This window comes from Carassius gibelio, chromosome A11 (assembly GCF_023724105.1).
Source record: "Carassius gibelio isolate Cgi1373 ecotype wild population from Czech Republic chromosome A11, carGib1.2-hapl.c, whole genome shotgun sequence".
In the NCBI taxonomy this organism is placed as follows: domain Eukaryota; kingdom Metazoa; phylum Chordata; class Actinopteri; order Cypriniformes; family Cyprinidae; genus Carassius; species Carassius gibelio.
The window spans coordinates 12563744-12635832 of NC_068381.1; the positions used below are offsets into that span (position 1 = coordinate 12563744).

A 72089-nucleotide genomic window follows, 5' to 3' on the forward strand; every position below is an offset into this window, starting at 1 on the left:
ACCTATGGGATGTCCCCACTTTTCACAAAAACAAACGTGTGTGTGTGTGTGTGTCTTTTCAAATTTAACAAGACATCTTCTTTTTTAAGCTTTGCAGTTGTTTCTGCTACACTGCCAGTTTTTTTGTCCCTATATCTATCTTTCCACTATATTTATCAACTCCATGTTGAGGCTTTTGTATTCCTTTTGTATTGCGTAAATTATTATCAGGCCTATTATTATATTATTATTATAAATTATAAAGGGAGTGCTCATTGTGCGGTTTCTGTGCTGTATATAATCCATTCAGAATTGTATAAAACTTGTTTTTCATTCTGCTATGACCAATGGCAACATGCACGCTGCAAAGTTTCGGGAATTACAATGGCATAAAAATAAGGGATTTACTCTTGAAATAGCTATGATTGACATATTGATAGCCATAGTTAGTTCCTGAATAAAGCTTTTGGACTGAAATGGTTGAATAGTCTGCTGACTGACAGACTCACTCATAACAGTCCCTTGCTGCCACCTACTGGACGATACTATGTAAACTGCACTGAGATCATTGAAAAATCCCCACAACACCAACACACAGACTGACAGCCATTCTTGTCACAATTTATACTTTTAATATCTAATAAACAAGTTCCTTAGATTTAAACAAGCTTTTGGAACAAACATTATTATCACAAAGTTTCAATCATTTCAATAATAAATAATACATTGGTAAAGAATGCTAGAATTATTCTGTTGGACGTACATTACTGTTCAAAAGTAATTTCTGTTCACCAAGCCTGCATTGTTTTGATCCAAAATACAGTAAAAAAAATAGTAATATAATGATATATTATTCTCATTTAAAAAAATAATAATACAATAATAAACAATTTTCAGCATCATTACTCCAGTCTTCAGTGTCACATGATCCTTCAGAAATCAAATTAATATGCTGATTTGCTGCTCATTAAATATTTTTTATTAGTATCAATGTTGAAAACAGTTTTGTTACAATGTTGAAAACTTATGAACCATTATAAAGATTATATCATGTTTGCCCAGTTGTCTTGCACTCTTTAAATAATAACTAATCTCATCTCTAGTATCTTTACAGCCTGATATTTTTTTCTTTTTTTAACAACCCTTTTTTTCCCTCATTTCGCTACCGTTTAAGTTTAACTTCCATTTGAAGTTACTGATTGCTCCTTTATCACTTCTTTCTGAGACATTATGAAATAATTATTCCTTTGCCACAGCTGAATCTGAATCGCATCAAGTGAGTCTGAAAGCCATCTGAAAATGTTCTACAATTTTTTTTTTTTTAATTTCAAAGTATTTTAATGTCACATGCTTTTATGGATCTTCAAGTGCCTTGTATAGTTTCATGGTAAATTTGCCATAGTTGCCCTTTTGGATCTGCTGTTCTGTCACCCTCTAAATCCAGTATTACTTGGAGTAAGCCATTAAAAAAAAGAATAGTAGCTTTTCTCTCTTTGTTATGCAACATTGGTCTGATTATTCTTTATCAACATAAAAGTCTGTTCTTTTATGTAAGCCTGTTTTTAATAAATAGTACATAGTTATGCATATTATGATTAAATATATTGTGTATTTAAATTGTATATTGCATGACTTACCCCCACCAAAAAAGAAAAGAAAAGTCTTTATAAAGACTTTATTCAATTTGAGCACTGCTCAAGCCAACAGACCATGAAGACTGCAAAGAATACAGAATGCACAACAATATTTATATTTACAGAGCCTGGATCTCTGAGCTAAAGGGCAAGCAAAACAAAACATCTCAAAAACCGACCTTAGTTGAACCTCTCAAACCAGAAATAGCAGATTAATTGCTTAATGGCTGTTACCGGGACAGTTAGCTGAAATTGCATTATGTGTACTGATGTGCAAAGAACAAACTGAGTTATGTACATATATAGCTACAACTACAGCAGTTTCATGAATAATTTCTGCACTGTGCATTCAGCCGACAATAATGGTGTTATTATTGCACAGTCATGGAATAAAGAGAGAGGAGTTCCATCTACCCTGTGTAATTGATTTTGAGAGAGAACTGTGCTATAGCAATAATGGAATTGGTCTATTAATAACCACAGAGTATCACAAGGCATGGAGCTCTTGAGGAAGCTTTGTTTGTTTTGAAAAACTGTACAGATGACTCCAATATTATCTTCCTGCAAGTATTGACATGAATCAAAAGACTCTTAAGTTGCTGTATTACAGATAATTTCAATATGGAAAGTGAAAGATGTGTTTGGTGGATTCTGATGTCATGTTAAAGGGTTTGAGTTCTGGGGAATTCCTCGCGCTGGGGGAACTGGTGTGACCTCAGAGACCACGCTGTGGTTCACTGTCGACGTTTGAGTTTGTTTGGCTGGTCACGGAATTTTATCAATTTTCTTGTTGTCAGTTTGTAAACTTACGTTTTAAATGTTTTGCACTGTGTTTGTTTTTAAGATCTCCACTTCTGTAGTATGAGGTAAGAGGTACACTTTACATTTAAATTGGTACTTGACAGACTATTTATGGCGCCAATAAAAATATCAATGATGACAAACTCTATTTTAAGCATTATATGTTTGTGTTCAAATTTAATACAATTAACTACGTAGGCTATAATGTGTGTGTAGCTATACATTTTGAAAAAAATGTGCGTATTTATGTCTCTCAGATGTTATAATGTAGATAATGAAGTATAAATAATCTAAAAATGTTATGTGTGATTTATTGCAAATATATTTGTAATTTGACTTTTCATCTAAACACAACATATATAAAATATATTGAGATGTACACTTAGTTCCAGTGACAACAGTTTATTCATGGCATTTATACAATTCTCCGTTTCTTATATTTAGTGAAATGACAGAAGTGATCAAAAAGATCATGAGCTTGTGAGGGGCAGGTCCGCGCGCGCCCGCTCAGTCAGTGACATTTAAAGCGCGCGGCGGAATCAGCGTGCGCGTCACACTCTCGCCGCTGGTGCTTCAGTTTAGTTTGTATTCTGCCCACCTAAGCGAAAGATATGGCGGCCGTCACTTTAGGACAGCACCCTACTCAACACCACCTCGACTCGGATCAGCAACTATTTCCAAAACTCAAGTCGAGCGACGGGAAGAAATTCACGCGTAAATGGTCGTTTATGCGAAACCGAGCGAGTGATGTGGACAGCGCGAGAGCCGCAGTCTCAGCATCGCTCGTGTTACTCAATCACGAGCCCCCTTCAGCATCACACAGCCTAGGCTCGGCTGCCGGTTCGCCACGTAGTAATACGGACAGATCTATTGTGGACATGGACCGAGAGAACGCGAACAATAATAACGGAATATTTCGCAGACACAGTGCCGGGAGCCGGAGAAGCTCATTGAAGGACACGGCAAAGATCCATGCGTCTTCATCGCCACAAGAAGTTCGCAATTCCTCGCCGCGATCAAACTTTAACTGCCCGCAAGACGAACTGGAGGGACTGGCGATCGACAAGCTGACACGGGCAAGGTCAGGAGTAGTGAAGATGCGAAACGAGCATCTCAGGAGGGAGGCATGGTCCATCTTCAACCAGAAAGACCCGAGGGTGAAGGCAGAGAAGGGAGAGGGCCACATCTTCATCTCCAGGCAGCTGAGCCAGGATTGGTGCGACGCCTGCAACCGCCAGATCAGCAGCCCTGCGCTCAAGTGTCGAAGTAAGTGACCGCTATCTCTCCTCTCCTCTCCTCTCCTCACAGAGAGATGAATGGATGTCTGATCAACGGAAAGGTGGATGGCATGAAGGATAGATGAACAGGTGAAAGATTAGATGGATAAATGCATAGAAAATGAAATGGAGGATGGATGAATGGATGAATTGGCGAATAGTCAGAGATACAACAGATAGATGGCTGGATAGATGGGTTGGTGGATTGACAGATGGAATCAGATAAAGGGAAGGATAGATAGATAGATAGATAGATAGATAGATAGATAGATAGATAGATAGATAGATAGATAGATAGATAGATAGATAAATAAATAGATAGTTAGATAGCTGGATGGATTGAGATGGATGAGAATAAATGGAAGGATGAACTGGATTGATGAATGCATTGGAAAAATTATCGGAGATAAAAATAGATTTGGATTTAATGATGGATGGACAAATTGGAGTTAGATGGACGGAGAGATGGAGCTGAACAAATAGACGGATACAGAGTGGATGCATGGACGAGTGATCAGAGGGATAAAGAGATGAATGGATGGACTGAGTGGTAGATATGTAAAGCATTTTTGCTTGTTTGTTTATTTATTGTAAGTTTTCGGCATTTGTTAGAGACTCAACTAAATGTAAATGCTTGACTAATGTTTAAGTTGTAAAAACTGTGGGGGAGAAGAAAACTGTTGTACAGAAAACTGTACAACATTATTTGATATCAAAACCATAAGATAGCTAGCTGTTAAACAAGAAGGAAAGAGAAAGGAAATGACAGAAGAGAGAACCATGTACACAAGTGTTTTGTTTTGCTGCTGAAGGGGTTGTTGGTGTGGCTCCACTGTTATAGGGACTTCCAGTGCTGTAAGTTTAATCAAGATAAAGCACGCTGATACATTTGGAGGGTTTACAGAAGCTGAGGGGGAGTTCCCAGCAGAGGTCATTTTTGTTTTTCTGTTTCATTATTTGTCATGTTTAAATAGTTTATATAAAGGGGATCGGTGGACTCTGACAACCCCATCCAGATCCTTGAGGATTCCTAAATGAAGTACTGTGACCCACTTGACTTTCTTGCTAGTAGAAATAGAAATGAGGAACATTTGAAGCATGTGAGTGAGGTTCTTTTGCCTTTAAAATAAAGTAAGATCCTGAAGTGGCACCTCTATCACAGGATCTAATTATTTGAGTTATTTTGAATTTTTCTTAATCATTTAGCAATACTTGCTCCCTCTCTTTGCATTCTTTGCTTCTGCTCTGGTATTGATGTTGTACACTCCACCGTCTCATCACGCTCTTCACCTAATTAAGTTATGCCTTATGCCTTTTTTTGCTTTTAAAGGGCTGCTATGTCAAAATCCTCTGTTATAAATACAATTTCCTTGGATTCCTTGGAAGTTTTTAAAATGAGAACGAAAATTGAATTCCATTTAATTCTGCATGAGATACAGAAATAGATCTGTGACTGTGAATGATGTAAAACAGAATGACGTTAGATTAAAAAAAGAATAATAATAACTTGCGATGTGTTTTTTTTTAGAGATTATATTCATACAGTGCTAGAATGTCCTACTGTGATCTGAAATGAATGAGTTTAGCCCAGTGTACCCTGAGAACATAAGGTTTATTCTGTGTGTTGTGTGTTTAGTTTTGTGTTTGTCACAGTGTGTGTGCACATATGGTGCATCTGTTCGCTCGCGGACGTGTTTGCATGTATAAAGCATTGCTGAGTTAGCAGTGTGTCAGCATTTCTCTTTTGGAAAAGCTACTGCAGTGAACAGGTTCATACGAGGCAGACAGTGAAATTGCATGGGTTTACTTTCTGGAGAGTATCATTTAAAAGTTGGGGATGATTCTAGGATTATACTGTACATTAACCCCAATGACTGTTCTGCCCTTCCAGTGCAGTGAAAATTCACATTTTGGGCAAGTCTTTAAACATCCCTTATTCTGTTCGTTATTATTTTAATTGCACAATTCACCTACAAATGACTATTAAGCTTTTCGTTCTTCTATTTTTACATTTTGCCCATACAATGAAAGTCAATGGGTACATTGATATTTTGGACCCCATTGACTTTAGTTTTATCAACTAAAATGGTTGAAAGTCTTCAAAATATCTTCTTTAGTGTTTCACAGAAAAAAAGTCAGAATAATAACAGAATTTTAATTTTGGGGAGAACTGTCCCCTTTAATTCCCATTTCTATTTTTAAATGTTACTTAAAGGTTCAGTTCGCCTCAGGATTGAAAATGTATAGCCAGTGGATGGAGCAAAATATATCTCCCATACTGAGCCGTGAAAATGTAGAGTGTGTTTGCAGAAGCTCTTTATCACATTTCATAGAGTTCCAGTATTTTCATTGAAACCACATGAGTTGTTCCTCTTTCTCCTCAACCTTTCATTGTAAATGTCAGGGTTGGGTGTATTTTCTCCAGTTTTTTTTTCTGTTGTGGTTTCTCCCTAAATTTTACTGTGGGATACATTGGGGATTTCCAAAATCAAAATTTTGCCATTTTCAGTTCATGGGGGTTTTGTGTACTGTAGCATTCCATGAGCATGTCCTGATATGCCTCCACCATAAGCATTGGTTTCTAGTTCCTATGTTGAGACGCCCCTAGCAGAGTTATTGCACATGACCAAAAATCACTCATAGGGAAAGCACAACATTGTAATTTGTAACCGTTGCTTTTTTGTTTAGATGAGTTTTGGAGCATGCTTGGAAATGGTGTATTTAAGAGGTTGCAGTAGTGCAGATGGGCTAAAGATGGAGCATCTTGACTACTACAGATGACTATTTTAATGCACACAGCCAGTAATTATACACCCTGAATGAAAGAGGTAGTTAGAGGACATCAGTGGTTACGTTGGCCTATAAACAGCTCCTTTGTGCTCTTACTCTCTCCGAAAGGAAAGAAAAATTACAAATTACTTCTCTTTAATATCTCGAGTGTCTCTCCTAGACAACATTACGATTCAAAACAGAACAAATAGAGACTTTGCTGAAATCACCTGGTTATCAGATGTTTAGGGGGGTAGTTCAAATTTAAAAGTTCTGTCATCATTTATTCACCCTTTGTTGTTCCAAACCTCTACCACCGTGTTGTCCATAAAATTAAAGTAGCCTACAATGTTGTTTGTACCCCTCTGGCTTTCAAAATATATTTTGTGTTTGTGTTTGAGTGTTCGTGTGTGTGTATGTGTGTGTGTGTGTGTGTGTGTGTGTGTGTTTTCCATAAGATTGAATCCCTTTAAAAGTCTCCTCTGCAGTTTCAGAGGAGTGTGTCTGGCACTTTACTCATTCACAAAGTAACCCAAGTCTACAATAATAAGTCATTAAAGACATTTAAATATTATTTTAAACTTTGTTGTCTTAAAAGGAGCTTTTTATACCTAATCCAACATTTCAGTTTATTTATTTATAAAAAAAATTGTCAAACTTGGTGTATTTAAGTTGATTCAGTGCCGTTAAATAATTTTGGACCAATCTGCATTTTTCGATAGAATAACTTAAAATACCACATTTTTGAGCATTTTTCCTGTTGTATTCTCTTACTGTATACAACAATACTCTCATTTTAAAATTGAATACATTTTTATGAGAAGCATCTGAAATCTATGAAATCCCCTGAGCTCTAAAAGAATCCTGTTCCTCTAATTTAGCTTTTTCTTTCTCATTCAACATAAACTGTCAAAACCTGAAACCTCTCATTAGACATCTCATTGTTTGCACAGACGCATAGCTAAACAGATTGTGAAATACTTACTTAATGCTTTATTGCATTTAGAGCTACCATTATAGAGTTCCGTTTCTGAATTATACTCCCTTTATATGAAGGATATGTGTTATGCTGAGTCAGAGTCACAGCAGGTTTATTAAGGGAGAATGAGTTGTTTTACTTCAGGTAGTCTGTTCATGTGACGCTCCACCTCTCTGCTAGTGTGACTCAGAGGTAACTGAGGAAAGGGTTCCTCCCTGCATGGGCCTGTCTCAAAGCATCAGTCTTACCTTTTCTCTCTCTCTCCTTCAGTCTGGCTTTATTTGCCTAATCTGGCTGGGTTTTTGGCATCCTCCCCCACCCAAATCAGTACCCATCCCGTCTGCAGTGAAGGGGATGCTGCCTGTCTGCCTCTGAGTTTAATCCAAGCTAGATTAAAACTGTGTTTAGCCATATTGCACTTGGATTATAGCTTTTGGATGCCAGTCAGACATCGGATTGATTTTTAATTAAATGTTTCAGACAGACTGTAATACTAGAAAGAGGAATGTGTTCCTTTTGGCCTCGGTGAGGTAAAGGGATGCTGCTGGAGAAATTCAATGTATAACATGTCTTACATTAGCATTATACTTGACTGTCCTTTCTTTCAACTGAAACTGAAACATTTATAGCTTTTACATACAATTACCATTCAATTCCTTTTTTTTGCCTTCAGTTAAACAAGATAAGAAAACTTGCAAAACAAGTTTCCTGCTTCCCCATTTCTTACTTTTTCAATCTGAATCAAACCTCTCGCTCAAGCTTGACTGTGTGCATCACAAAAAAACCCATTGAAAATGTGTTATTCATGTCATAGATGTTTAAGTGCTTTTGTGTTCACAGAGTCAGCCTTGTTGAAATGCATGGTTATACAGCAGAAGCTTTGTCTACTTTTCAATACAACATTCACCTCAAGCGACAGATGGACTGGGCCTGTTAAATCATCACTTCCTGTTTCAGTACTGTGGCTTCACGGTATTCAGAGGCCGGATATGCAGCTATTGCATGAAGCTATCATTGGTTGGATATTAGTGTCAGGCAGTCAGTTTGAGTTGGAGGTTTAGAGTGGGCTGTGTTTGATGCATGTGTGAAGTGGAGATGCGTTAATGAGGTCTGCGATGGGGCGTACGGGGCAGTTATTGCTGAACCGGAGGAATGAGTACGCAAAAGTGTGGCAGGACTGTTAGGAGTTATCTCAGGCTATAATTAGGCTGCCCTTGGCTTCTTCTCTCTACCTCAATTGCTCTCAGACTCGCTCTCTCTTCTGGTTGAGGACAGCAGGAAATGTTCCCCATCTATTATAGTCAACAGAAATCAAGTGCAAAATATGCATTGTATTAGTATTTGTTCTAGGTTCTGTCTAAACCTTCTGATATTATTTGGTTAACTGGGGCAAGTTTTGTGTTATGAATGTAAATCATTTGTCTCATGATGCAAGTTATGTGTTTCGAGGTGTATTATTCAAGCATTAGACAATTAAATTGCATTTATTATTAATTTATTTTGTATATAAATATGAATCCAACCTCTGAATCTCTATATTTCAATATGGAATGTTTTAATGCACTTGTTGATGTAAGAAATCAATAATATGTGTTATTTTATGATAATTAAACCTTGAAAATCTTGAAAGTGAAATAAAAGTAGAATTTTTTGAGTTATTAGATCATCAAAATATATTTATTTTTGTATAATTCAACCTCTGAATTAGAATACAGGGTGCATTAATGAGCTTGTTGATGATTAATATGCTTTAATTTATTGATTATCAAACTTCTGAATCATGTGGGATGCATTAATGAGATATTGAATCATGAATCTGTTTACTTCACGATAATCAAACTGCTTAATGTCTAAATTGAAATATAAGCGGCATTATTAAGGTAGTAGCTAATTCAGATGAATTTATTTTGGGATGACCAAACCTCTGAATCTGTAAACTGGAATATGAGTTGCATTATTGAGGTATTAGATCAGTAATATGCATTTATTTTAATCAAACATGTCTAAATTGGAATATGTGCAAGGAGTCACACACAAGGGTGAGTTGATTCAAGAAGGTTATCAGGTTCTGGGCAACCCTTCATTAATGCTATAATAGTTGTTGTTGAGAAAAATGGAGCAAGACACTGCTATCAATTCTCTTTTTTTATAAATATACATTAGAGAGAATATGGAAGGTGTAGAACATGTTCAGAAATCACAACCTGAGACATACTTCAGGACAACAGGTTTCAGGACTGTATTCTCACACAGGAAGTGGCATGATGGCACAGAGTAACAGGAGAGAGGCACAGAGGGAGGAAAAGAGAGAGACTGACAGATCGATGGAGATGGAGAGAGAAGGACAGGGAGGGAGAGGAAAAAGAGAGTAGAAGGCAGGAGAGCAGTGCGGCTGTGCCTTTAAGGATTCACTGAAAACCATGCTGCAGAGAGCAGGATGAGTGGGTGCAGTCTGAGCTGGTGCGAGTTCTGCACTGCGTGAGAAAAACAGGAGCACGGACACAGATAGAGAGAGGACCAGTCAGCTGAGGGGTGGATTGTGTCAGAGGGTAGGGGTGCAGGGTGGCAAAAAGGCAGGGAGGGGGGGCGTTCAGTACACAACACAAAACCGAGTGCAGCCCTGCGATGGTGAACACACAGGAGCGACTGGTGCAGGAAGTCCACACTGCGACGCAACGGAGCCGCAGGCACCCAGCCCCGACCGGGACGATGGCCGCTCACAGACTGGCACCTGGAGCGGGACGCAGTGGTGGCACTGGGGTTACGGCCGCAGCAGGCCGCAGATAGCGGCGGTCATGCTGCCGGAGATGAGGACGGAGGAGGCGGTGGCCAGCGCCTGCTTCGGACAGGTCTCCAAGCGCCTAGGACGGTTCTTCCGCCGCCTACCCAAGTCCCGCTCTTGGTCTGAGGGCCTCCGCATGCTGCGGCGCTCCAGCAGTAGCGGGACCCTCGTGTTATCAGGTAACTTGAGACCGAGCGATGAGAAATATGTGGAAGGGGACTGAGATTAAACGGGGTTTAGGTCAGTAAGTGACTCTGAGACTCGAACTTAATGTACTTTTATCCTCTGTGAATAGACCTACCAATTAGGCTTCAGTCACAGAGCTCCGCAGTGGCTTTCACCTTCCTTAAATAGCCTTGTTCTGTTCTTGTTGCTGCATCACATTCTCGTCCTCCTTTTCTGCTCCCTCAATCTCTTTCTTTCCCTCTGGGTCTCATTTTCTCTCTCATGTTGTATCTATTGTTGTCCGTTCATGTGTTGAATAGACATTGATCTGTAATTCACCCGCTAAAAGCATCTGGGGTTCTAGAATGTGCCAAAAGCAGGCATACCGAGTGCGATGTAATCATTAATGGAGTCAGGATAATTCTTGGTTGTACTATAGCCACCGTTTCAACATCAGATTTACTTGATCCTGTTCAGAAACATGATGCCAACTAAATTGACATCTTCTAAACAAAATGACCTTGACTGTGCAGCACTTGCTCCAGTGTGGTGGGTGATTGTCAGGGTGTTATGCAGTAGCTTCATTGTTTTAAATGGCTGTAAACATGTTGCTGTGCAGCTGATTGAGTTCTCTGAGTGATCTCTAGGGCACTGTTATGCAGTTGTGTTCTTGTTGATCTCTAGGGGGTTCTTAGTGATCTTTAGGCATGTTCGTAGTGATTTCTAGAGTGTTGCTTTTTGAAGTAATAAAATCTATTTCCTCAACAAACAACGCAAAATTTGAAAATGGTATGCCTTACAAAGCACCACTTATTATTTTTATAAGTTTGTATAAAGTCTCTTTGTCTGTGTTACGTAGTTGTTGTGGAATCAAATTGACCCAATGTATCATATGAATCCCTGTCTCCATTTCTCACGGATCGTTTGTTGTCCATGAAGTCAAGTTAGAAGCCCAGGCGTCCATGGATGAATTTGATCTCAGTGCTGTTTTCGGCAAAATGACATTTTGATCAGAAGCCAAGGGAGTTGAAATTGAATTTCCCATTGATCCGGACCGGAATCCCTCTTTGAATAGTCAGAGACTGGGATACAGTACACCAGCCTAATGAAAAAAAGTGATCTGCTTTAGTGCAAGTAAACTTCCTCTCTATTCACTTAGTATCACGCTAGAATAAAAAGTAAGATATACAATTGAGACTATTTCTTTCTCCGTTTCAAAGAAAGTCTTTGGTTGAGATTGATAGTTTCTCATGTGAAGGTGATGGCCTGTGTTCTGAAGTTTTCATAACAGTGCTTTTTTTCTGGACATGGACAAGTAGCATGTAGTAACATTTGAAAGTGTCTGTTCAGAACCACAGATTGAGTGCTTTGATAATGGTGTCACATCTGACTCTTAACTCCTAGTAGACTACACTTTCTAATCATGGCCATTCAAATTAGCATTAAAGCTGTTTGGCAAATATGAGCCTTTTTTAGTCACTGGTTCAGAAATGCTTCTGAGTTGGTAAGTGCATGAGATGACGGCAGTACTTTCTGCTTCATGATGACGCACACACTGCTGTGGATGACACACACTGAGTGAGACAGAAATCAGCAGTGGGTGGTGTGAATTTAACATGAAGTAAATAGCCAACTTCTCAAGCAGAATTTAAAGTTTATTGTTGAAGTTTTGAGTGTTTGAATAAGGTTAACAAATGCCAATAGTCCAGATGAATGACTAAAACAATCAGTCAACCATAATCATGTTAAAATAGCATATATAACAATACATTTATATTTAGAATTATAGCATGTATGTTGTAGAACAACCTATGTCATATAAACCTGTTAGTGTAAACAGCACATATACACTAACTAAATAATCTACAGTTGTACCCTTTACTTGAGTTCTTTTTCTTTTCAAATGAATTGTTCTTGGCCAGAATGATCTACAGTGTGCTCAAACTGATGCTGAATCTCTCTGTGTTAGCTTGATTGTGATAGCTTGGTTGTGAAATGCTGATACGAGCCTAAACAAACCTGTCTGTACAGTATTCAGACTTTGTCAGCATCTGTGTTCAAAGTAAAGACTTGACACATATTTCTTAATGAATAAGCGAGCTACATGTGAGTCTGTGTCCGTGTCATGTGTTCAGGTCCACAGTGACCTGACCAGTGCAGCTTTAGTGCTCTTTTGGCATCTTTAGCATCTAAAAGGTCTTGCCCATGCTTCACAAGACAAAACATCTTGATTTGCACTGTCGAAACTTTACACCTCGGTAGTCTTTGCTTTCCCTAAGGAATGCATAAATGGTTTAAAATATTGTACATTCCTATGTACCTTATTCTTACATGTTGATTACTTTTCCAGTCATCTAAAACAATGATTACTATTAGTCTTTTAAGAAAACACTTTTATATGTAATTTTTACCAAAAAAGAAAATAAAAATATTTTTAATACTTTATAATTTTGTGATACATGCACACACTTGTAGCATTTAACTGATTTTAATTTTGTGGGTTTCATTTTCTTATTTATTTGGACAAAATACATTAAGAAAAAACTGGTGTAGAATGAACAATTTTCACTCAGTTTTCAAGTAGATTTAGCATATTTAACATAATTATCTGCTCATCAGTGGTGGCCGTAATTTTAATATAATTTTCTAGTAAATAATTGCAGAATTGCACACAACTTCGTCTGAGATTTAGAAAAAAAAATCCAGCTGGAATAAAGTAAGATATTGTTTTGTGGTCTCTCTTAAGACAGAAGAGATCTGTTCAGTTTAATTACAGGATAATTACCCACGGCTATTATACCTTGAGTCTCCTTGAATGGTAAAGTATATCAGTGCTTGTTTGATATAATAGAACCATACATGTTTTAAAAGACTACACACTCATCAGAACTCTGATAAAGAGAAGTCATTGTATGGGTGTCTACAGTAAGGTTCTTTACTCCAGCACATTTGTTGCTGTTTGAATGAACCAGTGTGTTTCTGTCAAACTACTGTTTGCCTCTGTTTATTGGAGTTTTATTGTGTCTGTTTCTAATTTAGAAACATTAATTTAGGCTTAAATTACAGGGTTCAGTCAGATGGGTTCCACTGGGACCAGGTTGTTGGAATATGATTCCTTGTTGTGTGTGAATAAAGCACTGCAGTGATGTTTTTTTTTTTTGTATGTCAACCTAAAAGTTAGCATCACCATGGTTCCCTCATCAAAAACCCAATATGATTTTTCCATTGCTTTTAAATTATTGCAGAAAATTGAATGCACACTCCATAATACCAGGTGAAAGTAGTAGTTTTTGACTACTTGTTTTTTGAATACTATAAGTTTAGACATACTACTTTTTTTGCATACAGTATAGATTTGAAGTATCAGTCATATTCAGATGCACCAATTGACTTCAGGACGATGGAACTGGGAGTGCTAAAATACTAACCTGTTTCAAGATTTTGGCGTACAAAATGCTCTATGAAATAAGCCAATAAATCTTCACTTTTGTTATGAAGGGCATCCTTGAATCATGAAAAAAAAAAAAAGATGCACAGCAAGGTTATAGTGTCAGGTTCTCTGACTTGGCAGAGAGAAAGAAATAGCAGAAAATGCTGCTGACTGATGCAGAATCTGAGAAACAGAGAGCGACACGGAGTGAAAGAGATGGTAGGAGGGTGCGTACAGCTGGGATGCAGATGAACCGCGGCTCTGAGAAGGAACTGTTGACTCCTGAGGTGGAAAAATGCTGATGTATGGAAGTGAAGGAGGAGATCAGAAATGTCAGAAGGAAGTGGGAGGCGAGAAGGCGCGTGAGGGACAAAAAGGCATCAGTGTTCTCGTTCCCTCTATAAAATCCCCCTTACATTCCTGCTATCGGAGGGGAGTTTGGCACACTTTTCCAGCTAAACAACCAAAATGTTTCTTCTGATCAACAGATATGGTTAACTCCAAGAGGAAATGACAAAGTTCTAGTGGGAAGTTATTTTTTAAAGGGACAGGCCCAGAGACGCATTTTTGACCTCTTGTACTGAGGAAATTCCAAACATGGCCGAATAAACATCGTGTTTAATTTGACAAGGACAAGAGTTTGACCTCCTCTGTCACCAGCCCTCCTGTTTTATAGCAGCACTGCAGCATTTCCAGGTTATGTAAACTATGCTGCAATGCTCTATCCATGGGGTCTCTCTGACAATGACCCCAACGTTACCCAAGAACATGAGTATGACTGCTCGCTGCATAAGGGTCTGCGGCTAAACAAATAATCTGGGGTCACAGTTTCATCTGCCTCTGGGAAAGACTTTTCTCCACTTGAGTGTGTTTGACAAACATATTTTTTGTGAACTTTTTTTCCACCCAAACATCACGGCAAAATGTATGTCTATACTTGTTGTAAACTGGTCACGAGTACAGACAAGCCTCTGTGCTTCTGTTTACCAGTTTTTATTAACAGTGCATATTCCATTTAAGTTAAGTTAAGTGATTAGCGTTGTGATTAGCCGTTGACGACTCACTCATCAGATTAATCAGGTTTAGGGGGTTCACAGTGCACTGCAGCACGGACGTGTGATGATGGAGGGGAGCATACGTTAGCGCTCAGTTTGAGAGATAAAGACGTCGGCTTCAGGAGCAGTCTGAATTACCTCAATGTGTAATCTAAAGTGTTTCAAAGAGGATTTGGGTGCTGTAAACCTCCAATCCTATTTGGGACATTTAACTATGTCCCATTTAGTTCCACCAGTTTTGGCTGGAAAAGACTATAAACTGATACTACTGCAACCCATCCGGTTTTTTTAATTTCTAGTTTGTCAGTACTCACTGAATAAACTTCAACACCTTTAAAGTCTTTGTCCCATATTTTTATTAGGGTCCTAATATGAAACAGATGGATTTTTATAGTGTGAATTGTAAAGTAAAAATGGTTTAATATTTTGAACTTCTATCTTTATAATACTTTATGAATAAACTGCATTGTACCATCTCAAACAAAATTAAAAAGTATCATTGAAAATTTAGAAAGATAACAGGCATGATGGTAATGGGGTGAAAGTTGTCCTATTTAATTTGACAACAAAAATCTTGTGCATAATCTCATGATGCTACAAGATGCTTTTAAAAGAGAATTTCAAGCAGATGTCTCTTTTTTTAATTATCAGTTGTTTGCTGGTCAAATGGTAAGAAGGTTAATGACAATATTGTCTCACAAGAACTCATCCTTGAAGTGTTGTCTTCTTGAAAAGATGATGTCATTATGACTTTTTTAAACGTATTTATTTGTTTATTAGAAGTCAAATCTACTGGTACTAACAGGGTTGAAGCACAACTTTTTATTAATGCATTTTAAAGAATTTATTACAACTTTAAGTAATACATTGTGAAATAAAATGATGTAAAAAAGATGAAGAGACACAGATTACAGGATGACCCATTGTCACCAGACTGCTGTTAAATGTGTCAGGTTTCATTTATTGTTGCGTAAAGTTATCAGGGTGTTGCATTAAACCACACTGTCGATATCAGGCTGAGGTTGAAGGTGAGAGTCTGAAACGGACGGAAGCCTCACCTCCTCCCACAATGCATTTCCTGACCCTGAGTCATTCAGTTTGGTTTGGACACCCTTTCTCATAGTCTCGCCCAACACTTTATACTTTGCCAGTGTTGTGTTGACAGACCATCGAAAGTGACGTCCATTTTCCATGCCAGTTATCAGTGCTGTGTAGAGGCTTTTAGCATTTGCCGTCTCCATTCCACAATGACAGTAGCAATGTGTTTTGCACTGATAATCAATCCGTTGATAATCAATCAGCATTCACTGTGAGTAGACACAGATACCTCAGTCGTCTTTGTTATCATTTGACTGTATGGAAAGCAAAACAAAAACCCATTTTTATGTCATTATCACTAAATAACATTAAGATGTTGGCCACAGACTATTTATACAATATATATAACACTGCAGGATACCTTGTCATGTAAGATCACGCTCGGCCTGTGCTGGAGATTATTCAGTGGGCAGAGTGTTGTTTCCTTGGTTACCGTCTGGCTGTGAGCAATGAATATACATGCTTTTAGCACACACATTTACTTTCTGTGCTGGTTTGAGGTCATTTTATTATCGCTGGTATGATGCTAATGGGAATTTTAGGATGATGAGTTCAGTTTGAGCCAGTTTTGTAATAAAATATGCTACTTTCCAATGCAAATATGTGGAAAGAGACGACTGGATGGACAATTACGGGACGAATAAAATGAACCCCAGTATCAATAAAACATTTCTTGGCTTGAATTAAACAGCAGCTGTCTGTTCCAGCACTTTAATAAACTTATTTCATTGGTCCTCCGTGGCACAGTGGCGCCTTCTAGTGATTGGGCTTTTTCCCACTCTGTTACCAAGTAAACCAAGAGTTTAGCTGCAACTGTTTTTCAACACACCTGCCTGGAAGTTTCTAGTATGCCTAGTAAGGCCTTGATTAGCTGGTTCAGGTGTGTTTAATTAGGGTTGGAGGTAAACTGTGCAGGACACTGGCCCTCCAGGACCGAGTTTGGAGAACCCTGATGTAAACCCATTTGACTATATTGTATATTTGTATAAGTATAAATGTATTATAAATAGTAATATTATATTATATGATATTATATAATATAATATTTTTATTTTAGTTTTTATATTTAAATAAGTTTTACATTATATGCATTTAGAATTATTTATTTTCATTTTTGTATATTTGAATTATATAATTTTTTTTTAATAAAAAGTATTTGTATTATTTTTATACATTTTATTTTAAAATATTTTATATTTGTATTATTTTTAATTATTGTTATAAAATGTAATTGTTCTATTTTATGTATAATATTATATATGCTATGTATATATATATATATATATATATATATATATATATATATATATATATAGCCATATATTTATTAGATTTTTTTTATTCTTGAAATGCATGTAAATGCATGCAAATAATAAAGTGTAAGTGTAAAAGATTCACTCATCTTCTTTTTGGTAAGTTACTCTTCCTGTGCAAACTATGCAGTATTTTATCTCACACCTCCACTAGATGGCACCACACTCAAATACTATGCACTTGATATGACTGTAATAAACGCACAATTGCTATCTCTGTAATAAAGGTTACAGCTGCTATACTTGGCAATGGCATTAAATAAAAGAAAGAAGGTCTTCTGATTTCTATAAACATCTGGTTTGGGGTCAAGTTAGTTGAGATTGAATGAATAGGGCACTATTTAACCGAGCCATGAGAACCTCACATGACAAAATTCCTCTTCATGATTTATGTTTAGGTGGAGGACACTTCAGACATTCTGTCTAATACAAATGAGACACTGTCACTGCAGAGCTGTTCATTCTGAAGCGTCTTTGCTGTCTCTAGTTTGCAGAGTGCATGTGTCTGACACAGATGTCTGCAACATGCATATTGTCAGTTTATCATCCCCAGCTCCAGTCTAGTTTTTCTCCAAGGCTTTGACTCTCATGCTAACGCAGACATTTACAGTGAAAAAAAACACATGATCTAGTCCTCCTCCAGCATATTCAGATGTTCTCTGTTTAAAGGAGCTGAAAGAGTGTTGGCAGCCCTCACTGGCTCTCTAAACTGTGCACTTAGTTACTGTGTGTGTCCTGTTTGTTTCTGGCCTGCAGACTGCAGCTACACGTGTCATCTGGAGTGTCAGGGGCTTATTCAGCTGGACTGCAACCAACTAGACCAGCCGACAGAGGATGTGTCTACCCCCGCTCCACAGAGGCCCGCCGCCAAAGACCCTCAGGAGACGGTAAGTTCACTCAAGTTCAGTATGACTATATCTCATGATTGTGATTTTGTTGCTCATAATTGACACTTTATATCTAACAATGTGACTTTGTTTCTCACGTTTTTGGTACTTTCACTTTTATAAGTGAAGCATACAGAGAGCTTTCCAAAATTAGAAAGAGAGCAAGAAATTATGCAGCGAAATGCAAGGGATGAAGCGGACACTGAATCTAATCCTCTCTTGGTTGCTTGGCTGGGGCACATTATCATATGCTTAAATGTAAAACTGCATTTTACTGTGGCAGTGAGTTTAGTCCCAGGTACACAGGAAGTGACAGCACAGTTGGGACTGAGGAAGAGCAGCAGGGTTCTGCCTGGGGCACACTGTCCTCAGCAACACACACACAGAGGCATGCACTCATCTTTGCCCAAGTTTCAAGCAAAGCCTGATCAAAAAGTCAAAAAGGTACGACCTAGAGCCCAATCAGATATCCAATAACCTATTTCTCTCCAAAGCATTTATACTGCCAGAATAGTCATTCCAGAAAAAGCTTTTCCATAACTTGTAGTGTATCTGTCTTATTTATGAGTCCCTTCCTGTCCGTTCCTATCTCCTCTAAATCAGGAAAAGAGCAAACCCAGCTGGCCTGTGCTGTCAGTGAGATTGAGAGCTGTTGAATGGTTAGCTGTCAGCAGAGGGCATTATGGTTATTTCTCAGTGGAAATGAAATTCAAATTAGTGGTCTCGTCACACAAGCGGGGCTTTGGTCTTGTGAACTACAGATTCTATCACTGATTTGATGCATATATATATATATATATATATATATATATATATATATATATATATTAGGGGTGTAACGATACGCGTATTCGTATTGAACCGTTCGGTACGACGCTTTCGGTTCGGTACGCGGTACGCATTATGCATACCGAACGGTTCGTTGGACTAATTAATTATATTTGAAAAAAAAAAAAGAGAAATATAATGATATGCGTTCAACAAGGTAGCCCAATAACCCAAACGACGTAACAGGCAACGCCCCTGACACTCCCGAAGAAGAAAAAAACACCAACTTATGTTTATGTTATGTTATGACTCAGTCAGGCGCTCGCTCACTCAGTACGCGCTGAAGGCTCGTTGCAAAATGGCCAATGCGTTTAACAGACTAGAAAAAGAAGATGACTCTCAAACATATTGTTTGAGATGCATGATTCCATCTATGAGCTGCTCGATCAGAGTGACATGAGAGCCCCTCCTTAGAACATTATTTGTAAATCCATGTTATGGTAAGTGTGCACGTGAAGTCTTTGCACACTTTCTGAAATCCACACTGTGGTAAGTTTGCACACTACACTAGTGCTCTGCATTCTTTCTAAAATCCTATATAGTGAGGGCTTCGCGCGGTTGCTTCATTGCTTTAAAAAAAAAAAAACACCAGCGTGAATACTTGAAACATGTCAACTCATTTACGCCGACATCACCTTATTGTGTCAGTATCTGGGAAAAGACGAAAAAAAGGAGAAACATGCACGCAACAAACTATGCCTGCAGCATTTAGACACCAGTATTATAGCTTACAGGGAATCCAAAGTGCACCCAAACACCAGACCTGTTGGTTATTTTAGGATCTTATATTTCTGGTCTGTTAAATGCATTAGACATTTTGCAACGAGCCTTCAGCGCGTGCTGAGTGAGCGAGCGCCTTAGGGGCCGTTCACATATCGCTCCTAAAAACGCGTGGAAAACGCTAAGCACGTCTTTCTCCTCCTTTCCAAAGCGCTCGGGCAGAAGTGCTCATGAGGCGTCTGTCTTTGCTAAGCAACAATGACGTGCTCTCTCCATGAGACGCGGAAATTTCAGCGAAGGATAAATGGATTTGCAGCTCTAAAAATCGCTTGCAGTAGCTCTGCTACTAAATTTATTTCAAAATTGCAATCCATATACAACTATAATCAGCTGTTCCTTCATCTTGGCTGAATTTTCAACGTTGTTATGGGAAAGGATGAAGCTGATTGGTTAGTTCTTGTCACATGACCCGCGGTGCGCTTGCGGCATTCTGAAAAGTTGAGATGTTTTTACATTTTGCTGTATCTAAAACGTACCGAACCGAACCGAACCGTGACATCAGTGTATCGTATCGAACCGAACCGTGAATTTTGTGAACCGTTACACCCCTAATATATATATATATATATATATATATATATATATATATATGTGTGTGTGTATATATATATATATGTATATATATACACACTGCGAGTGTATACAGTTGTGGTCAAAATTTATAATTTTACAATATCTGCAAAATCTTAATTATTTTACTAAAATAAAAGGGATCATATGTTCAGTACAAACAAGGGATTCATGAACAACTATCACAAAATTGTTCACCATAACTGTATATATTATGCAGAACGATTCAAGGATGATTCAATGTAGTTTGCATGTGAATGCCTCCATTAAAAAGTCTGAATGAGTCTAATCTAGTTGTATTTACTGCCATTCAAGAGAGATGTACTGTTGTGCAAGCAGACAGGCAGACATTGGACATGCACAGGAAATGCAGATAGCCCATAAAGAGAGCCTCACAACGTAATTACAGCCAAAAGAGAAGCTAGACACCCCCTGGCTTCATGGATTTAACAGAGCTCTGCAGCCAGAAGCATTTTGTTTGGACAGAGCTCCAGTGCCAGGGGACAGGGAGGAGGACCACTGACCTGATGTAGATGAATCACAGAGATATGAAGGAGTCTGTGTGTCTGTGTACTGGTATATATGGTTTGAGGACACAAATGTGTATAATAAATGCGTAAACGTGTATAATGACATGCGTACTACAACATAAACAACAGTCCTGTTCCTGTGTCCACATAAAACAAAAGGCTTAAAACATAAAAAAACTGTTTTTTATGAATATTATTGTCTTTACTATGACTTTTAATCAATTTAATGCACCAATGCTGAATAGATGTAATTATAAAAGTTATTAATTTGTAAAAAAAAAAAATTGTATTGACCCTTTTGAACTGATGTGTATGTGCACAAAGAACGGAAATTGGTAAAAAAATAAATAATTAAATAAAAAGTACAAATGGCATCTCATTAATAGCTCATTTGTTTTAAAAAAATATATAATAATCCTGGGTCAAGTAAAATGTTAGAACACACAGAAGTGGTGTGCACATCACATGAACCCAAATTTGTTAAATTTTGTTAAACCTTAATTTTAAAGAAATGAAATTGTGTTAACTCAACTAATTTGAACTATAAAAGAGAAAAAGAGTATAAATTACCCCTGGATATAGACTATTTTTCACAGTATTAGCTGTGAGAGGAGAATATATTATTGTTATTATTCAGTGCAGGGCCGTGCACAGACCTTTTGAGGGGCATGTGCTGAAACTGAAAAAGGGCACCCCCCCCCCCCCCCTTTATATATCAAGATTATTTAGTAAGTCTGCATAAAAGGAAGAAATGGTCACATCTTCATGACAAATTCAGTAACACAAAATAATAGTCTCAAAAGCTTTAGATTTATTCACGATTAATAACGACCATAATAATAATATTAGATAATTAGATAATATAGATAAACAGGGTTTTAAGGGCTTATTTAAACCTAATACAACAGCAACCTTCTGTGAGCCATGTATCTGGCAAAAATTTGATACTGTGGTGGACCAGGGATGTTGGTCTCTTGAAGGTCTCTTATTCACTACACTTTCCCTAAAATAAGCCAGCAATGAAAAAATAAATAAAAATAGTGAAAAGTACAGTTGCAGTGAAAAGCATTTCTGAAGGATCATGTGACACTGAAGAGTACTGAACTGGAGTAATGATGCTGAAAATTCAGCTTTGATCACAAAAATAAATTACATTTTAAAATATTCAAATAGAAAACAGTTATTTAAAATTGTAAAAATATTACACAATATTACTGATTTTGCTGTATTTTGGATCAAATAAATGAAGCCTTGGAATGAATCATGAATTACATTCTGCATGATAAAATATAAAGATTTCAGTGATCTTCTGTAATTTTTAATTTTTTTTTTGTTACTACTAAATTACTGTAGTAAAACAATGTTTTACAACATTTTATACATGTGAGGACGAGCGGAGAGTATACCATAACATGATTAGCCTAAATGTTAATAAATTAAGTGTATCAGCAATCATAAATCAAAAAAAGAAATTTATTATCAGGTGACGAGGATCACTCGTCGCTTTGTGTAAGTTCCAGTACGAAACAGCGCGGGGGCGCACCTGTTATGATTTTCCGATGGTAAAAACAAATTATATGTTGTTGTATTACTTATCAATTTATCGTTTTTGACCAGCGAATGTGTGCAAATGTTATTGTTTTTCTGTCCGTCATTAAAACGGCGACGGCGCCTGACGCTGCCGGGATCACATTACATTTTCTTCTAGGTTACAAATTAGTTTTTGTAGCTATATAGACGGAGCGCTCAGTTTTTCCTGTGGTAAAATGCATTTGGCCAAAATATCATTTTATTAAAGATGAAATGCAACTGTATGCACAGGCTATTTATGTGTTGGCTATGACTAGATGGCAAATGCTAGCCCTGTCTCTCAGGCGACGTCCCACATGTCTCAGTCAGTGAGTCAGTCAGACATCAAATAAATAAAATATGAGCCTTTATAAATATAGTGTTTAGTAGTACTTATTCAAACAACAAGATATTTATTTACCCTTCGCAAAACTTTGTTCAGCTCAGCTGGTGTCTACTGTGCGGCTGCTGTGGAACTTCCAGTTGATTCAATGAATATAGAGGGGGCGGAGTTATCAGCTTACTGACAGCTTGAGGATCGAATAAGATTTACACAAGCTCGTTTTAAGAACTTTCATTTGCTAAATATTTGTAAAACTGACAGACAGACGTAAAGGGTGACCAATAGCATTGATAAAAAAAAAAAAAAAAAAAAAACACCAAAAAAAGGGCACTTCGGAGTGTAAGGGCAAAAAGGGCATGTGCTCTGCACAGGTTGAGCCCTACCTGTGCACGTGCCTGATTCAGTGGGGTGAATCATCTCTGCTCTAAATTGTAAAACTTCATATTCCACACGCATTCCTCTCATACTTCACACTTCCCCTGTTATCCTTATTTAGTAGGCTATATTTCACAAACCTTAAGTGTCTCTCCCTCCCTTTTTGTCTTTGTTTCATGAGAATACAAAATGTCCTTCATGCACATTACCCTAATATCCCTCATATCATGCAGGCACAGTGCACAGCCTCTAATGTTACCCATGTCCTCAAAACAGTAGCCCCGCTAGTGCTAACTCACAGTTAGCTGTGGAATATATCTCCAAAAACTGAGAGCTCCATCCTGAGGTCTTGTTTATTCCTTCATTTTTTTTTCGATGATTTGATCTGAAAGCCCTCGAAGGTTTCTTTGGGTAAGTGTCTGTGCCACATCAGACACAAACAAGAATAAATTAGCAAGTTCAGAGACGCTGTTTTTATTTTCTTGGCATTAATTGGCTGCGAAAGTGCTTTAGACCATGTGCTGAGGGTTTGTTTCCCCAGCTGCTGGAGGTATTTCATCGGCTTTGACTCTTTTATAGAAGTGCAGATAGTCTGTTGTCATCTCTCATACACTTCCTTTTCCTGTCCTCGGGGTGTGTACACATGCACAGACACACACAGCAAACACACTCTTTATGTGTCATTTGCACTGCGGCCCCCTCAAACCATCACAGCAGCTGGAGATATCAAATGCAGTTCAGTAGTAACACAATATGTTTTTCTATTTGATTTTTGATCAGGTCTGTCATCTCACCGTAGAGTTTCCTGTGGAGTAACTAGCGTGATAGTTCACTGCAGTGTGCATGTTTGTGTGTTTGTGCAGTTTCCAGTGTCCTCCAAAACGAAATAATGGCATGAAGTGCAATGTCATACTTGATTCATCCTGTCTTTTTCATTTGATTTTGAGCTGTGTTGATTTTAGTTGCTTGATTCCTGAAAACCATGCAGGAGATCCTGGGATGTGTATGCGTGTGGGCTGATTTCATAATTTGTGGAGAGAGCTGTAGTAAGGCACATTTACACACTGATCTGCGTGGGGTTTCTCAGTGCATTTTTGCAATGAGGATTCCAAAAACAGAATCTGTGTAACGTCTTCCGGCTCTGTGGTACTATAAGACAGCATAAAGAGCACAGGAAGTGAGAGCTGTTTAAAGTCAACATGAAACAGCATCCGGGTTGATCTCGCTTTAGTATTGTGACATGATCTAGAGTATAAAAGCAAAATTAAAACATGGTCTATATTGTTATAATTTTACCTAGTTTACCTCATAACTGAAGAATTGGCAAGCTTTCAACTCAAAAGTGAGAATTTAATTTGCATTGGCCATAGGAATTGAAAGGAAGAGGATGTATCTATCTATCTATTTATCTAGGTATCTAGTTATCATCCTCACTTTCGGTAAGGTCTACAAACCTTCAAGCTTAAAATGATTTTTAGATTTTTAACACATTGGTAATGCTTTTAACACAGGAAGTGTCCTTCCTGTTTCTAACTTTTCAGCCTCTGAATTCAGTGCTTGGATGGTCTAAAAAAACATAGAAAGGATAGATTCAGTAGGTACTGACAATGGTACTGTCTGATGATGGATTATAAAGACTGTTTCTCCTCCACCGTTTTTCATCACCAAGTGTGGAAATTAGAGACCAACTGCATTTTGTAACTAAGTACGAGAGAGGGAGAGAGGTGTTATAGCATCAGAAACATATCACATGGAGCGTCCTAACGCCACTTAACACCACTGTGAAACAAGAGCTGAGTCCAGTGTCAGGACCTGTCCAAGCCTCCAGTTACTCCTCACAGAACGTGTGACCAGCACAATACCAGAGAAATTACAGGAAGGACCGTTTAGGACAAAAATGTAGGGAGAATACAAAACCTCCTGCTTCCCTTTAGAGAAAAATGCCTGTGTTATTGATTGTTTGAGAACCATTATCGTTGTCAGGCACATTGATTTACCCACATTGGGTCTCTTCACTCCGTACTTCATACAGCAGCGAGACAACTTTAGAGCCTGTATTTGACAGTGACAAATGACACTTTCTGATCGCAATTCTAGCAGGAGGTACCTTGCTTCATTTCAGACCCCCTTAGGGGTTACAGTGTGGGTGATTTCACTTTGATTTTGCTCTCTCTATCCATCCATCCATCCATTCATCCACGGTATTGATTATGTTTTTCTGGGCAATTGCATAAACCCCCTTGCAAACTCTTTGGAGGGAAACTATTGAGTTCTGTTGAGAATTAATTGGGGTGTATTGGCAGTAGCCAAAAGAGGACCTTTTTTCTTCCCAGGGGGTTTGGATATCGAATGTGTTCAAGCCCCTCTGTCTTTCCCAGTGATCCAGCTAGTTTATTATTATAATGCAACCCAAGGCACCACTTCAGGTTATTTGTCATACACTGCTAGTGATGATATTTTTATGTCCATAGCTGCGCATGCACCACATCAACTGTCTGAGTTTATGAATATGGACTCAATATATAATTCACAACATGAGAAGTGTCTGCTGCAGTGAAAGAAGATGGCAGAAATGTGGCCCAGTTCAGTGTTCAATGACAATCTAATAAAGCTGATGAGGGGACTCCAAAGTGGCTTTCAACTTCTCTTCCTTTTATAGTGGCAAACTCTTCTTGTCTTTTATCTCCCTTTGTGACGAATGGTCTCCCTGCTGGAGAAAGCGAGCTGAGGAAAGCAGCAAATGAAAAAGAGGTGATGAATGATCTCATTTCATGCTGACATCTTGTTTGTGTTTTACAATAGTAACGTGTGGAATTGCATCGCATTTAGCCACTAAAGGAATTAAAAGGGAATTTTGTTGATGTAAGGCAGATACATTTAGATAATTAAACGGCAGTTATCGTCTAATTGATGGTGGGGATGTGAAAAAACGTAATACTTTGATGCATTTCTTTTATATTCATATATATATATATATATATATATATATATATATATATATATATATATATATTCTTATCTTGCACTCACATTTAACATATACTGGTGCTCCAGCTGGACTTTGTGTCTAATTCCCTCAAGGTCAGGGTGAAAGGTTAAGACCAAAAGCCCTAGGGTGTAAGGAGAGATCAGATGTCACTTTAATTTTGACCTCCAGTGGAACATATGTACATTTAATGTTGTAACACTGTAATTTCTGTAGGTCTGGAGCCTATAGTGTTTGTGTGTTAGTGTTTTCAGCTTTAATTTGTCCATTCTTTTGAGATGTTATTTATATGTAGTTGTATTATTTTCCTACCATCAGAAAGACATCTATTAAAGCTTCCCTGTAAAATGCACTACAGAAAGCTTTCTCTCTGTGCTTATTTCTATTAGCAGTGCCGTGAAAAAGCAAAGGGACATTATAGTGTGATGAATTATTTATAGAATGTGCAACAGTAATGATGATCAGTTAGGGCTCTGAGTTCTACCTGTGGCTTTCAAAGGCTCTCTGGAATACTTACATTTACATTTATTCATGTAGAAGAAGCTTTTATCCAAAGTGACTTAAAAATGAGTAACATTACAAGTCATTTATCATTAGAGCCAACAGTATTTGACCTACACAATAGCAGACTTTATGTATTGTAGTCTAGTATACACGCTAAAGCAGAAGTGAAAAGCAGGGAATAAAAGAAACAGACTTGATTCTGATTGGCCACTTGCAACATTCTACAGCCAAATATTTATCCAATAATCAGTCCTTCCCTCCTTTCCTTCTTCATTCCTTACTACCAACCAACTAATGAACTTACCAAATATATATTTGGTGAATATTTTTATTTGGAATATTATATTATGTTTTACTTAACTGTTTAATTTGCAGGCAGTGTAGTTCCATGGTCCTTTTTTTGGGGGGTGGGGGGGGGGGGGTGGGGGGCTTGGGGTGAGCATTGGACTATTTAATTGACCATTTAATTGATGGTTTAATTGGCAGCTAATCTAGTTTCATGTTTCACATTTGAATCCATGGTCTCTTTATTACATTTTAAAATAATTGATACTTAAATCAATATTTAATGTTTATTTATCATTAATTTATTCAAAATAATTTTTATAGTGAGCATAAATCTGTAGAATAAATAAATATTTGGCAACCAGTTTATGTTCATGTACCTCATATCACTTCACAGTCTCATCACATCATAAAATAATTAAATTATGTAAAACCTTTTCACAATGATACAAGACCAACTCAGTAACCTTTATTTTGTAATAATAACCTCATTATATGTCGTCCCTTCCTTTTTTTCAGTCTGAAAGAAATGTAAATGCTTTTTGCAGTCCTAGCTGTACTAAAGTCACAGTAACATTTAACAATACTCTAGATTCACACTGCCTGTGATCAGAGGCATTTTGCATATCTGCAATACTAGGCATACTATGTAAAATAGTCTCTAAAAGACCACATGCAGAGAGCTCTCTCTTTCTATCTGTGTCTCTCCTTCCCTCACTCTCCCGGTCTATTATCTTTTTCCATTTCTTTCCTTCTTTCTCTCTCTTTTTCTCTACAGTGGGAAGTGTCTAGAGTTGAGCAAAGAGCAGTTGCATGCAGGAAGAGCGCTAGTGGAGGAGGGAGGGGGAAGAAGCAGGGTGTTTGCGTAAGCTTGTAGGCAGATAACAGAACCAACCACAGATGGTAGAGCGAGTGAGAAAGAGAGAGAGTGTGCGCGCTGGTGTGAGAAAAGGAGGAAGAGAGGGAGGTGCAGTACGTCAGTTCTCTGTTCACTCAGTCACAGAGGCAGGTTGATTTTCTGGCGTCTTCCTAGCAGCCGTCGTAGCCTCACTGTGGACTGGAGACTTCTGCATCCATCTCAGCCAGCTGAAGGAATATTGAACAAAATGTCCATGCAACATTCTCAGATCTTCAGTGCTTTTTACAGCAAGACTGTGTGACTGTATGCCAGTTGGTGGATGCCAATACAAGCAATTTGTGTGCAGTGACATGCTTTCATCCACCCTGGGCTAATTTTCTCATCTCAAGCGATCGTGGGTTTAAAGAACCAAGTTGTCGGCTGAATTGAGCGGTAGAAGCTGCTTCTGTTCAGCTGCCTGTTTGTGACCTGTAAAAACAGGAACTGAGCATCAGATACCGGCCGCAACGCTCACTGAGCGTCAGCCTACAAGTTTCGGAGCTCATTTCCGGATGCACGTGGAGCTCTGGCCCTTCATCTGAGCCTGTGGTCCCCCGCTCCCAGCCCATCCTTCCCTTCCCAACCCTGGAGCCTGGAATGGTGCGTTTGGTTCCCCGAAGACCCGCATAGGGAATCCCTCAAACTGGATCCGTCCCCGCAAATGACTGGTAGCAATAGCATGAGCAGTGGCTACTGCAGCCAGGATGAGGAGAGCGATGATTTCAACTTCTTCACCGCCAAGACCTCCTTCTTCCAACGGCCACAAGCAAATCAAGTAGCCAAGGTAGTGTATGAACACGAGGAAGATTGAGCGCGTATATCCACACCTGATGTAGAAGATCTGCACGGAAGCGTGTACACGGAAGTGCATTTTTTTCTTCACTTTTTTTGAGACAGGCTGTAGAAAAAGATTTTTGTATACTTTTATAAAAAATAATAGTATAAAAGCTGTCACTGGGGCAATACCCTTTTAAAAGATACTAATATATATCATTTAGGTATTAACATAGACACTTTAGACACTTAAAATTACCTTTACTGATGTGCCGCCTTTAGAGGTTAATAAGGTACAAAGGTGTACCTTTTGAAAGAATACTGCCACAGATGTTGTACCTTTTTTTCTGAGTGTATGTTTATGGAAACACTGTCGGTAGAAACCTCGTACTGTTTAGAGCAAATAACAATAACTTTTAAATGAGTCTCTCAAAGATTTTTTTTTTTTTTAAATGAGCGGATAAAAATGAAGGCCACAGTTTTTGGTAACTAGCAACTAGCAGTGTAAGGGCTGTGGGTATGATTCCCATGGAACGCATGGACGGATAGGAAAATGTATACCTTGAATGCCCCTTAAGTCACTTTGGATTAAAGCGTCTGGTAGGGCGACTGACCAAATGGGGGTTAGTAGGTAGAGATCGCACTGTTAGGTGTTAGGTTACTCAAAGTTACAATGTTAAGAGCATAAGATGTTCTTATGAAAGATTAAGAAGTGTACAAGTCTTTGTTCCACACCAATTTAGTAAGTTTTTCACAATAGAACTGAATTATTGAATGGACTTATGTTTTACTGTATAAGTTTAATTTACTGTAAGGTTTGTGTATTTGCATTAATACCATCCAATGAATGCATTAAAGCAAACTGCTTTCAGCTCATTACCTGCATATCTAATATCAACGTATTATAATCTCTTTTAAACATAGCAGTGTACATAAAGTGCACTCTCACACTCTCAGAGCTCTCTAATGCTGTGAGAGGAAGGAAATGGTTGCTGATTGTGCCAGAAAGGCCCGTCCTTCCCTCAGAGAATGTGTTATTTTATAAGACCCCGTCGCTTTTACACTGACTTCCTGTTACTGTAGTCCTCTCTTAGGCCTCTTATAGACCTAGATACAGTTGTTTAGTGACCAAAAGTCAGAATTAAGCTTTAATTAGAATGGGTCTTATAAGCTAGCTAGCAGATGCAGCTGTATTCTGAACACCACAGAACTGGAAATCATTTTTAACATCCTTAAAGACAGATTTCTATCGCATACCTGAGCTCACCAGCCTTACATCACTTTCTGCAGTATCAGGTTTGGAAAGAGCTTCTCAGAATGTGAATTATTTATCCTGTTCGCATCTCTGTCTGGACACAGACACTGTTTGGGGTTGGTTTGATTTTAAATGAAGTCTCTTATGCTCATCAGGGCTATATTTATTTGATTACATAAAAAATGTGAATCTTTTTGAGACATTTCTTGTGCTTTAAACCAACACCAAACCAGTTTAAACTAGCCTAACCCAAAATAAAAGTTCATGCTGGTCTAACCTGGTGTTTCCATCAAGGTTGTTATGTTAGATTGTTTGTGTATTGTGTTGCTAGGTGCAAGGCGTTACTTCTAGTTATTTGAGCTATTGGGTGACAGATGTTTGATTTATATATTGGACTGAGATATGATCTCTATTGTTCGCTATTTCGCTTTTAAGACATTGTTACAATTACATTGTTTTGCTTTTACTGAACAAATATAAGTGCAGTTTGAATAGGCAGCCATAAGCATACAGAAGTTAGCTTGTCCTAATTCTTCTTAGCATCTCTGGAAGTCCTCTTAGAAGAACCCCAGGGATGGATAAATGGGAGATTAGCTTGCGTTCTCACTTTAATGTGCACATTCTTCTTGTCAGTTATGGGATTAAAATTGCTTTATGGATCAATAATACATTTCCGATTTACCTCACGGGGTTAAATGTAGTAGACAGAAGGCTTTTAAACCAAGAGCACTGAGTAAAAGTGCCTTTATAAATGCTGCTGCTTGGTGAAATCAAATGCCTTGCTTGGTGAAGGGAACAAACAATAAATAGCTTCTATTTCAAGGGCAGAATTTAACATTTGAATAGTGAAAGTCATGCAAACATGAGGCCGTTTGCTCAAGGTTTTGCAATCCATAAGTACTGAAAGTTATGAGCCATCTCATAAACCTTTGTGTGATTGAAGAAAGTTTATTGTGGCTCAAATCTGGTAGATGTTGCAGCTGTGGTGCCATTTCGGCAAGTGGCTGCCTGGTTGGTAAGCTTCAGCAGAATGAGTCAAGTTTTCTCATTTCTAAACACAGTCACAGAGCTGTTCAATTGAAATGCTATATAACATCACATAGATGCTGATTGCTCAACAACAACAAAAAAAATGTGTATCAATCTGCAATAGAGATGCCATGAGTTAATGATGCATAAAAACAGACCCAAGCACAATTCATCGATAATTAAGACCTTCATTATCAAAGGCATATGAATGGATTGATAGCGTAGGGCTTGTGTTTACTGGTGCTGTGGTCTCTGATGATCTACGCTGTTTATTCAAGCATGCAGAAGATGGGCTTTGCATTTGTGCAGGGCTGCAGAGAGGGAGGCAAGAATCTCCTACTGCACACTTGACCCAGTAATGACAGAGAGGGAGAGAATGAGTACACATATGCAACGTGTGGGAGGGAGCAGATCACAAGGCATCATTCCTACACTGCGGCAGAAACAGCAGAGAGGCACACAGGAATGATCAATTAAAAGCATATCAATCTTTAAACGTATGCCGAGAAATGCAGTCTCACACCTATTGACACTAAGGACTAAGGATGAGCATTATGATTACTTCGTCACATACAAAATGTAAATGGATTACTCCAAATTAATGAAATAAATATTGTAGATTTTTATTTGTATATTCACATATACATATATTGTGTGTGTATATATATATATATATATATATATACACACACACACACACACACACACACACACATACATTCATATACGCACACACATGCATACCCATACATACATATACTGTAAATAGACTACCGTTCGCTTACCTGTATCAGACTAACCAGGTTGATTTTACTGCAGTCAGTGCATTAAAGTACATTATCAGTTATCATAAGCACTAACATTGTATAAAGAGACTTCCTCTGAACACCAGGCTTCCCTAGAACTGATGCCAGCTTCCTGTATTTTTTGTAAGTGCAGTTCTCACGGTGATAAGCAGAACGTGCGGTGTCTAACCAAATTATTATTAGTTTGAGGCCACTCAGTAGGTGCAGACGTAGAAGACTGGCACGTTGCCTGAAACTGACACTAAGGGCATCATGTTCCCTAATCAGTCTGAGTAGCCGTGTGCTGTGCTTAAGGACACCTGCTTGACATGCAGTGATGAGTTTGAGATGACACTCCGATAGCATTTACAGCCGTGCCCTTTTCTTTCGTGTCATGTAGGCTCTGTCATTTAATATTTGCTCAGGTCATGCCCCAAGGCACCTTTATGTACATGGTTAACATCCTCCACTTGGGCCTTCTATGACTTTCTTTCCTATGTTTGTTTTACTCTCATTTTGATTTAAAAAATGGCCTGGGGCATTTAACAGTGAAAGTCATTATTCAGCAGAGGAAAGCATATTGTTCAATTCATACAGGTTAGGTAGGTTTCTCTGTTCGAGTTCACAAAGCAGGCTTAATTGTTGTTTATGTCAAACCCTGCTTGTCATAGAAATGTTCTGCCAGACATTTCTGGTTCACCACAAAGTGCATTCTAGAGAGAATTTATATATATATATATATATATCAAAGGTGACTGCAAATAGAACCGAAGTGTATATATTTTAGAGCTTTCTAGACAGATATGTTGTCTGCAAGAAAATGTTTTTTGTGCATTCACAGGATATCTGGTTCATGTTTGATGTCACTTCTGCTCACTCACTGCTAAAATCTGAAAGGTGTGATTCACAGTTTTCTCACATCAGATCAGGTCATTTCTGTCTTCAACCTGAAAGGAATTCATGTGTCTGCAGCTGAGTAACATGCATTTCTAGTGAAGGATCAAACCTGCACTGAAGAGTTTTTATTTTTATTTAACTAACTAATCAGGGTTTTTCTTTTTATCTTTAGCGAGGAGGTTCGTTTCAGAGAAGTGGTGCACTCGTGCTTGTGTAGCTCCGATGTGGGTTAGCTTTCTGAATGACAGCAGATACTGTGAGCCTCAGTGAATAGACAGGAGAGATCCCACACATTACCCACCCACTTACAATCACACACACTTATGATGTCCTTTATTCCAATTACAACTCCCACGCTCACTCACATACACTCTTACACACTTTCTCCAGCTGAAAACCATGAATACACCCACAGACACACACATCTTTGCTCTTTGGTTGTTTTAATATAGGATTCTTCCCTCTCAAGAGAAGACCAGAGCTCATTCATATAGTCACACTCAGAAAGTGAAGGTGATGGGATATGATGGCCGAGCTTAGATTGCTCTTGGATGTTATGTAGATACATGTGCAGTCAAACACATTCAAGATGTCTGAAAGAAACCTTCAGGAGCAGAGAAAACTTTTAAACTGATCTCCATTGTTTTGCCCCATTGTTCCGAAAGGCCACTTTCTCTGCTTTGGATGTGGGGAAGGGAGGGAGAAAGATATATTTAGCAGCTCACAGTCCTCTGGCCACAAATACAGGAATTCCTGAGAGATTTTGGTTGTGTAGGATTGAAGTTTTTGTGTCAATTGTGTCTTTGCTTGTCAACATTAATAATGAATATCAGAGCTGCAAATTGATTGTGGAATGCTAGAGGATTTGTTTTACTAACCGTCAGTGGGTGTGTAAATCTGGTTATTGACCAATTATAGATGGAGTCTGGAAGTGTTTGGGAAAATTGCATTATTAATAACTGTCATTATTTTTGCTAAACTGTTTGGTCCCACTAGGGGCACCGAAATGACACACCTCAATTGACATTAAATTCACGTGGTAAAAAAGCAAGCTTCATTTTCTACATACATTCTTTTATTTTTTAAAAGAACGTTTCCTTCTTTGGCTGAACTATGACACAGATGTGTTTTTGGATAATCTCACACAACTGAACATTGTCTCTGGTCTACACCACACAATACAAAACAGGTAAAGAGAAATTTGAAGAAGTGAATGTGACGTGTATTTCATGAGCGATTGCACACAGTTCTGAACATTTCTCTTCACAGAACACTGACCAGGATGTCACAGTGGCCCACATAGTTTCTTAAGGACAGTTTATTTTAAAGTGTGTAATCCTTCCTTGTCTCTCAACTCACAAGTATGAGAGAGTTAAAACAGATGTTTTAAATGCATCTCTGATTTAAAACGGCTCCAGAGTCTAATTCAATGAATCATTTCCAAATCAGATTCATCTGTGATAGCTCTAGAAAATGCTCACTGAAATCATTGAATGGCATTTTTCACATTTTAAAATGTTTTGGTGGTGCAGAGACACTGGTAGATATTATTTTTCATTCTGTTATTATTATGTACTTTAACATTTGAGCTTTTAGAATAAAATAATAAAAAAAAATTGTTCCTTAGCTACTTTAGCAAAACAAAAAGTGCATTTTACTTGTTCCATTGATCTGAAATTTTTTGAAAAATCTGAATATGCAGTATGTGGAAATATTGCCTTTGTAGTGCTACTGTGCAAAATTAAGTCTGAGTTTAAAAGCAATGTATCCTCTCAGTTAGGATTTTTCATTGCTTCGTTTGACGAGATGTTTCTTTCGTGCCAGCACCACATACCGCAAGACACAAGAGCACAAGTGCACCAGTATTGCACATTTCCTGTCTGTAGATTCTGTCTTTCATAACAAGATTTTCAAGCTGTCTCATTCGAGAAGATGCCAGGCAATTGTAGTGTGTGGGCCAAGAAGAGGTTAATTTGTTTGCTAAGTGTCCAGATAAATTCTTCTTCCTCTCTGCTCAGGCTAAATGTTTGTGCGTTCATGTGTGTATGAGTGGATCTCTTTCTGCTCATTGAGATATAGAGCTGCCATGCTGGCGCCGCAGGGATCTCCATGAATAAATGATCTTGCTTTTTTAATTCTTATTCTTTCGTCCCAGAAAAGAAAAGAGAAATTCACTTTGCGTGTATTACGGGGGATGCAGCTAGCAGCTAAAAATACCTCCGACAGAATCTTTGTTGCTAAGGCTTGTTCCACAACTGTTACACCCCCTAGAAAACCCCTCCAAGAGAAACCGATTCTTTGTCACTCGAAAACATGGAGTATTTAGTGTCAAATGCCCTGTCATCATTCCTTCTGCATTATTTTTTACCCGTTAGAACCATTCTAATATGCTTATTTGGTGCTCAAGAAACATATCTTGTTATTAGCATTTAGCATTAGCATATTAGCAAAAAAAGTCATTTATATGTATAATCTCTCTGTAAATGCCCTTTTTTCATCTCGTTTGTTCTGTTCTGTTCAATTCATGGTAAAAAGAGGGGGAAATAGCCCAACCTTTGAGATTTGACCACGGAAGAACATTAACTGAAACGTGTTTCTTCCTGTAGTTTACTGATGAATCATTATGGATTGGTAGAGTGTTCCTCAGAGGCCAAAACTGGCTTTGCATAGACTCTAGTCCTGTCTTGATCAACCTGGATTTGTTTAAATAAGTCTCAAGAGGAATTCAAACTGTTACTGTCATGCTGTACACACACACACACACAGAGAGAGATTGGTATCTCAGTGTGTGACATTGTCCCCTGGAGTTTGATCAATAAGAGTTGTAGTAATGCTCAGGCTTAGAAATATCAATATATTATAATGCTTGTTGAAGACATTTGTTACACTACCATTCGAAGGTTTGGGGTCAGTAAGATTTATTAGAGTTTCCCCAAAAATATAATGCGATCCGAGTTTTCAAGATTGAAAATAAGAAATCTTTCTTGAGCAGCAAATCAGCATGTGATTTCTGAAGGATCATGTGACACTGAAGACTGACATAATGATGCTGAAAATTCAGTTTTGTATCACAGGAATACATTTTACTATTTACTATAATTTAAAATATTTACTGTATTTTTTATCAAGTAAATGCAAGTAAATGCTTGGTGAGCAGTAGAGTCTTCTTTAAAAAGCATTCAAATCTTACACACTCCCAAGTATTTTAACTTTTGCTAAGACAAACATCATTGATCATACTTTTCATACATTTTGTCCTAGAAATACTGTAAATTGTCAAAAATCTCCTAAAGTTTAATTTTGCCAATATCTTGCAAATAGGTAACAGTCATGGATTAAGAGCCACAAAACTCATTTAAAGTTGTCTGTTAAAGCTATTAGAGTCATCCATAGATCTATTATTAAGTTCAGCATCATGTATAGGATCTCCCATCCTCCCATGTTTCGCTCAATACCAATCCAGCAGAAGGTAGTTTCTTCTTCATATAAGCACCATACGTCACATAATAGCTTCTTATGATAACTGGTTATCTTGATAGTGTAAGTGTCTGTAATCTCAGCAGCAATCAGTTGTCCCCTCTTCCTCTCTGAGAGATGTTCTGCTCTCTCGACACTCACTCAAGACCAGGGGTCAATACAAAAATAGAAAAACTAGAGGAACTACCTCAGAGGAAGAGCTAAGTTCACTAAAAACACAGCTAGCTAAAAGTCCACCCAATGCAACTGAAACAGTACCTTAAGGTCAGTTTGTCTTTACTGTCATGTCACATCATGACACCTGCTTATAATGTCAACATCAGCTTTTACGCAGTGTTGATGGCCTTTCTACCATATCTCATGTATACCTCACAAGGCCTCTACTGTGTTTCGTATCAGGATTCCTCACCTAACCTTGCACTCCCTTTTACTTTTATCTTGGTTTTAGCATGTGACAAGAGAGGAAGAGGAAGAGAAGCCAACATCCCTCACAGCAGAAGAGATTAAAGTGAAAATAGATGACTACAACTCCAAAGTGACGGAGAATGGAATGAAATTAGTGAGTATTGATTTGTCAACAAAGCTTATGCATTCATTTGCAACATTTGTGTTGTTATTTGAGAATTTTACTGTGAGAAATGACCTGACTCCATCTGTTTTGTTATCCCCCAGAGCTCAAATGGCAAATACACTGGTTTCATAAAGGTTCACTTGAAGTTGCGCCGTCCTGTGACTGTGTCTTCGGATGGGAAGTCACCAGGGCCAGGTTCCTCTTCTGATGGTTCAGTAAAACGTGCATCTTTCTACCTGCCCTACGATACCGTTAAACAGCTACACATCAGCAGTACCACTACGGTCAGGGAGGTCATCCAGGGCCTGCTGAAGAAGTTTATGGTACAGGATAACCCAGACAAGTTTGCCCTCTACCGTCTGACCCGTCGAGACAGCCAGGGTGAGCGCTCAAATGAAGATGAAATATACCGTAGTATTGTACAAGTACAAAAAGTATAATACTAAGCAGTTTTTTTTTTTTTTTTGTGCTTGATTTTTCAGATCTTTTCCAGAAGTTGCCATTATCAGAATGTCCTCTCTGTTTGAGGCTGTTAGCGGGTCCTGATCTAGAGAACTTGTCCTTTGTACTCAAAGAAAATCAGACTGGCGATGTTGAGGTGAGCTTTTCGGTTCTGTCTAAATGTATCTTTTTTTATATATATATATTTGCCCACCACAATAAACATTCTCAAGTATTTTAATCGTTAAATGAATTCATTTAACATATTTAGGCTGTGTCCACCAAAGTATTTTTGTCAAAGGCTAGAATATTTTTTCAATTTTCAATGGGAGCACCACGTTTTTAAAACCTTTTTCAAGCTGAGTGCCAGTGTTGCCAAGTCCGCGGTTTTTCCATGGAATTGGGCTACTTTAACACTGTTGTCATGGGTTGTTTTTCATGTTCACGGGTTGAAGCAACACCAATAGCACAATATTTAATCTAATTTTACCTGGGAGGCCCGCCAAAAAAGCATATATTTTACCCCCGGAAAGCGCTTTTTAACGGGGACCCCCCTCGAAACTCAATTGGGTGGGTTTTTAAGTGGTATGTTTTTCTCAGCGCTGGGAGTTGAAGAATGTTCAGCTTTAGGTATAACACCGCATTCGTTACTGTTGCTTTTTAGTTAGACGTCCAATCACGGTGGAGGAGGGGCGGGGCAAATATAACTCTAACCAGCTGTTACTCATTCTTTATTTATTTTCTCTCAGTATTCATGTCTGTGCCATATGGGCTTTCCGGACTACTACATATATTGATATGAAAAATAATGATTGCAACATGTAATTCACGATGTGTCTGCAACAGTTACTTCTTAAGATGTTCTGTATCATAGCAACCAAAGCTCAACTGACAAAAAAAAAAAAAAAAACACTGTTCGAGAGAAGTTCTGGCATTTTCAGCTGGCTAAAAACACTTTAGTGGACACATGGCCTATTTTACCTTTTTTTTTTTTTTTTTACAAATATATTTGGTCTCTTGCTCAATCATTATGACATTAAAATGCTTTTTATATTCTTATTCTTATTTATTATTTTATGCTTTTTTTCACAAGATTTGCAATGCATTCAAGGTACACATTTACATTTTATCAGTTCTTGTTTTTCCTGGTAATCGAAACCATGACCTTGGTGTTTCGAGTGCCGTACTTTGCTGTATTCACTACAGAGAACTCTAAAAAACATTATTTTATACAAATATTTTTAGCCTGCTTTATCATAATGAAAATGTTATCCCAAATTTTATTTGGCATGTTTTTATTATTATTATTATTATTCATGATTATTTTTTTTATATGTATATATAATTTACATATAAATTACGTAATCATATATATAATGTAATGTATGTATTTAGAAATTATTTAATACAATTCAATAAAAGCCACATGCAATTAAAAGCCATGCAATTATGCAAACAAAAACATAGGTTTAATAGATAGTTCTGTTTCAGACAGCAGTTTTTTTTTTTTTTTTGGCTATATTTTCATATGTCTGGCTTTACTAATAAGGTGTTCTGTCTTTTTTCAGTGGCATGAATTCTCAGTCCCTGAGCTGCAGAACTTCCTGATCTTCCTGGAGAAGGAGGAGAAGGAGCGTATGCGGCAGGTGGAGCAGCGTTATGCTGCCTACAGGGAGAAGTTGCTACAGGCTCTAGGTCAGGTCAAGAGCAAACCGGGCTAATGTAAGACACACAATCTCCATCACCCCACTGAGCCAACACTGGGCCAGCCTGGAGGACCAGTAGCCCTACAGACCAACTCACAAACCTCCACTCAGGACTTTGTACAAGCTCTCAGCATGCTTCTGTGACCTTTAACCCCCGAAGACAGGTAAAGGGATCGAGGCATGACTAAGACGAAGAGGAGGTTTGGAACTAAAGATTAGTACTTCAAGAGTAATCCTTCTCTCCGGAAATGGAACACTGTTGAAAGCCCAGGAGTATGTTTCTGGCAGTCATGCTTTTTTATATTTGAATGGGTTTTGTTGAGTTTTTCTTGTTGTTTTCACATTGACCCCATCTGTCTGTGTTTTTTACATGCTGCTGCTGCTGTTGCTGCTACTGCAAGTGTTACTGAAAGCATGCCTTTCCCTTTGGTCTCTCTGCTTGTGTCGTCTACCGCATGTCCTCTATCAGGGAATATCTATATGAAGAGCAGAGTGAAAAAGCACTTCCAGTCCGAAAAGTGGGAAGACTTAAATTATAGAAAATATGATGTCTGCAATATATCAGAGGACAGATAGTAATCTTGTCCACATATCAGATTATACAGTACACAAACAATTATAACATGCTACTGAAAATAGAAAAAAAAAAGAGTTATACTGGAGATTGTGTTAATGTAACTATAAACATACTGTATTACTGGTAATGTTTCACCCTACAGCTCAATATGTCACCCCACCGAGTCAAAATATCCCTTTCTTTCTATTTAAATGACCAATATGGCTGCACATCTCTATGATTAAACAGTAATGAAACCCACTGGCCACTATATCTATTAAAAAATGTTTCAGTGGGTCTGGGCTGAGAGCTGAGAATGTTCAGATGCAGACATTTTGAGCTCCTCTAGGAGTATGAAATGGGCCCCATGCTGACTGTTATTCTCTGGAAAGACCCATTGTGCTTTCAGTTGTCCCATGAAAGCTTTTAGAAACACTCAGCACTGACAAATCACCTCAGTCTCTCAAGTGCCCCACCAGAACTTAATGTGCAGGGAGCATCAGAGGATGTGAGGATGGTGGACTGTGGTTATCCGGTAAGCTTTTCTGAATCATTTCGGCTTTTAGCACATACAGTAACACACAAGGTCATGTTAGATTAGAGGGCATCTTCAAGATCAGCGGTCTAAAAAGCTCTGTGCATCTAAACCACAAGCATCTCAATCCGTATTACACTCCTTATAGTAATTACACAATAAAGTTTTTATAAAGATCTTCCTGCTTATGTAAAATGGAGTCGGGATGTCTGTGATTTGCACACCAACACAAACCATTGAGTGGTCCACCAATATGTACAGGAATCAAAATTATTCTGTACAGGGAAAATGAGATGGATGTAACTTTTTTTCCTTGCTTTAATTATAATAATAATAAGGGATATTTTTTTTTAATGTGCATACTTTTGTCTGCTGAATTATGGAGGTGCGTGTGAAATGAATGTATCTGTGACACTGAAGGAATTGATTATTTGTGAAGAGCATTCAAAAGCACTGAAGCGGTTTTCCATATTGGTCGGGAATAACTGTGAACCTGTTAATATGATGTTCCAGGCACTGATATTTCTCTTCTCCCTTAAAAGCACATTTACGTCCCAATCTATTAAAGAACCATGGATTTCTGAACATGACAAGCAGTTTTGTAATGGCTAAGATATAATTTTGATTTGTATGTTTTTAGAGGCACTTTAAAGTCATATGTTTCCATTTGGCTCACTCTGCCCCATGTGCTCTGCCTGTATATTTTGATCTTGTATGGGTACATGTCCTGTTGGACTGGGAGTATCACTTCCACCCTTTAGCAAGCGGCAGGGTCTTGTATGTCTGCTCAGGCTGCGCCCCCTGACAGCCATATTCCTGCTGGCAGTGCCTTTAGTCTCTGTGAAGCTTATCTTGACTGTGTACTGTACATATGCGCTAGATGTCGGGCTTTATAACTCCACGTTGAGAGAGTTCACACACATTCAGTGGCAGTAGCCAGGTGCTTTCAACGTCTGAACCATTAAGTCCATGTGAGACTTTTTTGGACTAGTGTTTAAAATGTTGAAGTGTGTGTGTGTGTGTGTGTATGCGTGCGTGTGTGCGTGCATTTGTTTAATTTATTTTTTGGTTCAGTTTCAGTCTGTGCAAACTTGAATATGTGGACAAATCAGTACTATTTGGCAATCTTTTTTTGTTTTGGGGTATCAAATGTTTAAAATGTCGATTAAGCTGTAAATATGTGGAAGAATTAAATAAAAGGTCACCCTTTCTTGGCGATGAGTCTGTTTTATTTACATTGAAATTGATGAAGCCACTAACAGGGGTTACTAACAATTCTGTAGTTTAAATTATAAATAAAAATAAATGTTATTTTAGAAATAATATGATTTTTCAAAGTTATAAATAAAATAAAGTTTATTAAAGTACGTTTTACAAGTCTTTCTACTTAACAATCTCATGTTTTATTCAATGTGTTCCTTGCCCTTTCGTTGTAAAAGTTGTGAAATTTACTTCTGAGTGAAATTGGTTCTACACCAATTCTGTAGTTTTCTTTAATAAACAGAAATGGTAATAAACAAATATTTAAATTGAAATGAAACAATTTCATTTGGTTACATATAATTTTGTAGTTTTAATTATAAATATAAAATACATTTATGAAATAAATTTAAATGGTTTAATAAATCATTTATGTTGCAATTAAACTTAGATAATTTTAATTATTATAAAAACAGATTTATAAAGTAAATATTAAATAGCATTTCAGATGCATGATATTACATTTTCACTTTTTCTTTTTACTGAATGTTTTATGTACAAAGCTACAATAGGAAATATTGATAAATAACAATGTATGATAATATTCTATTCTGCATCACAACACATTTACTTTTGGGGACTGATATAATAAGTTAGCAATTTTTTTTTCTTCTTGATCTACAGAACATGGAGTAGTTTTACGTCATAGTAAAATGTAATGGTTTCACAAATCATACAGCAGAGGGAGCCCTAATCATGAACAGTAGTTCAAATGCAAACATTTGCTCCAAGTGAAAAAAGGGATATCCAAAGATTGTTTGTAATGGATTGAAGCATAATTATAGTACTTGTAATGTGTTAGATACTTTGCATACTAAGCATATGTATTTATATGGTACTGTGTAGCAGTGCACAGCAAGTCACAAGCGTAATGTTGTCACAACTGCTCTGTTGTGTCTAGTGCAAATAAGAACAGCCCGCATTGAATAGCAGTGTCAAGGGTCAGATAGCGCACGTGAAGTGTATTTTGCACACATGCCATGTTACAATAAAAAACATGTTGTAAACTTAGTTTGAACCGGCTCCACACTGTAAATAAACACTCCACCTACAGGTTTAACAGTATGCCCATACTTGGAAAAGACTTGCAATATTTTAAGGACACCCAGAAACCTTTTAAGTCACCACAAAAAGACAGCAGTTGTGAGTGTCCATCATAATGTTAAAGACCCTTCATAAGGTGCAAGCGCTCACCTGTCCAGTCTGATTCTGAGAGGTCAGCCTGAAAACAATGTCAATATGTCATCTGAAGACACAAATATAGACAGGTCTCAGCTTCCCCTAAGACTGATGGCTAAGAATAGCATACTATGGTCGCGGTCCTGTTGTAAGCACACCCAGTTTAGCTCGACATGTCTCACCACATCACCCCAGTCACCCCAGCATGTGCTCTTCTGCCTCTGTTGATATATATCTGGGCTTTAAAGAGTTTGACAACAACACCAGCTTTGGCAAGGCAATTTGAGATACATATGCACAGCTTAGAACTGTAGTGTTTTGATATTTTCCATTTTTATCTCGCAATAAATCTTTGTTTTGGAGACTGCCCTTTTAGTTGTGATATCTATTTTTGGTTTATGTTTATGTACATGTTTACTTTAAAGTTCAAAATGTTAAAAAAATAAAATAAATAAATAAATAAAATGTTCCACTGACATTGACAGTTGGTCTTCATTTTTACATTTATTTGCATACAGATTTATTTGCATTCTTATAATTCTCATATGTGGCCCTGCTTAGACTCGATAGGTATTTGTTTCTTTTTATTTTATTATTATTATTATTTTATTATAAATGTACAAACATCTTAGTAGAAACTTTGGTTAAATGTAGTCTGAAACCTAATAACTGATTGGTGAATGAAAAAAAAGCATTTGTTTCATGTAAGTGTAATGACTTTGTTTTTTGTTTTTGTTTTTGTGTGTGTGTGGGGGGGGGGGGGGGGGGTATTTTTTCATGGTTCTCAGGAGGATGTAAAACACAAATATTCCTGTCACTCAAAAGGAAGTCACCTCAAGGAAGCATAAGGAAGCTGTAGCGTTGTTTTGGCCGCGCCCCAGTCCCCTCACGTGCCCTCTTTGATGACGTCGCGCTGGCGAAGCCAAATAAGCTCTTAGCAACAAGCTAAGAAACCATTACTGGCATTACGGGACGGAACGCGCATCCAAAACACCCAGACCTTTCGTGAGAACACTTATTTGACATGTCGGAAAGTGTTTGGAAGGGATTATGACTTCATTTGACCTTTCTTGTTTTTATAATGAAAGCAAGTTAGGTTTGTACTATCCGGGAAAGAGAAAACGCTAGCCTAAGCTTGAGCTGCCCTCTGCACCGTGTGCTCTGGCTGGGATGACTCTTCTGTTCAAACTAACAACACGAAAGTCAAGAGAGGGCAATAGTCGAGGTGGTCGATATCGGTTTAATGTTTGGACTCAGTCTCATTATGCTTTAGGGAGACCGTTTGTTTTGACGGAAACGTGTTTGTGTCCTCTTCAACTTTGATTCTTCATCATCATCATCATCATCGAGAACGAGCCCTTCTCATCCACCAATATTTGGGTTCCTCTGGTGCATTTGTGAATTTATGCAAATCTAGTTCCAGTATCTATTAGTTGGGACCTTCGTTTTTGAAATACAGATACATCTGTTACTTCTCCAGACTTGCAGTACAGGTGGTCAAATTGATAAGCCTCGTGAAAACAGCTTAAAGGGGATCATGCCTGAACCCTGCAGCACTGTGAAGTCTCTGTACATCTGACACGCTTCTCCTCGGAAATGAGACTAGACGGACACTGAATTTCAGTTTTGGATGGATCTTGCTTTAGTGAAAACATTTTTCAGAGGAAAAATAAATATTTGATGTTGACTGCATGCAACCATGATGATACTAAGCAGAAAACCAGATGGCCCCATAACTGCAGGTAATGAAATGTTTTATCCAGCTCTGTGAGTTTGCTGTGGCTGGTTTTGGTTCACTTGGCAAGTGAAATAATAGTTGTGAATTGCACTGTCCGTGTTAATAATTCTTTGTTGATGCAAGCAAAATTCACAAGCTTGCAACCACATCTTTCTATTTTTATTCCAGATGATGAAGTTTCACATATTTGTCAACAGTAAAAATGCATGGGACAGTGGGAACAAAGGCCCTTGTAGACTGTATCATGTCCATATTAACAGTTTATTGAACTGACATCTCCGTAAGTTCTAGTAATGGGGTCTGAATGCTCAATAGGTGTATTATATGTGAGGGCTTGTGTAGAGGCACATATTTCAAATCCTCGATTGATTACTTTATAATATTTTAAACCCTTTAGTGCCCATTTCTTCATAAAATAAACTCTTTGAGAATTGTCTTTTTTTTCTGTGCAATAAAAGTCAGTTCTCTCATTGTACGAAAAAAAAAAAAATCCCTTTTGTGTTCTACAGAAGAACTAAAGTCCTGTAGGTTTGGAGTGACATGAAAAGGTTCATTTATTCACTGTCATGTTTTGGATGAATTTAGCCTTAAGGGAAAAGTGGTCTAGGTCATTAAGATGATTTAATAACATAATCGTTCAGAGTTGTGGAAACTGCTGAAACTGAAATGAGTCATGAAGCTTTGTTTAATATGTAGCCACCTGCTGTATAATGTGCTCAAGGAACTGTCTGTTGTCTGGCACACCTGCAACTTGTTTACATACTTCCCTAAGGGGATCTGTGTTTCTCAGATGGGAACATTGTGTTTTTTCCCCCATTTCTTCCTTGTAGTTGTGTAATATAAATCCTCATTTATGTACGGTAACGGTTACATTGGATGATGATGTGGCGAGTGTATTGTGTATTCACAACCCTAATTTTCACTCTTTCTCCACAGCTCGCCTTGGGTATGACTCCTACATGCGCCCTGATCACATTGTGAACCAGGACACTGATGTGAATGGGCAGAGTCCCTCTGGACTGCCTCCTCTCCCAAAACATTCCGTAAGTCCTGACTTCCTCTCCCCCCAGACCCAGTGCCCAGGAATTTCTAGGCGTCATCCTATCATAGGAATCTTTCAGTGAGCCCTAAATGAAAATATTTCCCTAGTGCTCGCATGAACAGTTCTAAAGAACATGATTAAATTCTAAAGAACAGCTGAGATAGAAAATCTGACCCAATGTGACGTATTTTGTATATCAGATTTCTGATCTCTGTTCTTCAAGCTCAATGTATTCAAATGATTTTTCACCCCTGTGGTACAGAGTCTCAGCTAAGCACATGTTCTGCTGACAGTTGTGTATCTTAGAGTGTCACGTATTTAGACAAGCTTTCTTCCCACTTTCTGATAGTGGTACAAATTACATCTGCAGCACATCAAGTCTGTCTATTGTGCCTCACAGCATGTGTATCACATGGAAAGCCAGTGCTTTTAATCTTTCAATAAATATAATTTTATGGTGAGCAAATACACTAAAACAATATCAAGTGTTAAAACTAGACCGATTAAGCCTTTCAGTGAGGTCCGTGTAGCTTACAGTCTGATACGTCAACATGGGGCTGGAGATGATAACGGATATAATCCGATTCTCCACTGTACTATTATGCAATAAATAATTCTGTATAAGTGTTGGATCGGGTGACATTATTTTGCTTTGAAGCTGTATCACTTCTTTGCATGCTACTATACTGGGCTTCTGAGATCATAAAGACTGTAGATAGACTATGTAATTGTTTTTACCCTTAGTAAATAATTAATTAGCAATATTCTTCCGTATATGTTCAGTAAACAATCTGGGAGGGGACGACTTTGATTTTCTGGTATTTGGAGGAATAAACTATCATAGCAGCTTCCAGTAGTTCCAATCATTCATTTAGCTACCGACATAACAGATTTCATTTAGGTCATGTACTCCTTGTTGAGTCAATCAAGCTCTTGAGTCTTTTTGTTCTGATTGAACAGCTGATGCATTTGGCTAGTCTTTACAGTTTCCTTCAGTTCCCAACACACTGGTTTCTATTTTTGTCTCCCTGCTTGGAACTGCCTTTCCATGCCCCTTCCCCCTCCAAAACAATTGGCACAGTTTACTAGGTACCTTATAATTTTATCTTCATGACCTAATTTCCCCCCCTTGTTCTTCTTGTGTTATATGCAAAGCCAAACAGACAATATCTTGGGCTTAACTATAAATCTTTGATAGTGGAATCTTAAATGGAAATGGGACTTGGAGCAGCTATGGTGCATTAAACATCCTGAATGTGAAAGAGAGTTCCTCTATTCAGATTCACTCAGGAATGCCCACTGGGACTGGCTTAAACAACCAATATTAATCAGGGTTCCCACTCGGGTTGTGACGGTGAAGAAATATGCTACCAGTTAATCGACGTGTGACAAAACCAGTAAAACCGGTATCACCGGGGGGGGTGAGGTTTGTTGGAGTTTTCCTTCTCCTCCCTTTCCTTTTAAATAGCTTAATGCCTGTGTACATTTTACTTTCACTCTACGGCGTCAATTGCTTGAATGGACAATAGCAAAATGGTACAACGACAAACTCGCTTAAATTATAAAACATAACTTTTGTTAATAAACCAAATAAAATTACAGCAAGCTATAGTCCTAATATAAAATAAAGAACTTACACAAAATTTACATCTATATAAAATAAAATAAAAAAAAGAAATAAGAAACGCAATAGTGTTTATAAGCAAAACAAATAAGAAAGCTTGGAGGCATAGCATACATGGCATCATTACTTGATGTAAAATAAATAATTTATACAAAATCATGAGATTGTTAGTAGTAGAAAACGTTCAAATGGCCGTAAACCGGACAGTTTTTAATCCAATTGATCGAATGGCAGTCTACTGACTGCCAATGACCTGCATCAGTCTGAAAAGGATTGAAAGACATCAACTACAAGACACCATCCCCCAGCACTGTGGAGACATCAACTGGCAAATGATTTGAATTTATTGCATGTATCACACCCCACACTGATTCTGACTACGGCTAGGCAATTTGATCATGCGCATCTAGTCAGTAAATCTGTAAAATCACTGACTCCATCCTCTGCACTTCTATAACTGTCTGGTTCAGCTCAGCTATCAAATCAGACCTTAGAAGATTGCAGTGGATAGTCCGGACTTCTGATTGAATCACTGGTACAACCCTCCCCACTCTCCAAGAACTGCACTCATCCAGAGTAAAAGGCTGGCAAACTCATTCTGGACCCTTCACACCCACCCCACTTCCTCTTTGAACAGTTGTCATCTGGTTTGTGCTACAAAAAACTGAGCACCAGATTGGCCAGGCCTAAGAACAGTTTCTTTGGCAATCCATCTCATGCTAACTTGGCCAAAAAAGTGTGAAATACACAAAAATACTTATATTTATTTAACATGCATACCTCTTTTCACATGTCTTTGCATTTGTACATAACACTCCTGTATACACCAAAACCATTTATTGTCTACTTTATCTACTTTTTAAAAATATATTTTGTATATTATTTCCTATATACTTAAACTATTTCCATAATATGTCTCGTCTTGTCATTGTCATTCTTTTTGTGCTGTGGAAGCTTCTTCTTCACTTCAATCACCAAAACAAATTTCTTGTATGTGTAAACATACCGGTCAATAAAGGTCATTTTGATTCTGATAGTGATTCAAATGCAGTGGTTGCCTCTAATTTTAAATGGCTACAGAGAGTTGCCTGTAATAGAGCAAAAAACATCTTGTTTGTTTACAAACATTTTCATTCTATATTATATCTTGATCTCACACACACACTCACACACACACACACACAGTATTGGAATCGGCCCATTTGCTTGTAAATAAATCAGAATCTGAACTTTCTTTCCAGTGGTAAACTTTTAAGAGAAGTATTTCTGTAATTCAGTAACTTTTTAAATATTTTGATTATTGTCAAAAGTAGGCTATTAGTACTTCTATACCAAGTTGAAACTTAAATTTTAAAAACATAACAATACCGGCCTTTCTGCAGCACTGGTAGTACCAAGTACAGGCTCATATCTGTACTCCCTGTTAGGCAGAGCTTTCAAATGCTTCTGTGCATATTTATATTGCTTTCCATGAACAGTGATATGCAATAGCCAATCAGAGTTGTTTAGGTTTGTCTGAATCCACTTATTTTTAATTTGACCCTTTTAAAGAAATACTTAATTGAAAAATATTTGAAGGACATATGATATATATAATATAAATATAAAATATAATTTTGTATCTTTTTTTTGCTATGGTGCTAAAATTGGTTCTAAAAAATAATTTGTTGTAATGTATAATTAAACGCTCATGTTAAAGAGCTGATTTTATAGTCGTGGCCATAAACTATTTTTCTAAAAACATCTCAAGCAGAGGAATATATTACTTTAGGGTGTGATCCTTGTGTTTATTTGTCGCCATAATTAAAAATGTCCTAGACATGTCCTCGAAGTCCTGTAAAATGATCAATGAAAAAGTAAGGGAAGCCTGATTAATGATTTTATTTTGTAAGGCAAAAGTTCAGTGCATATTTGGTGATATAGTTGTCTATTTCTCAACCAAGGCAAGAATTATTTCCAAGTGATGTGCTAAGAGAATGTGAAGGAACTGTCATGGTGAAGTCATACACCGTTTCTAAAATAAAATTTCCACATTTTGTTTTCCCAGTCTACTGAAATGCAGTTAGTTCTGTATTTAAATTGCATTTTTATGAAGCATTCAGCACATTTGCAGGTCTTTACAATTAGACTCTTGCCTTCAAAGTGTTTTTTTTTTTTTTTGTATCCCTTGTGAGTATGAAAGTAAAATCATTTTCACCAGTTTTCAGTTCAGGTTCCAATCAGACTGCAAAGACTGTGTCTGGCATTCTCTGTCACATCAATTATCACTCATGCATCAAACCTCTGGTCTCATGTTATTCCCAGGGTTACTAGGCAGCTGATCAGTTCTGCACGTTTGCACTATTGATTGTTTTACACTGGTCTGATTAAACCTTAGTTGAAGTACATTGATTTTTAAGGTCGACGCAAAAACCAGAAGCGATAAGAGATTGATTTTGAACATCCACTTAGCTGAAAATATAATGTTGGCTTTGGTCAACCTCATTTTTGTCTTGTACAGGTTGATGTAACTGTTTGACAAACTGTTAAAATATTTCTTTCCTTTTGAAGGGTGTCAACAAGCCTGCTATGAAGGATCACCTAGTAGTCCGCGGAGGACAGAAAGTGAAGTATTTTTACGAGGACACCTACAACCGCAAACTCAATGGTGTGAGCCAGCACAATGGCACAAGCCAAGTACCTGCGAAGCCACAACCTGCAATCTCCAAAGACAGAAGCGTGGACAGCAACAGCTCTCTTAAGTCATCTGAGAGCTCAACAAAAGTCTCAAAGCTTGGAAGCCCAATGACCCCAGAACAAGCTATCAGGCAATACCGGCAACAATTGACTACCCTGGAGCAGCAGGAGATCCACAACTATCCTGAGATCTATTTCCTGGGACCAAATGCCAAGAAGAGGCAGGCAGTAGCTGGGGGCACCAACAATAGTGGATATGACGATGACCAGGGAGGATACATCCACGTACCTCAGGACCACCTTGCCTATCGCTACGAGTTCCTCAAGGTGATTGGCAAAGGTAGTTTTGGACAAGTGGCAAAAGTTTACGACCACAAGTTACAGCAGCACCTCGCCTTGAAGATGGTGCGCAACGAGAAACGCTTCCACCGGCAAGCTGCTGAGGAGATACGAATTCTGGAGCACCTGAAGAAGCAAGACAAGACAGGCAGCATGAACGTTGTCCACATGTTGGAGAATTTCACCTTTCGCAATCACATATGTATGACTTTCGAGCTGCTTAGCATGAACCTGTATGAGCTCATCAAACGCAACAAGTTTCAGGGTTTCAGTCTCCCACTGGTACGCAAGTTTGCACACTCTATTCTCCAATGCCTGGAATCACTCCATCGCCATAAGATCATCCACTGTGACCTGAAACCAGAGAATATCTTACTGAAGCAGCAAGGCAGGAGTGGGATCAAGGTCATTGACTTTGGCTCCAGCTGTTTCGATCACCAGCGTGTATACACATACATCCAATCCCGCTTCTACCGTGCACCCGAAGTCATCTTGGGATCGCGATATGGTATGCCTATAGACATGTGGAGCTTTGGTTGCATTCTGGCAGAGCTGCTTACTGGATACCCTCTGTTTCCTGGTGAAGATGAAGGTGACCAGCTGGCCTGCATGATGGAGCTAGTGGGTATACCATCTCAGAAATTGCTGGAACAAGCCAAGCGTGCCAAGAACTTTATCAACTCCAAAGGCCACCCACGCTACTGCACAGTCAGCACACTTAGTAATGGCACTGTCATCCTCAATGGGAGCCGTTCTCGCCGAGGAAAATTGCGAGGTCCCCCAGGAAGCAAGGAGTGGGCGGCGGCCCTCAAAGGCTGTGATGATGCCATGTTCATTGACTTTCTGAAGAAGTGTCTGGATTGGGACCCTAGTACTCGAATGACACCAGTTCAGGCCTTAAGACACCCCTGGCTCTACAAGAGACTGCCTAAGCCTGCACCTGGTGGCGAGAAGTCCGTGGTGCCCAAACGGATCACAGAGCACAGCACCTCTTTCCCTAATGTCAGCTCCAAGGTACCCTATGTCATGGGCTCAACCAACAACAAACTCCGGACCACGATAATGCTGCCGAAGCTTGTTTCATAGAGATTCCTTAGCTTTTCAGGGATAAAGACACATGTAGCAGTTTATAGAAGTGGATTTTTTTTTTCTTCGTTTTGGTTATTTTTACTAAATGAGTGTCAAAAAACATACAGATTAAATTTTTAATGAAGTTTAACAAGCAAAAACAATTTTATACATCTATACTGTGTTTTTATCAAATGGCCTTCAGAGTGTAAAATTCTAAATTGACATCAGGGCTGTTTTTTTACACCTTGGTCTTGAAATGAGTGCTGTTTGTTGGAGTGGGTGAATTTTTTTTATGCTGTCTGCTCATCCTGTTCTTTCTAAAGTTTACACTACTTATGCTCAGACAAACATACAACTTTTGCATCTCTAAGGGCTGCTTTGCATTTATGTGACTCCTAATATACTTTTTTTGAGGGCTTAGAGTGGATGTTTGCAGTTGTAGGTCAAACGTCTGACTAATCTTCATTTAAAACAAATTGAAAATGTCTGTTGGGTGTTTTAAAGCCCATGTTATCATCTTAAAAATTGATCTAATTCAGAGGAGCACATTTTTTATTTTAACAGTATCCTCCCCAGTCACTTGCATCCCAATGAGAGGTCAAACTCTAAGCTATTTCTCTCCACAGCTCTTTATTTTTTGAGAAGTTGTTGCTTTGTTAAGTTACGCTAGAACAAGATGAAGAAAGTTCGATTTGTTGGTAAGCAGTAGAGTAACGCAAGTCACAATGCTGTCTGATGGCCATGGCCATTCCTGGGAGGTATTGGGAATGCTTTTGGGAGTGCTTTTTTGGAAGATATTGGTCAGGTTTCACTTGAAGGCAACAGGCAGTATCACATGTTTGGCTGTACATGGTGGTATGTATTTCTCCGAAGCTGCTGGTGGGGGAAGGGAATTGTTGGCAATATTTTCTGATTGATACCAAACAGCTAGTGTAAGGACTTCATACACATATTCAAATTACTAGCTAACAAATAGGTTGATTACAGGCTTCCTCCAGGATTCGATTAGTCCTATGAAAAATTTGTCCAGTAGTTTTTAATGTTTAATTTTTGTTTTGTTTGCAACTACAGCAACTATTCTTGTCATTCATACTGTGAGGGAAGATATGAAAAAAAGCAGCCTGACGAGATAATACGGGGTATTTCCCCTCCCCCAGAGCTCAGCTTCAATACATAGTGATTATTTTCCATTGACTGGTTGATTGTGTGGTCTGAAATATCTCTACACAGAGACCTATTTTGTTCCCTTCTGTTAGGTTTACAGGAGAATCTTGTTTTTTATACAGTTCGGCACGTTCACCCACCCACAATGACGCTGGTCAGTGTCTGCACTTTGAGTATTTGTCCATGTGAAACCCATTATTAGGACAAACAATATGCATTTGCTTGTTAGGTACGTTGTTGTATTATCTAATGTACACGTTTTGTGACACTGCCTCACTCTTTCTAGCTGTGAATTGGACACTTAATGTTTAGAAGCTAATTGTTGCAAGGTAGGACACTAATCTGCTAAAGGACTGTGAAAATGAACTTCGCTTAACCCATTGGCCCTGACAGGTGAGTGCAAAGCATCTGTATGCTACTTGGACCAAGTGGACACCAGGCAAGTAGTTGTGAAAGTCCCCATTATTGGAAAAACATCATTGCCTTTTCACAACTCTTTCTCAGGTTTTAACCTTTGCGATTTAATAGAGATTTATATAGGATTCCACACACTTAGCGGGTGTAAGGATGATGCTTTGGCACTCAATAATGCTAGGTTTCAGAAAAACTTTATAGCTTCAGAGATGTAGGTGCTATAAATAAGACTATGAACTTTCGGTCCTCTGGTCTATGGTGTCTTTGTCCAATCATAATTTTTGGGTTCATATGTGGTGTCCTGCAAAGTTAAAGTTGCTCTATGTGTTCTTGTAATACATCAGGGAAAAGTGTCCAGGCAAAAGTGGTTTTAGTTTTTTTTTTTTTTTTTTTTTTTTTTTTTTTTAAATCTCTTTTCTTGCTTGTGAAATCCATCTTGTATGCTCTTGAGAGGTCTCTACTGCACCAATGATAGCATCTTGCTCCACATCTTCCTACTTGGCTTCAGCATTCCTGCCTTTTTGTGTTATCTTGAATTTGCGTTATCCACCAAAACACCCTTTCACTTGGCTGTCTCTGTGGTTTGTCTGGGTGTGAACCCCTCGCTTTTGGGGGAACCTAGTCTTGTGCCTTTAACTGAACACACTTGACTAAATCAGCACTAAGCACAGGATGACTAATGTTTCTCTTCCAGCTTTAATGGTCAGGTTTTTGTATTGCTTTTATTTCACCCCTTTATAGAGTTTTTACTGTTAGCCGTGTTTTAAAGAGAAGTGAAAGAGATAATCATGTAAGTTCCTTTAAACTGTCTGTTTTCTGTTGGCCATGTGGTTCAGAGCATGATAATCACAGAATGCATGAAAATAAGTGATAAAATGAAACCAGAGTAAATGACATGATTTAAATAATGACAGTGTGTGTGTAAGTAACCAAATGAGCTTGTATTAGTTTCTTTTTTTTTTAAGAAAAAAAAAAGATAAATAAAATCAATATTACCAAGCTTTTGTTAGAAATCGGTCTGTTCTTTTCCTAACATTCACAGGTTAGTTAACTCAAAAATGCTCTATTTTTGTAGTAAAGATGGCCTGAACTGAAGAATGAGGATGGTTATAAATCTTATATATGAATTTTATTTTTAATAACATGGTCTGTTTTTTTTTTAAGTTTTTATATGTGCAAAAGCTGCATGTCAAAAATCAACCCATATCTGGTGCATATAGCCAAACTATTTTTTTTTTTTTTTTTTTTTTTGGAGGGGGGGGGTAATTCGTTACCCATCATATGTACGTCACGGAATGGGTAAAAGTACAGGATCTGGTCTTACTTCCAGTTAAGTGTGAATTTAAGCTATTTTAACTTCTCCAGTTAAAAATTACTGAATGGAGTGTACTTCCAAAATAGACTACACAATTGTAGGGAAATCTGAACAAAAATGTTTTAGTCCATGGTAAAGTGTTATTCCATGGTAAACTGGGCCATCTGACCAGAGTAGACTCAAGGAAAAGAGCGGTTTAGAGACACTGAAGTTTAGAACTGCTTTGCATGAATCGATTGAGAACTTTGGGAAATAAGGAATTATATTCTAGTTATAATAAATGCATATTTTGATCAAACAAAATACTTTTTTGACCTTGCATACATGTAAATCTATTGTAGGAGACTCCCAAAACAATATCAGGAACCTCAAAAATTGCATAATGGCGCATTTTAAATACTGATGTGTATGAATTAAACAGATGGGCACATCACCTGAATCTCTGACTGTTTATCTGAGTAGTATGTGCACAAGATATAAAATCAAATTGTGCATAAGCTTGTGCGTAGTAATAGTTCATGTGGATTTGGATCTGCAGTTTTCTGTAGCTTACTTAAGGACTCAATGTTTCATTTTGTCCTCGTATTCCCTTTTCTAATCCTTATAAACCTGAAATTATAGATCCAAATTGCAGCATTGGCTCGGTTGAATGTTCAAACTTTATAGATTATCCTAGACACCAAAGTAGGTCATTAGACAAAGTGATGTGGAGAAACAACAGAATACTTGAAAACAGTCACAAAAGAACTAAATATATTCAAAAGTAGACATTGTTTCTTTATGAGGCAATATATGAATGGGTGTTTATTAGACTGTGATCTCCAGCTTCACTGAAACTTGTTGAAACTCCCCTGAGGGCAACAACAGAGAGAACAAACCGGTCGGTTGGTATATTTACATAGGATGAGCTCATTCCACAATATTTACATGTTCAAAGCGGATGTGTCCTGTATACGAAGAACACACAAAAAACTTATGTAATCTTCTTATTTCACAATACCCCACTTAGTCACAATATAATTTGTCAAATGGGTGGTTCTGAGTATCTTGGTGCGTTTTGGCAAAAATATCCAAATTATTGCAATCACTGTGTTCTCCCAGCTGATGTAAATATCAGGTCCTAAACTATGTAAAATGTTTCTCCAAACATGTAATATTCTGAATTCAAGAGAACTTAATTAAATATACCCCTTCTCCTTTTTCCTTCCACCCACTTCTGATTTTTCTCAATGAGCTTTTAAACATGTTGTTTGCCTAGCCTCATAAAAGCAGAAATATCTTTTGTTGATCTTCCAATGAAATCCAACTTGAGTTCAATGCTGTTTAACCAATTAAGATTGCATTTACAGTTAAAGCTGTTCTGATAGCATTTCTAACAACTGTGGTTCAACTACCTTTGTTACACCAATGGCTAATGTTTAACAAATAGTTTTCAGGATATGCAAAGTGTATGTATACTTAAGTATCTTTAGTATATTAATAAATTGAGATAAACAGCATGCATTTGGGATAAATTAGAGCAGCTGAGTGACTTTAAAATCCTGTCTGGGGCAAGTCGTGACCGTCTCTTCACCAGTCTTCCACGTGTCCAATCAGGTTTAGAACAACAGTGCGTCAAGCTCTTGTTTCTCATTGAGATTTAGTGATGACATGGTTGATTTAGCCTCAAAGAACTGTCCTGCTAGAAGAGTGCCGATTAAGTCAATCCCATTAAGGGTCCAAAACACTGAACGTATGGCCCATATGGCTTCATCTGTAGCCAGGCACAGCTCGAATGGTCCAAGTAGTCACATCCTCCCTCCCTTCACCCTTTGTGTCAGGGACAGTCTTCCAGGCTGAGGGTTTTACAAAGACTTAGTCCTGTAGCCATATGGAGCCTTCACGGGGGATTCTAGACCAGCCGTTATGATGACAGTGTGACCATTCATTATTGTTAAAGAAAAGTATGACAAGGAAATACCAAATACTAAAATTCTCTAATCAATGTACATTTATAGCACACACAAATGTTGAGTAAAAATATCAGGGTGTCTTTTTAATCTTTATAGCAATTATTTTCAGTACTGAATGAATTCTAAGTACTTCTATTCAGAATTTCTCTCTGTCCACTATTTTGGATTTATATTTTTGCTGAGCTCATTGTAGTGCATTTCTCCCAAAATTGGTTTTGTTGGAGGCTCAATATAACCCCTAGTTAGGGAGCTCACTAAGAGTGGTAATTTTGCATTTAATCCAAAATATCTTTGTATTCTCAAGAAAAATGCAATGTACATGTAATGCTCATGGAGAAACATTTGTGTGTAGGTGCATACCAAATCACATACTTACGCACCGTCCATGACTTTTTAGTATGAATTGTGCGAGTAGTGCTTTCACACTAAAAAATCCAAAAAGAAAAAGTGCAATTCATACACTATTGTGTTGAGTACATAGTGCATAAGTACATTGTGAATGAGTGCATCATTTGGGATGCAGCTTGTGTGTTTTCTCTGGAAAAGGCATGATCTTGTGAATTAATTCATGAGCCTGGGCAAAATAAAAGAATCAAAGCAACACAGCTGTTTTGATACAGCAACTTCAGGGCAATTCAGTGAATGATAACCAGAAGGAAAACATCCTTTTTTTTATTCATATTGTTGTCACATGCTTCATGCTTTTGCATGCCTCTTTTGCATGAGGAAGATACTTTAATTCTTTTTTATTGTGCTGAGTTTTATAGTGCCCATTTTGAAGCCCACTATTGCTACAGTACAGTCAGTTCAGGATTTATATGCTTGTTAGCTTGAGGTGATCTAATAAAAATAACTGGAATGGAACGATTGCATCAGTGATAAAAAAGAAGACACATTACTTGCCCACCTGGATTTGCGTAATAGTCATATTGACATCTTTCATGTTAACTGAATGAAATGCGTCAGTGCCTAGTGAGTCACTGATGTATCATAACGTTTTCACACGCTGTTGTTGCGAACTACTTTCCTATAAACATGTCCCAATAAACCATGGCCCTGTAATTATTGTGACAGTTGTTCTGAGAATCGACCACACGGGTGTAATTTGTCTGGTAAATCTGTGGCCTTTATGAAAGGGTGTTTTTCAAGAATTAAGGCCTGAGGAGAACTGACTTACAGCAACTCTTCTAAAGAAAATGTTTCAGTATTGACAAGCTCGCTAAATATGAATTATTCATCTGCGGTATGTGCAACCGGAAAAAAAATGTGTGTGTCTGTGTATGCCCTCATTGCACTTCTTTGTTTCCATTCTTATAATACTGTTTTAAGTTTCGCTATTGGGAGGGAGGGAGGAATACTTTATTAAAGGGGTCATTTGGGTGTGTGGCGTTGTTCCGTTGAGAAAGTAAAACTACTTTGTTTTTGCCTTCCAAAAGAAAACACGACTAGAAATCATGTTTTTATCATGTTTATAATGGGTTTTATTTTTTCGTCTCGTCGCTCCGGCTGGACAAGGCATCTCGATATATTAAGAGGCATAACATTTCCTTCCCATGCTTGAGGCATTCGGCCAATCACAACGCGCTGGATAGCTGGCCAATCACAGCACACCTCGCTTTTCAGAGAGATGAGGCTTGTGAAAATCGATGCGTTTCAGAACAGTGGGGCATAGAGGAGAACCAATAATGTACAGTATGTGGAAAATAATGTGTTAATGTGTCTTAAACTGCATAAACACATTTCATTACACCAAATACACAAAATAATGTTCTTTTTAGCAGAATCATATGACCCCTTTATAACTCAGCAATCTTGCACCACCCTGCCCCCCTAACAAAAGCCCTCATTCAGTTGCAGTCTAACACATGTCCGCACAAGCCATGCACAGGTCCCCACAACTGCAGTGGCAAACAATTTGAAAGGTGGGGCTGCATTTTAGGAACATTTGTCCCACAACCCACACATTCCACATTCCAGCGCAGCAGCCAGAGCCACAGTAACAGGAGCACTGCTCGAGGCTCAGGACGGGACGGGACTGGCACACAGACACAGAAGAAGTAGCTATACTTATGATAAGTGTGGCCTACTTACTTTATAATAAACCAGCAACAGATAAGATGTATAAATCTCATAAAAACATGCCAATATTTCACTCATACAATCAAAAGAAAAACTTTTGTTATTATTATTATTATTATTATTATTATTTATTATTTGGTTAATAAAAACTAAGTCAGTTTTTGTAAAAGCCACCTAAGTTTACCATGCTCAAAAAAAAAAAAAAGCAATAAAGTTATAACTTTAACATAATGTAGTGAACCAAACTGACAATGAATTAATTACTAAAATGACTGAACTGCAGGACTCAAAGCATGTTTATGATTAACTTTATAATAAAACATATCTTAAACATATTTTGTTTTAATTTGTTTCCAGGGCTTTTTTAAGTTTTTTTTTTTTTTTTTTCAGATTTTATTAAATTTCAGGTTTATTTCAGTTAACAAAATAATTTTTTTAATAGTTTTACTTTCAGTTAATAATAACAACACTGTTATTAACAGGCTTTTGTACAGGTATTCTTTATCTTATCAGTGTTTTATTTATGTGTTTTTTTGTGGATGAACTTCCTCATTCCTCTGTGTCTTACCTTTGTCTCGTCTCTTTCTCTATGACTCTCGTGCTCTGTCTGTCATATGTTTTTTTTTTTTTTGATGATTTGTTTATGGCTGAACTCAGCACGACTCAGACACCACTGGAATAGCACATGATCCCACAGTCTGCCTGGAGAGCAGCAAAATGAGAGCATGTTCCTCTTTTGGAGTGTCCATCTGAGGAGCATCTGCCTGGGAACCCCATATTTTGTGCCTTATAATGACAAACTTATTTCTGAAAAAAATGCAGATGCTTTTTTTTCCCTTTTTTTCTTTTTTCTTTCTTCTTCTTCTTTTTACACAGACCCTTTAAAAAAATCTGCTCTTATTTTTCTGTCTCCCTGGCTCACCAAAAGTAATTTCCTCTCTCTTTTCTGTTTTCTGTTGCCTTGCATAGTTCTTAAAGAGGTCACAAAACCAGCATCCCTGTTCTTTGACGCAACTCTCTCAAATAGCCCTCTCTATATCATGCCATTCTAACGGAGATGTTTAAATAGTCGGAGCAAGAGACATCAACACCAACTGACTCCACTCTTATAGGGCAAAGTATATTTGTCATCATGGCAACAGTCTGACCCCAGATATGTTCATGTGAATTGTTTTTAATAATGATATCATTTTTTGTTTGTTACATAGGGCAATATCAAACCAAATTGGAATAAAAAGGAAAAAGTGAGTATTGACATCAGCAGAGGGAATGAATTATGGCTGACCTTTTAATGCACCGAGCAGACTTGGTGACTGCAGTAAACTGTATACAACTGTTTACAAAAAGAAAAATAACTTTTGGATTGCAGCCACTGTTCTCTCAGGAAAGGATTTGTTCTAAAGCAGTATTATGAAAATTGCTGTTAGCATCCTGTGAGCGGCCTACTTTCCCCCGGGGCAAACTTCTGGTTCAGAGTGTGCTATATAAAGATGTAAGTGGGGTTTCAGTCTTGTGCTGTTTATGCAGGACCTTTAGCGAACCTGATTCAGTAAAACTCTTCTTAGTGCACAGTTTTGGATATTGTTAATAATGTGTTGATTTCCAAATGATGTGACAGTGTTTTACTGAAAATAGTAAAGCGAATTAAATCCAAGACTGTGCCACATCACAGAACTCAACATACAGAACACAATAAGGGTTATAAACAACAGATAGATTTGAATTTAAACACTTTGAGCAGAAAATGAATTCCAGTTACCAACAAATGAATACATAAATGTGACACAACAAAACTAAATGTGACCCAATGAAGCATTTTTTAACTATTTTTTTTTTCTAAATTGTAAATTAAACAAAGATTACTGGATTATTTCAGATTTAAATTTGCATTTTTAATTCAGTGTGTTGCTTGCTGTTTATTTGTCACTATTCGTGGAACGTATTAGTCATTTTTGAGTGAAAAGGGTAAATTCTACACTGCATGTTATGCTATGTTATTATTTATTATCTTTTACATTAGTATTGTGCATCTTTATATGCAACAGCAGTCAAACTTAGTGTCACTGTTGCTAGGTAAACACGTTATTTGCAGCCAGTGTCAGATTTCAGTGGGGAGGCTGCAAAAGCAGAAAAACCATCCTGGACAAGATTACAGGTGACTTTCGGTCCTGACTTTCCCCTGCGGTTCACAAACAGGAGTGGCTTGTTCTTCTGAATAATCTAAACTACTTTTCCATTGTGGGTTCAGCAGGGCTGAGCTTATTCAAATGATTCTTTTAAAGAAATCAGGTCTGTTGAAAGTTGGGGACAAAAACGGAAATGTTTATCTGGACCCTGATTTGATTCGGCCTCTTAACAGATTGATAATTATTAATACAATAATGATTCTCTGCAGGGCTTTGCAGTGCTGAGTGGCATATTCATCTTCATTCAGCATGTTTGTCTTCATCTCTAGATCTGTAATGTGACATTTGTGGTTATAAAATACATTGAACGACTCATAAACTATAATCAACACATAATTAAACTGTTGACATTATGCACCACTGTTCAAATGTTTGGGGTTGGTAAAATGTATAAATGTTTTTTGAAAAAAGTATGATCACCAAGACTACATTTGATCCAGTAATTTTAAACATTTTAAAATAAATGTGTTCTTTGCTAATAGATTTTCAAATGTAGTTTCAATTCAATTCAATTCAAGTTTATTTGTATAGCGCTTTTTACGATACAAATTGTTGCAAAGCAATTTTACCGAAAATTTAATTTCTACAATATTTAGTAGTAGATTATCAGTGGTGGTGACTGTCAGTTCATGTGCATATGGCAGAAATGTTTGGAAAAGTCAATTAAAGATGTAGTCAAACAGACGATGAACACTATTAACAGCAATTATTATATGATGCAATCACACTTATAGCAAAATTTGGTTATGTAAAGTTATGTTGTTTCAGGGTTAGCATCATCTGAGGTCCTATGAGGGGGTGACATCATCTCTTCTCAGGTGTTCTGGATCCGGACTGAAACTATTAAATGTTTGATCATGATGTAGATTATGCAATAACAAAAACGAGACACACAAGTACATGCATACATGCATACTCACAAAACATAAGAGGAGTCTTCACCAGTGCAGTGCTACAGGCTTTATTGACCAAACAGGGTGGAGCAGTTGAGTTGGTATATAGTAGTGGTGCATAGCAACTTAACTGGAAAAACAGGCTTGAAGTGTCTTTGTTGAGTTGATGGATGAGTAACAGTAGATCTGAGTCAGGGTAGATGATGAAGGACTGAAGATGTGGTAGATGATAGCGAGCAGAACTAAGGGAGTCAGACAGTAACACACATAGGTGGTTTTACATGTGGTGACGTGCAACAGGTGAACCGAGAAAGAACCCAGGTGACTGAGATCACGTGGGAGGATTTATGGGATCTGGTCCGTAACACATATAAAAGTCAAAGAATGACATCACCACATCTCTTATTATCTTCAATAAGACATCAGATTCAGCTAGAGTCAAGATATCATATGTATATATATAATTTTTTTTCTTTTTTTTTGTATAAACTATTCTCTAAAACTTTGTTTGTAAATAAATTGTATATGTATTTGTCTGAGTGACAACCTATATGTGTGTGTGTGTGTGTGTGTGTTTGTGTGTTTTAGATGTCTGTGTTTGTTGTCTTAGTTTGTTGCATATGAGCAAATGGCGAAAGAAGCCCAGGGACTCTATGGCCAGGCCTCCTTTCTCCTGTCAGCAGGACTGGGCTCAAATCAAGGCCATGAAGGACTCGATATCCTTCTGCTCATGAAAGTGCTGTTTGAAAGTCTCCTTTTCCACTGGTCTGAGGTCAGTTTTAGAATTATTTGGGTCAGCAAAGCTAGTCAAGGATTCAGTATAAAAGGAAACAAGGCAGCAGTCATGTCCATGTAAGTTAGGGATTCCTGCTCATCCGCTCCATCTGAGCCACAGCAATTATAGACACAGACACAAGCAGAATGACGACCAAACAAACTGCCATGGTATAATCTGTTATGTTCGTTTTAAGTTTTCAGTTAATCAATTTTGTTTTATCATATTTAAACTTATATGTTACTGATGTTACAGCAAATGCGCCACCAATTACCAAATTATGATTTGAGAACACTATAGATTTATTCATTTATCAGATGCTTTCGATAAAAAATGACTTAAAAATGAAGAATACAACAAGTAAGTCAATTAATATGAGAAATGTTAGAGATAGAAAGTTTCAGATGCTGCTTACAATAGTAGAGCCATGTCTATGTCATATTAGTAACCATTTCTTATCTCCTCATAAACATCTGAAGTGTTCTGCATTATCAAAATGTGATCAAACTCGAGGACATGGAGAGTGGAATCAATTTAATATTTGGTTCCATGTTCCCATTATTACACTTCTGCCATAAAAGAATGCAGAAAACAACCTTACCAGCCTCTGTAAAAGAGAACAGACTAAAACATCACAGTGCCATCAATATGAGATCTCTAAATTATTCAGCTCTTTAGTTACCTCAAGTAAATGGCAGTCTGTTTTGATATTAAGAATGCAGAATCGTTTTATGTAAGTGCCGCTATTATATTTGGTTGTTCAGCACAAATCTTACAAGTGTGCTTTTAGCCATCTTGTGAATAATGCAGCTTGTTGGACTTACCAACCTGGAACATTGCCTAATAGGTTATCCCTAAGAAAGATCATTTAAAGTTTATATCTCAAGGCAAGCTACATTTGTCAGTCATTATTCATATGCATCTTCATTGTCATGTAATTCAAACATAGCCATTTATTTAATCCAAAACAAAATTTCACATTTATTCTCTTGTGAGAGGAGGCATTTTTTTTGGCTTTCCCTTGTGACTTGTACTGAAACCTGCTACAATGCTTGGTCTCCCAGATCAAAGTGTAGCTCAGTCTGCATTGTTGACCACAAATAACAAGGTGTAAATATTTGATTCGAGGTCTAATGCACTTCATTATATAGTTCAAGGTTTGACTAGTCAGCATTGCATTGTATCCATTCCTGCTTGCCTTGGAGAACTCTGTTCAGGAGACATCTGTACACACTATTTGAGTTGAAGTGTAATTGGCCAAGAGGCCTTGCTAGGGGTAATTCAGTTAATCCTATTAGACAGTGAAATCTACACTGAAACATGAGGCTTGTATATGAGAATGTGATACTTATGCAGATGTCTGAGGCATGGCAGTTTATTTAAAGCTATGTCTGGATGACATGGAGAGGGATTAGCTTAGAGAGAGGTTAACATTCATGCAAAGATGATAAGGAAACACCTCAGGTGGCCTTTGGATCAAATACCCAAGATGGCCATTGCGTATGCATGAGCGGAGACTCTGGAAGTGCCCGACCCATGTCTGTGGAGTATGTCTGAGAGACCGCCATGATGGATAGGAGTGGTAAATGTAGCCCACATGATTGGGATCAAAACAGGCCAAGTATTAGAGAGCCATTAGACTGATGTTAGCCAGGTCAATGTAAAGAAATAAAGAAGTATCTGAAAAAGAGTGCCTAAAATGATGATACATGCATGGGGCAACTTCCTTAAGCAATGTTGCTTGGGCACTTCCCCATTGAGAATGGGTAACAAATTTCTAGATATTGTAGATCGGTCACGGGCCCTGTGTCTCACCTGGTTGTCCAGTGATGGCAACATTGCCCAAAGTTGTCCAACAACATTAGAGTATGAGGCCTATACTGGAGCAGAATGGGGAAGAGGAAAACCTCGTTTTGGATGTGGGACAGTTAAAGACTCTAGATAAATAATGGCAAAATCTCTACATCGAATGAAATACTTTAAAATTATCTTCACGCTTCCCTGAAATTACATGAATTACCCACAAGCATTGTAGCATATAAGAGTGACTTATGTTTCAGGGGTAATCCTGCACACAAGTGGCTCTTGTAATCTAAATGCAGGATCAGAAGGTTTAGGCGGATTTGGCATCTGTGCCCAGAAGCACCTAATGCATGAACCGATAGGTCTGTAAGATGAAGCAAGTGGCTCACATTTCCTTATCGCTGCTGGCCAGAACTGATCAGAGATCAGCTGGGAATTGTAGAAAAGAGTCGACAGCAGGTGCGTGGCACTTTTGTACGTCAGCGTGTGCCTCTTAGATTGGATAGACTGCCAATAGGCCAAAATAGAAGCTACTCCAATACTGCTGCAAAAACACACTGGTGTGACTGATATTGTAATAGATAATGCATTGTCTAATTTGTCAATTATAGTTGACAAATTAGTGCATTATTTATATAAATATACAGATTTAATATTATTAAATATTCATAAAATATAAGTAGATACTTTGACTGTTTTGTTCCACACCCAAAAAATAGTTGAAAACATAACCACTGCAGAACTACTGTAACACTGATCAACTGTGGTGTATTATTACTGCATGAATTGCATGAACAAATTGAGTGAATGATTCAATGACTCATGCATAAAGCAAGCCACTTCTTTCATTCCTCGATGAATTGGTCTTTTTGAATGAATCGGTTGAGTGAATAATTAAAATTACTCACTCTTGAAGACAGCCACTTGTCGCCACTGGTGTAACTATTGAACCTGCAGAAAATTTGATTCATACATATATTTTAAGATGTCAGTAGCTGACTGGCTAGACATTCTGTGAAGCTGTCTTGATACAGTTCTATTGGAAACAGCACTATAGCAATAAACATTAAGAAAATCTACTAAGATGTTGGAAGATTCAGTATATATAGGTCAATGGTGAATGTCCCACTGAATGAATGACAACTTTAATTCTGTTCGTTATTCTGTAAACCTACCTGGCTGGTTTCCATCTAGAGTTTTGGGTTACTGGGTCTGGTGTTACAGACATATAGACCTGCTTTGAAATTTCATCTGAAGCCCATTTGGATAAACGATTCCAAATCGTTTGTACATGACAAATGGAGCATCTTAGTCATGTCATCAATTTGCTCCTGTGACTGAGAATTGAAGTGAAAAGTGGGGCAGTTTTTCTAGCTGAGTGAGACACAAGGGAACTTGGCACCCAGAAGTAGGCTAATAAATTTCTGCCATCAAGCCCTTTGTTGTTTATGGAAATGACAAAAGGGAGAGACGACAGGCATTTTCATGTGACTCAAACGTGCAACACTGGGACCATCCACACAGCCCTTTTGATGCCCTACTAACCTAAGAGCACTTCATGGCATTTTGTTAGCGCCCTTCATTGTACACCAATCAAAATTTTGGTGGGACAGTTTCAAACACTCACACAAAGGATCTTATTGTTTAGCATTTGTTTTAGTTTCCTTATAGGAAAAGTGTTCACTGAACAAATTATGCCAACAACCCTACGGAGGATAAGCCATTTGGAAAATGGAATTATGGATGGATAAACAACTTGTGAGTTTTTGATGGCTGTCTATGTAAAAAAAAAAAAAAAATCATATCACATAGTGACTTCATATCCCACAACTGCAAATAATATCTCACAATGTGTCTTCATATCTTGCAATTGCAGCTATATTTCTCATATTTGCAACTTTGTATTTCACAGTTTAACAATGTATCATTGTGTATATATATATATATATATATCTTACTCATCAACCATAGAAACATTCCATCTTTAGCCACGACACTGTCACATGGAGATTGGAAAAACACTTAGAAAGAAATCAAATGGTACACTATGAACATTGTACAAAGTCTTAATATTTTTATTCATTAATTTATTTCTTTTTTAAATCAATTTTATTGCTAGATAATGGTGCAACGTTTTACAACAGTAGCATTTCAAATGTTCCTATGAGATAACACTGTGTCTTAAGCTACAGCACCTGGATTCCACAGTCTCTGGATAAATGGGAACATGTCGATCTGTCTTTTGGGCTCTGACTGATGTAGCCTGTGTATGCATATGACACTTCCGAAGGTTTTTTTTTTCCATGCACAAATAAAGCTAGAAAAATGGCAGCTTTTTCTATGTGTGTTTGCCAGTCTTATCATGCTTACTGTCATTAGCAGGAGGTGGATAACATATGGTAAACACTGGTTGAATTGGTTGGGTGCAGTGGGTTCACACACACATCTGTCCATACAACCAAGCCAAGTCTGTTTTCAACAGACTACGTGTGAAATCAAATCCTTTTGCCATTATAAAGTTCTCCATTAGGCTCAGTTGTTTTTAGCTTTTGGGAAGCAAGCATGACTGGAAGCAGGTTGCAAAAAAATAGGCTCCATAAATGTGACTAGTCTCCTATGCTCTATGTAGACTGCAGAATTCCCTGCATATGTGACATGGATATACAGACCTGTGTCTGTTGCTCTCACTTGTAATTTGCTTTGGATAAAAGCTGCTACATGACTACGTGTAATATAGATCGTAGGGAGTTTATTAGAACAATAGACAAGACTACAAGAAGAAATAAAGCATGCCTTTGTTGCTACTAAAAGAAAAAAAAAAGAAAATAAAATAAAATGTGGCCCACATTTTTATTTTTACTAAACCTGCATTTGTCATTTCCATACCCTATTACACATCAGTGTGGTATTTACAACAAATAAACAGTGTTTCCGACAGTTTCCAACCAACATTTCCAAAACCCACATATAAGGACTGACTCATAATCAAATTAACTGTTTGATCAGAGGGATTTTCTGTCTCCCTCCATCTGCTAGCTATCTGCTTGGTACTGTGCTGTTTTAAGGTCACCACTGCTATCAGAAAAATGGCCTGCGAGTGTGAAATATTGCTGACACACTGCTAACAGCCACAGGGCCCCTTAAAAGTGTTAATTTTTGTGAAAATGAGAGTTGTGTGCTTAATGAACCATTGTGAAGCTTGATTAAATATTTGGCAAAATAACACCCACATCTCCCCTCGAAACGGATAGAATATTTTACAGTATGTCTGCTTGGTAATCATCAAATGTCACATGTGGATCAGTTGAGTGCAAATATCAGCAAAATATGATCTCTTCATTGCAGTTCAACTTTTAATCCGTCTCAAAGTTGTTGTTTTTTCAGATGTCAAAAACAGACATGTAACTTAAAATAGCAACATTTTATGAATTGGTATGACAGTTCAATCAGTAGTGTTGATGAAGTTCCCATGTGATTTTGGTTGGTTGTAGCAGGTTGATGCAATTAGCCTATACTCAGATTTATTTGAAATCATTAACAGTTATTTGAAAGTTACCCATCTATTTTTATTCGAAAGTTTTCACATTAAAAGCCATTTTTTAAGATAATCTCCTGTTAGTAACTAACTTTTAGGCTGTCAAATAGCAACATGTTTATAAAACATGCTCCAAATCATTAAATAAATCAATAGAAAATACAGAATGCTACAATTTATACTAGTTGACAAGGCAGAGATTCTTTTGTAAATGAGCACATGAGGAACACAAATATACAGGCATAAGTGACGTAAGGAGGATTTTCAGACATTTCTCAATAATACCAACTGACTATTAAAGCTTTGTGAATGATTCAGGTAATTTTGCCCAAAAAAAAGTTTTTTAAATCTGTTCTGTGCCTTTGGCTATTTCATAATGCAAAAACAAGTGTTGAAATGTTTTCAAATCTGTTGTATTCTAACTGTAAATTTAACTAAAGCGCCCTCTTGCGTCTATACTTATTATGAATTTACTAAAGGTGCACAACTGGTTTACGTACAGGGCCTATCTTTCTTATGAACTGATTTTATTATTATTATTATTATTATTATTATTATTATTATTATTACTGCATATGTATTGTAATTTCTTTTTTTAAATAAAAGGGATTTTTCACAACAGATTGTGAAATTCTGTGAAACCAAACGCGTGTAGACTGCGCCCTCTTGCGGCTATACATATTTTCACCTCACTTAACTTTTAAATAAAAAAATTAAATTAAATGTATGCATTTAGTAGACGCTTTTATCCAAAGCGACTTACAGTGCATTCAGGCTATCAATTTTTACATATCATAACTTTTTCTTTATTTTTACATGAAGTGAATGATAAAGTAACAGTATATATATATATATATATATATATATATATATATATATATATATATATATATATATACTAATTATATATATATATATATATATATATATATATATATATATATATATATATATATATATATATATATATATATATATATATATATGTTTTGGTTTTTCTGGTTTAAACTAGTTTCCCAGTCTGGCAGGCTAGTTTTAAGCTGGTCAGCAAGCCTTTATGGTGAAGTAAATCGTTTTATATTTAATATTCATCATTTAATAATATGAATCATGTATACAGAATGTTATGTGCAAAACGTGAATTTTATTTTGAATTTCATTTTCAGTGTGTGACGGCTCCTTTAAGACACCAATCATTCCGTGGTCCGCTATGACGTCAGAGCAGTAAGACGCTGGTCGAAAGTCGCGAAGGGCTAGTGCGCGTCTCACAGACGAGTCGTGTTAGAAGGCATGTCATTCTCGACTTTTTTATTCAACATCTGTGTTTTAAACTCGCTAGGCGGCTCTTTCGAATAGCCAGTGACAATTCGAAGCAGTTTAAGCTTGAAGTGATTTTACGTAAATCTTCTTTTTAATTCTCTTAGTTCTGAATTGGTGGGTTGACCCTCGACATGGATATTAGCTAACGTTAGCTTAGCTAGTCACCAAGAAGCCGACATAACGGCGCACAAGAAGGATTGTTTCACAGTTTTATCGCTTTTAAACGTAGTTTATGTGCCTGAAGTCGAGCTCTCTGAGGCAAATCTTCGCCTTGGGTGTTGCCAAAGAAGGTCTGAAGTTCGGGTGAAGTAACTAACGTTAGTTGTTTAAGTAAGGCAAGAAAATAATTAGGGAGATGTTGAACGCTAACAGTCCGCCGAAGTTTCCAAACCACCAGCAGCAACAGAATCCAGTCCAATTCATGCTGGGAAAAACCTCATTCCAGATCAAGAAAAATGCCATAACTGACGACTACAAGGTCACTAACCAGGTCCTGGGGCTGGGCATCAATGGCAGGGTTCTGGAGATCTTTCACAAGAGGAGTGGGGATAAGTATGCTTTAAAGGTAAGACGAAGACATTTTTAAATCTGTCGTTTTACTTTTTGAGTAACGAGGACATGTTTTTGTGAATATATTTAATAGTAATATAGTAACAACCTTCAACATTGTGTTTTGGACCAACTAACGTTACTCACGTTCATAAAGCCTAAAATCTGTTTTATTCTTCATTTGAAGTGTGTGTTTTTTCCTAGTATGATTTTAATAGTAATCTGGTAAACCTTCTGCATGTGTTATTCCAGAGTACACTGTGATTTGGGTGTGAGTCAATCACTCATTTTAGGTGGAAATTGGACAGCCATCTGTTTTATAAAGAATCAGGTGCCAGCTTCCTGGTCGGCTGGGCTTTGATATGAAGACTTATAAGGCAGAATGGCATTGAGGAGAGGGGGAGAATGACGTAAGAGTCTACCTCCATCAGGAGGAGTGTTTAACTTAGACTGACGCAAATTCCCTCGTAGTTGCGCAAAACAGGCAAGCGAATCTTGTTTTGGTCAGGTGATTGTGGAATGGGTGTGACCAGCCGCTCAGTGGAGCATGTTGATGAAAGTGCCACGTGATTTTTTTTTTTTTTTTGGCTGTTTGTAGCAGGTTGACACCAGCATTGGCTTATTATTTGGAAAATTACAAACATATTTTCATTTGGAAGTTTCGATAAAAAAAAAAAAAGAAAATAACTTTTTACCTACTAATGAAGTTTTTTTCCAAACTTGAACAAACTTACTGTTTGTTGGTTACTGTTTGTTGGTAGGTAGGTAAATGAGAAAATGTTCAGTTTGTGTGTGTGTGATATACCCTTTTAAAATCAAACTCAGTTTGGAGCCATAGCTTTGTGTATCAGAAAATCACAACATTTTTCCAGCACAATCTACTTAACTTGGGCTTTGTTTGCCACTATTTTTATTTATTTTTTTGCTTTGTCAAAACCCCTGGTTAATTTCTGGCCTTGGTTCATTTCTGATTTCTGGTTTATACTTCGAGGTGAATTATGGCCTAAATTTTCTTTCCTAATTTTATGAATTAAAAAGCCAACCTAACTATTTACTGTACAATTCAAAATCATTTTGGCACCCAGTATATATATCGTTATGTATAGTGTATTGTTGACTTCCCTCATTACAACTGCAATGATAAAGGTGGAGAAACAACATGGAATACTGTATGCACACTAGTATACCAGTCATTTACACCTCCATCACCCAGGTATTGAAAGTGCTTGAATCCAGGTGAGACATGAACCGCACACACTATCTGTTTAAACTCATTTAATTGTGTTTTTAAGCATTGTCAACTGAAACATTCAATCAAAGAATTAGCATTTGAGAACTTGTGCGCTGTTTGAAGATGTGTGTACTCACACAGAGCCTCGTCAGACAGTGCGTGCTGCGCAAATATTGATTTCTCTTTCAAGACTTGTTTTTTGCGGATGATTATCTATTGAAGGAAAGCCCTGTTGATCTTGCAGGGCCACGGATGATGTCAGCACCCTGAGTGGCTTTATGTCATCATGCTGGATCTCTGTGCTCTCTGGTGACAGATCTGGCTCGGCTCAGCCCCGCATTCATCACTGCCACACAGCCTGGCTGTTTTTAGATACAGAAGAGAATTATATGCTTGTGGGAGGTAGGAAAAGAGTGAGAGGCTGTGAAGCATTAGATGGAGAACAACTAATAGTGGGTTGTAGAGTCCATTAATGATCTGTGTTAGGGACACAGACATTCACTCATCACTGTGATTTAGTGTTTGTGCGACAGTGTGCCTTTTGATCCGTATGTTTGGGGAAAAATGAGTCCTAGCTGACCTGCCTGATAGTAAAATGAATTTGACTTTTGGAGCTGTTCACCCCACAAATAATCTTATTTATTTTTTTATAATGACAGTTAATTTCCTTGTGTACATGTAGTGGAAATTGGCATGTTTTTTTTGCAGAATGCTTATGACCCAGGTTACCTAGAAATGAACACATTTCCTGATTTCATATACCTGGAAGATCAGCTTGATACACAGGAAAAGAACTGCCTTGTTTTCAAGCCATGGAATAATTAGCTTTGAAGACTTGTACCTGTTAGACCTCACTGTGATGTTTAATTTGTGAACATGCATGTTTTGACTTGTCAAAGATTTACAGTCTGCAAGCAAAGTCATCTGCCCTTCTGTTCTAAGTGCAAAATTTTATCAAAGGTCCGTTGGGAAAACAAGGAAGAAACCACAAAAAAGAAGCCCCTCAAAAGCTCTAAACCTGAACATTATTATTATTTTTTTTTGGATTGATTGATTGATTTATGGTAACACATTATAAGTGTTTTACTTCTCGGGTGCAAGTAACAACACATTCTTAAGTCCACACGGAGATGCTTTTAGCTGTATACGCATACATTTTGTATTGTATAGGCATTTCGTCGACACTGATCCGGTGTTTTGAGAGAGTAAAACCAATATTTTTTTGAAACCGGGTCCCAGAGGGGTTAAATCTGAAAACGCCACCCTTACATTTTCATGTGTACAGTGAAACTTTATATTTTTTGAAACGATGATATCATCAGCCCACGTCTCGACCCTAGTCAGACAGTGCTATGTCACATAACAGCTACAAACAAACAATGAACCATGTTCTTTTTATTAACTAACATATAAGGTGACATAGAATGCAAAAATCACTTTAAGGTGTTTAAACACAGCCTATAATCACTCATTTACTCATTCACTCACAGTTAGATTTACCCAAAATCAATTATATTTTATATAATATAATTGAAATTAAATATCTGCAGTGGAAACACGGCATATTTGTTTTGGAAAATCTACTTGTTGCAGTCAGTTTTGATATTGTGGCAGCCTGCCACAAATAAATCCATGCATGGGAAACTCTGTACTACTTTTTTCCCGTATTACAGTAGTCACCCATTACACGGTTTAAAAGTGACATTTTGAAAGTTTAAAAGTGACCTTTTGAAATGTAAAAAATTGTATCTCGCATGTCCCACAGACATTTTAAACTCTTTTTATTTTGGTAAAGAAAATAGTTTTTTTTTCCTCTGGGAGCCATCAGTCCAGTCTAATGAATATGAAATTGGCCTATTAGACTTTGTGTGTGTGGCTCTTCCTCCATTTCCATGGAAGTTATTGACCACAGCCACTAAGGAGTTTCCCATCTCACAACTTGAATTTGCCAAATGGTGATTTGGTGATTTACACCAAAATGTCATCAGATAACAGGGAAATTACATCAGCGAAGTGTCAAATTTAGAGGCAGTTTTTAGATCACAATTATGAGATGTGGGAATAAAATGGGTCAGTGTAGT

At 37.6% G+C, this 72089-nt stretch overlaps 3 protein-coding genes across 5 annotated transcripts in view; all 3 read left to right on the top strand.

The window, feature by feature from the left end:
* The first annotated feature begins 2932 nt into the window (after positions 1 to 2932).
* Positions 2933 to 41079, top strand: LOC128022382 (ras association domain-containing protein 5). 3 transcript variants are annotated; one of them, XM_052609878.1, is made up of 6 exons: positions 2933 to 3680; positions 18039 to 18169; positions 36503 to 36613; positions 36727 to 37006; positions 37108 to 37223; positions 38635 to 41079. In XM_052609878.1, exons 1-6 carry the CDS (start codon positions 3026 to 3028, stop codon positions 38785 to 38787), a joined length of 1446 nt encoding a protein of 481 aa, XP_052465838.1. In that variant the 5' UTR covers positions 2933 to 3025; the 3' UTR covers positions 38788 to 41079. The 3 variants fall into 3 exon arrangements, with proteins under 3 accessions (XP_052465838.1, XP_052465840.1, XP_052465839.1); XM_052609880.1 differs by lacking the exon at positions 2933 to 3680 and adding an exon at positions 9912 to 10400; XM_052609879.1 differs by lacking the exons at positions 2933 to 3680; positions 18039 to 18169 and adding an exon at positions 27865 to 28621.
* Positions 41080 to 43176: 2097 nt separating this feature from the next.
* Positions 43177 to 53369, top strand: LOC128022383 (dual specificity tyrosine-phosphorylation-regulated kinase 2-like). Its single transcript, XM_052609881.1, has 3 exons — positions 43177 to 44044; positions 44977 to 45083; positions 49257 to 53369. The coding sequence occupies exons 1-3, from the start codon at positions 44002 to 44004 to the stop codon at positions 50805 to 50807; spliced, it is 1701 nt and encodes a 566-aa protein (XP_052465841.1). The 5' UTR covers positions 43177 to 44001; the 3' UTR covers positions 50808 to 53369.
* A 14751-nt stretch (positions 53370 to 68120) lies between these two features.
* The window catches only part of LOC128022384 (MAP kinase-activated protein kinase 2-like), a 31344-nt gene continuing 27375 nt past the window's right edge, over positions 68121 to 72089 (top strand). Inside the window, exon 1 of the mRNA XM_052609882.1 lies at positions 68121 to 68793. Coding sequence (XP_052465842.1) covers positions 68584 to 68793 — 210 coding nt within the window. The 5' untranslated portion in view covers positions 68121 to 68583. The remainder of the gene's footprint in view (positions 68794 to 72089) is intronic.

Bases quoted from the DNA above. Each gene is read 5' to 3' on its own strand.
- LOC128022382 (XM_052609878.1), top strand. From the start codon at position 3,026: ATGGCGGCCGTCACTTTAGGACAGCACCCTACTCAACACCACCTCGAC. The intron at 36,614-36,726 runs GTGAGTATTGAT...GTTATCCCCCAG, and splicing joins CGGAGAATGGAATGAAATTA to AGCTCAAATGGCAAATACAC. The intron at 37,007-37,107 runs GTGAGCGCTCAA...TTGATTTTTCAG, and splicing joins GACCCGTCGAGACAGCCAGG to ATCTTTTCCAGAAGTTGCCA.
- LOC128022383 (XM_052609881.1), top strand. From the start codon at position 44,002: ATGATGATACTAAGCAGAAAACCAGATGGCCCCATAACTGCAG. The intron at 44,045-44,976 runs GTAATGAAATGT...CTTTCTCCACAG, and splicing joins AGATGGCCCCATAACTGCAG to CTCGCCTTGGGTATGACTCC. The intron at 45,084-49,256 runs GTAAGTCCTGAC...TTCCTTTTGAAG, and splicing joins CTCCTCTCCCAAAACATTCC to GGTGTCAACAAGCCTGCTAT.